The following is a 72,089-nucleotide window of genomic DNA, read 5'->3' on the forward strand; positions in this document are numbered from 1 at the left end:
CTTCCCAAGATTTTATCAATACTAATCACGTTAATGGCGGAAAAAATAAGGGAAAGATCAGTTGTTTATTTTAGAAGTATTCAGAAAATCACTGAGATTTACCCAATAATCTTGAAACATTCATCACTGTAAAGCAATAACTATAGCTAACGTACTGCAGAGCTCACACTGGTCAAGGTACAGGAGCAGGCTCTGCACATACATCAGTACACCCTTGTCTCTCATTCCAAGAGCCCTGTTACAAACAAAAGGAAGATTGTGTCTAACTTATCTAGTTGACCTCTCCTTCAAAAGGTCTTCACACTTTACATGAACTAGAAGAGGTCTTGTAGAAATGTTTCTGAAGCTAGATATTAGGGTGAAGATTTAATTTCCTTCAGATAGTGATGATTATGTGAACTTCATAAAATAGTATCTGCTCAGAAAAGATTGCTATATAGCATACAGATCTGTTAGGTCTCCAATGCAAAAAATTCAGGTAGACCATGGGTCCTCAAACTTTTTATCCAGGGGGCCGGCACACGGATGCAGTGGCAGGCAGCCATCTGCAGCTGCTTGGTTTCCCCCCCCAACCCCTGGCGGGGGCGGGGGGGTCTGTAAATAGCGGGGGCTGGATTGAGGACCCTGGGGGGCCGTATCCGGCCAGCGGGGTGTAGTTTGAAGACCCCCGAGGTAGAATATCTGCAGCCAGAATTTTAATCTCAATTAAATCAGATGAAGAAGCCCTGCAGTGCAAAGTATGATCTTACCCTGGCATCACTGTCAGCAAGTTCATCATTCACATAAGAATCTTCACTTCGGTCAGCCTATATAAATAAATAAAAAATTCACTGGTATTCAGCTCACCAAAATGCAGCATTTTCTGCCCTACCATTCTCATACATAACTTACACACATAATTGCAGACACATAACAGTTATGTCAATCATTCTGTGAATAAATTTGTTGTATTTGTAATCAGTCAGAGCTCAGACCTGCAAGGCCATCAACACTTTATTTTGGAAGTCCTACATTAAAATCCAGGGGAAATATTGTTTCTTAATGTGAAGTTCAGGCTTAGAAACTCTGATTTGCTCCCTGATGACCATTCAATAGACTCAAGCTGATTTGAAACAAAACCCAAAACCAAAACCATGCACATGGTTGTATCAAAAGCATGTACAAGGTTTAAATACATGTACTCAATCACAGAATTAAATATTTATACATTTTAAAAGGGTCTTTTTATTGGGCATCTCCCGTGTTTAAAGTCATCTGCTTTTGAACACAAATTCACAAAACAGTTTGTCCACTTGTTCGCTTCCTGCCTCTGTCCCATTTTGTAACTACTAGAAACATATCTTAACAGCAAGACAAAAGGTTTACTTCTCTAATTGTAAGCATTTGTTCTGTTTCTATTTCTAGTCAGTTGACATGACACCGGTTTCCAAGTGCTTAAAGGCAGTTCCCACAAAAAAAAGCATAACTAACGCAGTTTTTTAAAATGCATATCTCATTATAACTTAAGAACAATTTCATATGGTCTGAGATATGTAAGTAAAAAATAATGCAAAGAAATAAATATTACCTAAATCTTTATTGTGTGTCTTTCTCAAAAACTCTTAACACTGATTTTTCATAAGAGATAATACCACTCAAAATGCTTAAGCATAGCATACCTTGGCCAGAGCAACCAAAGCTTTCTGAAAGTCTCCAGATGTGTCAGAGATAATATCTTGTGTTAGATCTCTCTTCAACACTGAAATCGAAAGAAAAAGGATTCATAGTCTGTTTTAAAGTTATCAACTAGATGACCTTCAAAGGTCCCTTCCAAGCCAAACCATTCTATAATTCTATGATTTTTACATCCTTTTCTTAATTTCCCACTTAAATATGCCCATTAGACAGGCAGTTTTCTTATTTCTCTCATTTAGCTTCAAGAGAAGGGGTAGTATATTTGTTACATGTCCTCTAATCCCTGAGATATGCTATGAAATTGGAGTTTAAACCCAAAATCTGCTGAAAAAGTTCTTTGAAGTCTTGCGGGTGGCATTGGCTTGGGCTCTTGCTTGTGAGGCACAAAAAAACTTGAAACTTCCTGAGTCATTTCTCTTTCATTCTTACTTCTTATATTTATCAACACTGAACTCAATCATAAAACTCTTCTGAAGAAATCAATTTGGGTGGAAGATATTGATTTGGGCTGTATTTGAATGGAAATCTCATGGAAAATGTAGCTCATTCTCAGAAAACATGGTTTAATTAGACCACACTGACTGACTGCAGTGACCTCTACATATGTGACATGCTACATTACATTTTAGCTATCTCTTCAAAGATTTCCACACACCCCACCACCCCTTTAGTTCACTGGTTGCACCTACTGCTATTACCTGTGTTGCTAACTCAAGCACCACAGAACTTTTTTTCCAAGACTAGTGAAATCTTAAGTTAGCCAAGGCTTAGTTAGAAGAGGGAAAAGGCAGCTGGGTTTTGCTTGTATCCTAGAAAGCATCTAAATGCATGGCCCATTCCATAAGACATCTGCAGCTCTGATGGTGGTGATGTGCCTTCCCAAACAGAAGTTTTGGGAATCTACATAGGTCCAAAAAAAGTCAGGATTACTTTCCTCCCCTACAGCTCTCAATTTTATGTGAAGCTTCACTTGCATCCTACAAGGTCTCAGCTTCCTATATTAAGAAGCGATGCTATGACTATATTGTCTCTACAACAGAGTTGTACCATTAATACTTCTTTTTGCTCTGAATTACCTTCCTTGTAGTATCTACTGGCTTCTCTGATCTCTCTATTGTTTCTTGAGGCCAGAATTTCAATTAAGGTATCTTCATCAGTTCCAAGGCCCTGATAGGAGTGATTGAATTTTTAGAAATGTTATTTGATAAAGCAAACAAGATTTAGAACAGATCTAAAATGAAAGTCAGACTTGGCTTTGAAAGCACCACATGGAACAAGAAATAAAAGTGAGAAACCTTGTGCTTGCACACAATATTGTTCTTTCAGCTCTTTTGGAATTAATTTTTTATTACATATAATGTCACTGATAACCAAAAGAAGGGCTATGTTGCAGCACTATCCAAACTAGCCAGCTGCAACAAGACTTTTACCACCCCCTACCAGGTTAACTTCATTAAGCAGTTCCTGCACCTTGCCCCAGCACAGCCACCAATCCCCCCGCAAGGTTTCAAAAGTTCATCTACTGTCCCTGCTGTTTCTTCATCCTTTTCAGGCCAGTCCACCCTGCTTCTTGCTTCTGCATTCTTCTTTCTCTGGGCTCCTCTTCCAACCAGGCTCTTCTCATCCGGGCCCCCTCCTTCTCCCGGGGCCTCTCCTTGTCTCCCCTACACCCAGGGTGCTCTGTCTCCTCCCTCTGCCTCTTCCAGGTCTCTCTTCCTCCAGTACTCCTCTTCCATACCCCTTAGAGCTATTTAACTACTTAGCAGGAACCAGCCACAGCTGCACATTATCCACGTCAGCCAACCCACGCCCCTGAAGCCAGCCCACAGCTGTATATTATCAATGTTAATTAACCTGCCTTCATCCCTCTGTAATTCCTTTACAGGGTTAAAAGGGCCAAGCATTACACAGAGAAGATAGGATTTTAAAATATATGAAGAAAAATACCCCCTTCCCCTTTCTCTTATCTAAACATATATGTAAACACTATGGCTTTCTATCACTATATCAGCAATCAGTTTTCACAAGTCAGAGAGTTCATTCTCACAAAAGAATCTCCTCCAACCCTGAAATTCAGCAGATTGATGAGTTTTGTTCTCAGAATCCAAATACCAGTACAGATTTATTTTACAAAATGGGATTAAAATGAAGACAATATATGAGCTTTGAAATCCAAGTCCAATGTCATTTACAGGTCCTGATAATTATTTATGCTCTTTAGGAAAGCTTCTGCAGAAGTTTTTACCTTACCTTCATAGAAGCTCTTAATTCTTCAGCATCAAACTGAGCTGGAGTTTTGAGCAAAGCCACAACAACATCTTCCAGGTGGCTTTTCAGAACTTTTTTCAAGGCTTCTTCCAGACTCTGAGAGGAAGAATGTAAAACAGACTAAGCTAGTGAATCATAAAATGCTGCTGTTCAGGTACAGTCCAAATGAGCCTGATTTCTCATGAATCTTAGTGTACATCATTCCTTTAGCTACTGGAAAGAACTATGAAGCCCAACCTGAAACTTTTGATTTGTCACCTTTAAGTTAATCGTTTTTCAGTAAGTATTCAGGAGTGCTTTCACACTTGCAGTTCAGCCACATTCATCCATTTACAGTATCAGAAGACTCAAAATAGGCTGTTTTTATGTTAAAAGAAGGTAATACTATATTGCTGTTATGATTATGACTGAGTTACTTATCTGGATACATATTAATTCATCCATTTATCACATAAAGGACAGAATTGGCAGTGGAAACTATGTGGATGTAGTGTAATACCACCCTACCCAAAACTGCAAGTCCTGACAGTTAAGATTTGGTCTATATACTAATTTGACCTAATTTTAAGTTAAAAAAAGGAAAAAACCCTAATTATTCTGTCTCCTATCTGGAGATGCTCAGTACTCTGTTTTGTTACGTTAAAAGTTACAACCCTATTCCCCACCAAGTATATGTTCAGGTTGCGGCTCTAAGAGTGAAAAAGTCAACCTGCTTTGTCAGGATACCTAAGGCAACAAGATTATTTAAGAAGCAAACACTATGTCCTTAGTTAGTTCTGTTCTGTTCTTGACAGTGTGTCAAGGTATTAATAATCTAACAGCATTAGTCTCCCTGTGTCTTTGAAATTGTGTTATAATTTAGGTGTTTAAAAAATATAACTGCAAGGCTGCAGCTTCCTCTGAGGACAGAGAGGGCTGTGAAAACCACAAGTGAAGTTTCCTGAATAAAAACAGGAAATCTAGGCTAAAATATTAGACTTATTTTCTAAGTTGGTCTTTAAAAGTTACACTCAAAGGAATCACTTTCCAAGGAGCAAATGTTCAGTAACTCTGGTATGGCAACAGTGCAATTATAATTTCAGATTAGAGTTACAGGTTCAACTGGAGAAAACTTGTTACAGAGAAAAGTAAGAGCAATCAAAACCTTTTCCAGAAATATGTAGTAATTTCCAAGCTTCTCATTTTCAGGGACTACCAGTTTTATCCATCAGTAGAACACTGACTCCTGTATACCCATCCCTGTGCCAGTGTTGGTATACTTGTGGAACAGCATTATGATCCTACAACTTTCCTATCCTATTTAGTGTTCTATCTGGACTTAAACATTTGGAGAGATGTCTCCAAGTTCCCTTCTCCATCCCTTCCTTTCTCTCAGTGGACTGTCTCCCAGGTGGTAGTAAAATCTCTGCATTCCCAATGATTTAGTGATTCAAAGGATCTCTAGGGCGTTCAAAAACCTAGAAAGACAGAATTTCCAATTTTTTCTTTTTATTTCAAAATAGTGGCCATCATATTCAAAGGCTCAGCACCAACAATATAGTTACAGGGTATTATTCTGTGATGATTTTCACAAAATAGAGAAGGCAGAAGACTAGCTTTTTGTTCTATGAAACTGAAGCTGTATGTACCATCTGAACTAGGAGCAACATTGATATTCTGGGTGTAAATTTAAGCTTGGCTTGAATATACTTTACCTTTCCTTTAGCCTGCTGATAGGCAGCTTTGATCTGCTGACGCTGAGCATTTGTTCTTTTAGTCAAGATGTCAATGATAGTGGCTTCATCCACACCTGTGAGTCACCAAACAACAAAATATTTAATAATATATTGGAAATAATTGTAGTGGTGCCTAGTGCATCATTTAGCCAAATACTAGTATTTTTTATTATTATTTGCTTTATGTCATTTTTTTTTCTTGGCTCACTGAAGTTTAACCAAGGAAAAGTCATAACAATCCACTGATTTACGTTTAGTGATATAGTGAAGAAATATAAAAAAAAAAAAAGATTCCCATAGAACACAGAAACCTATGTTTCTACAATTTCATACAGAAAGTCTTAAAGTGTTCTGAGTGCAGAACCTATATTAGAGAATAACTAAAAAAAAAAAAAAATTAAAATTAAACGTCAAACTCATTTTGTCTCAGTAAGCCAAACAGAAAAAGGTTTCAAAGTACAGGCAAAGTGCCAAATGTGAATTTCATTAAAAGAGAGAAGTGCAATAGAAGCATACAGTATGTTAGCATATTCACTGCCTTTTGCAGGGATTTTATGGAAATCAGATCAAAAAGTATTAGTATGGTATGTCATAACATTTTTTTATTCTCTAGAAATTAATGTTTTACAACCTTTCCTTCAATATATTAGAGAACTTTAATGTAGTATTAAGTAACACAACATCAGGATATCAAAGAGTTGAGATTCTTTACCAAGTGATACAATTTAATGTATTGCCAATCTTTTAAAAGCAAAGGCATCTCTCCTTCTTGACATTGCCTCTCATTCTGATAATCTGTTCAGGACTATTCTCAAAATTTCCTAAGGAAGAGTCCTAATATAGCAGGTTAAATATTTATTTCTCTTACCCTTTACAGTAATAGCTTTGTCCAAAGCAACAACATCAGCTGATGGATCAAAGTTAGGGTATGACTGAATTCCAGGGCCACCTTTTGAACTTTTCTGTAGAGGAAGGGGATAATAATAATAACAATAATAATAAATAAATTTTAAAAAAATTTGCTTATTCCAAAGATTATTTTTGCAAAGAAACAGTTTTAGAAGCCTAAATAAACCATGTATATGGGATTGTCTATTATAGGACTATCAAGGAATATACACAATTTTATAACTACAGAGAACTAAAGACTCAGTAATGAATATGCATTGGATCTATTCTATTCATACCTCTTGTATTAAGCAGTAAATGCTTCATATATTGTTTTAGGTACCTGAAGACCTATTTCTCAGGATAACATGGATACCATAGAAAAATACTTCTTAACTGTCATGTTAGGCCATTATGTCCAAATTTTAAAGCTTTTAAACCCACAATTAAATCCTACAGGCACTTCCAGTAAAGTGCTACTAATTTCTTTGCTCATATCATGTGAATTGACTGTGCATCACATTAAAAGACTTCTCAGTTGACTCATATCTAAGGCTACAAGCACTTCTTGCATGTAAGATCTTGAAGAGTTCAAGCCTAATCCTATGAGGAAGTGGAAAACTGTTACCCAACTTCTTTGAAACTTGAGACGTAAGCCACACTTTCTTCACAGGCATTATCTACTGGCTACCTTTGGTGAATCCACTCCTAGATGGGCACTCCCATCTAAAGGGCTCTGGGACTAACTAGCAGTGATGAATTCCACTACGTGACAGATTATGTGGCTTGCCCTAAATCAGCAACAAGACAAATCAAGTCACTGGTAGGACCTACAACCCAACATCGCTACCTTATCAATGTCTACTTCTCTTACAGAAGCTATAAAAAAGCCCAAAGGTTCTTTGATATATATATAAATTTCCCATTGGTAGGATACATGGTGAGATTTTTTTATTTAAAAAAAAAAATGAACAGTAGTTTAGCTACACTTTTTCTGAATCACCTATACTTTCTCCTATTTCAACAACTCACCATTTATTTTCTTTAAAATCCTTTGCCACTAAAGTTAAATAGCACAAGAAAAATGGCAACATCCAATGGATACATGTTTTACTTCTTCATTCTACATTGAATTTTGTACACTTCTAACACCTAATAATGAAATATTCCACTCCTTAAATATTATATCACTGGGACTTGTAAGAGAGCAGAGGGACTGCATACTTAAAAAGGTATCTTGCATACTTTTGAAAAAAATCACTGTGACTTTGTGATAAGCAAACAGAAGAACGGGACTTCTTCACTGCCTCTTTCCCAGGCATACCAGGTTAGTCTTTGTATACTGGTTTCCATGACAAACTTATCTACTAGCAATAAAAATCTGTAACCACCACAACCAGAACGACTCAGGAACCTGGTAGTGCAAGGGTGATAGTATGGTGCAGCCAAAGGTTTATGCACAAAACATTGTGAAGTCAAAATTACAAAATCCACAAAGGTATAGAGCAAACTATTTACTGAAATTTCCACCCTATGTTCAATATTTTTTTTCAAGATGAAAGTTCTTTCAGGATCTCCTGGGACTTCACAGTGTATCACTTTATCTTTGCCAACAGTCATTTTAGTATCAATCAGCTTCATTATCATGACAACTCCACATAATCCTAGTGCAGTAACTCTTGACTTCTCACCACCATAAACCTCCCTTCAGTAGTGGTCTCCTGAGTTGTTTTATTACATACCATGACTCTTTCCACTCTAAGTATGACACATATAATAGGAACACTAGAACATATACTAGTGACTTTAGTTCCTCCTTTACATTCCTGGGCTCCAGCTCATGGCTTCCTCTACCCCAGCCTAAGAGTCACTGGTTTTCACAAGTTTGTCATCTGGACGTGTTCTTACACATTCGCACACCTGTACATCAGATTACTACTTTAAGGAGGATGACTTGACTCAATTAGTGATTGTCTGCTGAGAATTACAATTTCATTACAGTAACTAGTTCTGCCTAGGAATTGATAACTAAACTGATATGTGTAAATAAGAGTAACTTTTCATCTGATAGCAGACTTCCTAGGTTATTAGATTACATAATATTACACGCCGCAACAAAATTGAGTTCCTGTTCTAATCGACTGGAATTTTGCCATTGTTTATCCTCCCTTTGAGTATATGAAAGGCATTTGGTAGCTTATGCCTTTAAATAATTTCTAAATGTACTTGAAAATAAGCATGATGCTCTCTAAAAGGTGATAATACTTACAATACATTCCTGCTCTTGATTTTCCATGAACCATGCCTGTTTCAGAAATTCTGACACCATAGCCATGTTGACAGAGTTTCTGGGAAGAGATATCAAGTTACAAGCCATTTTTGATCCAGTTACAAACCATTTTTCATCACTTTCAGCACTAGTGCAACTCAAGGTTTCCCACTCTCAAAATCCTTTTTCTTGAACTATGATATTCAGGGCCAAGCAGTCACTGGCTTGTGCTATCAGAAGCAGGTAACTTTTACATTTGGCAGGTGGTGCAATGCTCCACAGCTGCGTGCTCAGTCCTACACCCTTAGCTACTTGCGGAATTTTTAGATTAGAAGTAGAACAGTAAACTAGTTGGACTATTTGCTTATTTACTATGTCAACACCTAAACATTATCATGGAGTTACAAAAGGAAGTTACCAGAAACAAATTAAAGTCTGTCTTTCCCCATTAGTTAAGGTACCAGCTATGCCCATTTAGCTTACTGAATATTTGATTCTGTTAAAATTCAGTGGTAAACAAGTATTGTTGTCTGATAACTTACTGAGGTTGGAGCTCTTGTGTGTTATGTTAAGACAAAATATTCCCTTGTTAAATATACTCTCATGTAATTTCTTTGACTAGCTCCTCCCTAAGGAAGATGAATACAATCAGACACTTTCACCTAAACTGTTCCTTCTTTCTTACATAATACCTCCAATTTCCACAAAAGAATATATTACCCATTTAAGAAGGGAGAAAAAAAAAATTCAGCCTTTTATCACCAAAATTATTCAGTCTAGTTTTTCCATATTATACCATACAGAACAGGAAAAAAGACTAATGGTGTGATTTGATATTGAGAACCCAAAAACAGTGAATAGGCTGCTTTGTAACAACTTTGGTGTGAGGAATATTCTGTTTGCTAAAAGAAACAGTGAGGCAACAGAGAGAATAATGTTTTATCAAATAAAGTTTTTCTGGTCTGCTCAAAATATTTTTTTTTCCTCCAAACTTCCATAGCAAACTCTAGGGAAGGGTTCGTTTTAGAGCATACATATAAACAATAAAGACAATGGTGCTGGGTAAACCATAGTGTCTTTGAATCTACTGTGAAGAGACAAGATGTTATTTGTGGTCTTGGGGTACAGATCACATAATATAGATCATATACATGAGCATGAAAAAATATGTTGCTTATGCTGCAAACACACTTGCTTTACTTATGCCCTGTGTCCCAAAGAAAGGGCAATGAGAAGTCCTTTAAAACAAAACATGCCTAGGATCAAGCAGTGTAGTTGCAGCCTGGCTGCTTCTTTCCCTCATAGCAAAACTGTAAAATTTATTTCCACATTCAGCTGCCAACAAAGTGACACCTATCTCCCATGGCCTGGCTGCTTCTTTCCCTCATAGCAAAACTGTAAAATTTATTTCCACATTCAGCTGCCAACAAAATGACACCTTTCTCCCATGGCCCTCATCCAGCACTCCTGCCCACCTCCACACCTCTCCAAGGCAGAAACCACCTACACCCCCTCCTACCCAGGAAACCCTTGCTTTTGTGCCCTTCCCTCAACCCTGAGGGCACAAAGTTCAGCTCTGCCTGTGCTGCTAGAAAAACTGAAACTGGATCCTAATCTGTGTTTGTATGTTACTTAAAGTAGGTCTCATCTGGGTGAATTATGGTCAGAATATTGTGTTGGTTTTAAGAACCAACCCTTAGGCACATGTCATTTAATGAGTAGCAGAAAAGCACACTTAAATTGCAATTAGAAACCAACAGGTTTTTATTAAGCTATTACAGTGACTCCCTTAACCTTCTTGTATGGACAGTGTATGATAAGTGTATGATGCTAGACAAAGTTCTATAGTATCTAAGGGTCTGCTGCGTTTTATAACAGCACACATGAAGGCCATATGCAGTTGGATGAAAACATTTTAGTCTCCATACTAGGTGCACCAAGTCACCAACAGTGACATGCACAGATATGTCTGCCAGCTAATAGATGCATAGTCTGTAATTGTTTAAAGCTAAAAAGCAAGATTCAGTCTTACAGCACCAGATCTGAGAAGAGCTGGAACCAAAACTGCATTTTGGTTGCTAGAGGAACACTTCTGAGGAAGAGCTCTAGAGAGAACTGCTAACATCCCCATTACATTTGCCTGTCCCAGCCCCCACCCCTCACACCTAGCACTAGAGGCTTTGCTATTCTTGGGGATGACTAGACCAGAAGGCTGCAAGCCTACACTAAATTGGGTGTATTAAGCCTCTAAACCTTTATGTCTATCCTAATTTACATTACAATAAAATAATTCTATGCCTTAAAATCTAAGTCTTTTTTCCCTCCTTATAAAATAAAGACACTTCGACATGTAGATCAATCTATTTCCATCTAGTAAAGAAGCAGCACAATTTTTACAGAAGTCAAAGTAGGCAATGGCTTTTGAGAGGGGCTAAAAACCTTATGCTGCTTGAATTGAACCAGAAAGTTAAGAAAGCACTTACATACAAAATTGTTTGCCTGCTTTATAAAAAACTATGGCTAATAAGAAAAAATAAGATTGTAATCTAGGAAGACAGCCAGATCCCACCCAATAAAGTCAAGGTCTTTTCCAGGGTTGACCCATGCCACTCTAAAATACAAGCAGCTCATGTAAACAGTACCAAGATCCAGGAGTGATAAATTCAGTCAGAATATTATTTTTGTTTAGTATGAAAAGGACTGTAAGAACTGATGCTTTCTGCCATATATTTTCCTCTATTTTTGAACTCAGAACAAAACCTATGAACAGGAAAAGAAAAAAGAAAAAAATATATGTGCCTACAAAGTGGTGCAAACAGAAGGTACCGCAGAAAAGTGTGAAACTTCTTTCTGGTTACTCCATACAAAATACCTATTTGATAGCTATACTGTTTAAGAAAATATGGGCCAGGCCAGGCCAGGCCATGTGTCCCACTTCCCAAACTGATGCATGTAGATATCCCATTTAAAAGGAAAGAGGATCAAGAACTTAAAATTTCTTATTTTGAAAAATACTGTGTATCATTCCCAGTTGGAATGCTCAACATTGCAACTGGAATAAAAAATCAATCAGAGATCAAGACTAAAAGCTCTGACTGTTGCTTTGCGATAATTATTGCTTTCTGTCCGGCTCTCAGTCCCCAGAAGAAGCATCCTTGAATGGGGCATATGTAAATCTTTAAAACTTTTGAGAAAATACATACTATTTATTGAAAAAACTTGAAGACACAAACTAGACTTTTACACTGCAGTCTGTGTCAAACAACATAATTTCTTCATGCTTATTTAGTCATATCATGAACCATATCAGATGTATCATCTCTGGTTACTGTCCAATGCTAGTTACCAGGATCTTGTTGTAAATTAAGGTCATTACAGCCTGTAAGAAAAACAGGCAGTAGAACTAACACAATGATTAATTTTACAGTGGAAAGTCTACTGAATATGAATGAAAATGTCAGAGAGAAAAACAATCTCATCCTTGGAAAATTCAGTGGAAAGTTTTAGCAGAGCAAACCCCACATGACACAGCCTTTCCTTACTTGGTTTTGCCTAAATTTTTGGTCACAAAACCAGGCTTTTGCTCTTATGTTTCTAAGAGATTGCTTTGCTTAATTTTCATGAGTTTCCTGAGCAAAGACCCCTCTACAGTCCCAAAACAGCAAACTATTGTTGAAGAAACAACAGATGTTTGTTTCCTTTTTTTAAGTTTCCGTACAAAGTACAGGAACTCCAGTTTTACTGCAGATTTTTACAGCTGGCTACTACAAGGGCAAAGAGAAAACATAGGAAACAGTCAGCTCCAAGTAAGTTTTCTTTTATTCTTTTAAGCTTTTCTCTTTTTTTCCCAGTTGCTGACATGCAAAAAATAAAAGCAGTAGTTTTCCAAGCTATTCCATCTACACAAAATGTTTCAAAACTGAAAGATTGTCCCCTGCCCACACTTATCTTTTCCCTTGTAAGCAAATCCAGCCCACAGAAAATTGCACCAGGTTACCTGACAAATTCAGTATATTAAAGTTTGTCGGATCTACAGAGAACAGCAAAGAAGTAAAGAAACTTACCTTGTTCCTCACAAAGACAACTTTTCAGGGCAGCGCAGCCAGAAGTAAGAGACTAGAGGTTTGTTGATGCTTTTATAGCGCAGCGAGGGAGACCCCACCTAGCAACGAGCGTGTTTCCTCAGCCCCAGCAACCATCTGCTCTTGCAGCAGCTACATCTGGGTGCTGTCCAAAACACAGAACCACACAAAAAAACCCAGTCATTGCAAAACTATGTGCTGGAGAAAGCAGGACCAGATTTCAGAAGGCAAAAAGCAACAAACGAGCACGCTGTTGTAGCTCTCCTCCCCTGCCATGGCCACATCTCTCACTATAGTAAATTGTCATACAACTTTCTGGATTGTGAAACTAAAATGTTAAAAAACTAAACTTTAGTTACTCCATATTTTGACATGTCAGAGTGAATATATTCACTTCAAAGTGATTATATTAAGACAAAATGTGGAGAAGAGTCAATGCAGCTTTCAAGCTTCACTGAGCTCTGGTGGCTGTTAGCTCTGCTTCTTCTACACATAAGCCCATGGCAGAAACGTTCAGGATTAAGACATGTCTGAAACTTAGTATCGATTTTTTTTGTTGGTTTTTTTATTTTATTTTTTACAAGAACCCCCTGGCAACTGGCAGACTTAATAAAAGGGCAATAACTGACACCTACATAATCAGAAAGAGGTTGAAACATTCAGCTTAAACTCTGAAGTTCAAAGTGAGAGTGGTTTGCACAAGATGAGGGAGCTTGCCAGCCTGCTAGAAGCAGTTTTCTGCAAGCACTTCCTCACCAAGCCAGCCAAGCATACTTTCGAGAGCACGTCCGGCACAGCAGCACACAGCGTATCACTAACATCTCAGGTTGTCCTGGAACATGTTGCCCAGTGAAGAAATACCACTTGCTGAACTAGGAGCATTTGCAACTAGCAGATAGGCCTCCTAGCTGGCTGTCATGCTGCTTTCTGCTGAGCTGGACCTGCAGCAACACACTGGCACCTCCAGAATGAGGAAGTCTGGCTGATCTGCCTCTCATGAACACATATGAAATGCAGTCTCCCCTTGAAACCCAAGTGTAGCAATTAATGAAATGGGAGAAAGGGGAACAGACTCTTGGGTAGCATTAGAAGGGACACTCCAAATTCCTCAGACAGGCATCACTGCATACACAATCCAGCACTGCTTACACATTACTCTATCTAAAATACCTCTGTAGAAACTCTTGGGGCCCTAAAAACATCCCCCCAACTGGGTTTGGTGGCAGGTGCCAGGGGTAAGCTTGGGATCAGCACAGCCAAAGGTGTCACCATGCCACTGGGCCAAGGGAAGAGCTCCCAGCAGTGTTTTAGGAGGCCAGGCCACCCCAGCCCTGGGACCTGCCTTCAGCTGTGGCCCCAGCACTTGTTCCCCACCCCAGCCACTGCCCCACTGCCTTGCAGCCAGGCTGGGGCGGCCTGTTGGAAATGTGCGGGGCCCAAGCTGTGGACTGGTGTCAGGTCCCTTCCTATCCCTATCTTCAGCCCCAGAGAGGTGCCCCATGCCTGGGGCTGGAGCTGCTCCTGGTATCCCTCAGCTGTCCTGCTCCTGCTGGGGAGGTGGGACAGGAAACTGACCCCCTCCCCCAACCCTGGCACTCAAATTGCTCCCAGGTTCCCTGCCCCTCTGACAGCAATTTTCCCCTGCACATTGTTCTTTCCTTTTCTCCTGCACATTTCACATGTTATTTGACAAAGGTATTTCAGATATTTTCAGTAAGCTGAATAATTGAAGGGGCCTATCAGCTGCCAGTGGTACTGTGAGCAAGCTGTCAGGTTGTATTTGGCTTTGTTTATCTAATTATGCTGTGTGAAGTTCAGATTATTCCTGCCCTCCTGACATTCTCCATGTCAGTATGACACTACCAGTCTTATTTCACTGGTTTCAGGTGCTTGCCAAACCCTCTCTTTACAGGTTTTATCTGGGACTGTTTCCCTTGTCTATTAATGAGCATGGCTAATTACAATATTTTTGTACTGAAAAGCTGGACATCTGTGCATACCCCTGGTGCACCTAGCTGTCTTCTGAAGTACTGAAGTAATCTAGAAAGCTGGTTACACAGGCTCGGGGCATCTTTTTGAGTTTTCGGCTTTTTCTTAGTAAAGAAAATAGCTCAACAACATGTACTGCAGGCCTATAAGGGTAGGAATTAGTGCGTTTCAAATATTTAGTAAGACACTTTTCTATGTCAACTCTTTTCTTTGGTATGCTTTCTCAATAATTGGACTATTATTCCATTTTCATCACAGTAGGTTTTCACCTCTTTTTTTTATTGTATTGTCTTTCAGGCCTGTGTTCCTACTTTCAGAGTGATCTGTCATGAAGCCATTGTTACAGCTCATTGCAGGAGCTGTTGGTGTTTGCTTTTCTTCCTTCTAAACGGGTGGAGAGATGTTGACTCATTGGCTTTCTGTAGCTGGAGTGAGTCACCATCTGAGCTAGAGGGCTTCTTTGTACAAAATGCTTACACTTAAAAAAAGCAATGTAATTGGAGGGAACTTTAGTGTTTATTGTCAAGTTTTTAACTGTGACTCCATCATTTGTTTCATAAAGTTATAACAGTTTGTGTACTGTCTGTTGTTGACCTGTTACTGTTTATTCAGAAGTGACAAAACATGTAGCTACTGCTGTAATATAGATGAGACAAAAAGTAATATTTCTTCTTTACTTTTATACTCAATGTGGAATCTCTCAGAGTATCACTATTTTGACACAATAGTCAACATAACATGGAATACAGTTGCTGCCTAGAGAAACGGAAATGTTCAGTAAAAATAGAAAAGAAAAGACGTCACTTTTGGTAAACTGTCAGATTTGGCCTTGCCAAATATTTCTCTTGAGACTGCTGATAACAGCTCAAGTGAGCAGTTGAAGTTTCTGCAAGCAATTCATCCTACACAAGATATCAGCAAAATGAGGCAGGAGTTTTACAGGTTGAAAGATCAGCAGCCCTTACATCTATTTCAGAGGCTGATGCCTCCCCTGATGTAGCTCTGTGTTTGTTCTACCTGGGATGCTGTAAAAAAGACTTAAATTTGGGGGTATTTGAGCAAGGACCATTCTACCCACATTCAGCCAAGGAACCCCATTTTATAGGTGACCTTCAGATTACCTATGAGATAAACATTGAGTGGAAAATGATGCTAACAAATTGCACTGTTATGAAATAGCATTATCTTGCAGGAGCTTTAAAATGTACTAAGTCAGTCAATAAATCATAAACCAGAGCTCTGCCTATTTTCCACGACAGTCATACATTTTGAGTCAGCTGATAGCAAGCCAGAGCCACCTGGAATCTGCCTTTCACCTTTTGCACCTTGTGACTTCATTTATCTTTGGTAGCTTTTATCCACATCCTACAAAACTGAGGAGAAACACATTACTTCATTTCCTTAGATAGCCAGGTCCTTCAGGGTAACTAGCTGTACTCAGATTTCAAGTACAGAGACAAGAGACAGTGATATAGATGATATAGACCTAAGAGCATGTAATGTCACCGCTGTATGAGATACAACAGTCCTACCAAAGACAATAATACTTCCAGCAAGATGTTCCAGAGCAAACCAAGTACTTCTTCCACTAACACATATTTACTAATTCCTGTTTTAGGAAGCCTATCTCAGGCACATTATTCAGAAAAACATTTTTTCTCCTTACTGAAGTATAGTGCCTGCTCAGATCTTCATCTCTTCCTGTCACATTACAACAAATTAGATTTCAATTCCAGTCGAAACAGCTATGCTATCAGTTCATCTGTACCTAATCTTCATGATTCTAGATGGTCTGTCTAGAGCTGGGTTGTAATCAGCAGTATCCCCGTGAACCTGTACCATGGGCTGGGTGGCACAGAACTTCAAATCTAGACACACAACTTCTTTTTTAGTTTCATGCTTTAAGAAAAAAAAAAATGTTCATAAAACATGTAATCAAAACTGTGTAATATCTTTTATGCCTTCTCTGTTAAAGGATTTATTTTCATTAATGTGTTATTTCCCATTCAGGTTCTGCTTCAGCTGCAGACCTCTTTGAAAGCTTGCAAATAGGGAAAAGATTGGACAGCATGCATTTGTGTCTTGATACTAAGTCAAAATAGTTCATAAATATTTTTAAGGAATTTTATAACTGGGTTTAATTGTATTTGGCTTTGCACCACACTAAATATTTATCATTCACCTCTCTCATCGTGGATTGGCCAATATTTTGTTAGTGCCTCATGAAATACTAAATTGGCATTGATCCTCTGGGAACAGGAGCTACATGCTTTAATCAAACATGCACTTGCTTCTATAATTAGCTCTAAAATTTAATATTCGCTTAGTTGCAGTAAATACCTTTCTGTAGCTCTATAGATTTCTAGATGTATAAAGGGATTTTCTGAGTCTCATGGTAAACCAAAGCTTGGCTATCCAGAAGATACAAAATGTGAGTGAACTGGCCCCTACATAAAGAAATAAAAATAGAATGCTGTACTAGAAACAGGCAGAAGAGTTTTGTGTGAAGTCATGTCAAAATGCTATAATTTTAGGAACTAGAAATCCCATTCAGCTGAACTGAGCTCGTTTTGTCACTCATTTTAATGGAGCTAGGAATGCATCTCAAGGATGCAGAATGAGAAATGCTGCCAGAATCTTTTTCAACTTGCCAGACTGCCTTCTGTGCATAAGCCCTGACTCTGCTATGGTTGTGTGCCAAAGTAATTTATATGAGGAAAATCTGGACCTTCTAGGAAGCCTCTAGGAAAAAAGCTTTGAAAACCCTGGTTTACACAAATTCTGCCCCAAATCACAGTAGAGCAAAACAGACCTCTAAAATGACAAGATTGTGACAAAAACAGTAAATCACTGGGAAAGGTATAACTCAGTGCATATGCAGGGGATAAGACAAAGAAATAGGAATGCACAGGCTTTTTACAGACTTATGTAGTATAATGCTAATTAGAGGGTGTATATTATAACAGAAGTGGCATTCAACACAAATAACAGAGCTTTACTTTAAACAAGTGAACAATTTATGGCTGTTGTAGAAAGGTTAATGCCTTTAATGGAGAAAAGTCTTTTGAACATTGAGAAACAAAAACCAAACCAAACCCAAAACAGGAGAGCTGGTGCTGTGTCACAACTGAGCTTCAGAGGAGTGGAAGATGACTGCTGTTCTTGTGTCTTGTAAAACAAAAGTTTTACTCTGGACTGGGCTGTTTCGAGGCTGTTGCTGCTTGGAAAGAAGTACTACGTAGAGCACAATGGATGACGTGGTGCAAGTCATAGTTATTCATGACAAATTTTAAAGGGTTTAAGCTTGTTTCAAAGAGAAGAAACTTCAAGGCATGTTTGTATTTGTTGTAATTTGTCCCATTATAGATCTTCCTAAAGGTACATAACTCAGAGCTTGATTTGCATCTGAGTTTCCTCAAAAGGGAAAGGAACAGATGTGACATTTCAAATGTGTCCCAATTCTATACTACAGTAAATTATCTATCTCTGGAACTGCTACAAGGTTTTCAAGAGAATCACAGTGATTTGGAATATACAAAGAGGAACATGAGATTCCTGGCCCTAGAAATTTACCTTTCCATAATTATGCGTGAAATATTATTGATAACAAAATACCAGAGGCCAGAATGCAATAGTGAGTCTCAAGATGATGGTGATTTAAGAAAAAGATGTATATGTAATTGATTACTAAACGGATTTTTGAAGAATGCTTTAAGTAAAAATGTAAAGAAGATTTGTCAGGTAAAGATTCTTCCTAACATAAGAGTAGCAAGAACACCAGCCAAAACAAAAGTACGGAAAAGAAAGATCTGAAGATGTCTGTGGCACAGCCAACCTGTTTTATTGTTTGTTTAATAGCTAGCACAGTCAGGTCCTAGCTCAGTACTGGGGCTACTGCACACCCCATAAAAGACTAAGTAAAGCAAGAAACATTATGGTGAATATTAAAAAATTAAAGTAGAAACCTAAAGTAACATAATTAAATATGACTTGGAGTCAGGACTTTTTCTGTTTTGCCAGTTTCTTTTTTTTAGCAGTAATTGTAGTGCTAATTCTATGCCATACATCTTTTTATTGTTATTTTAAAAAAATCTGGAAACAGAAATTGTCAAAAATGGTTTTATTTTTATAAGGTGGGAATTTTTTACAATCAGACACCCTCAGTGGTTCAGGTGGTTGCTTTTCTCTTCATTTTTTCTCCTTTTCCATTCTTTCTTTTTTTTCCTCTGTAGCAAGAGGCAAAAGGGGGAGGAAGGGGGGATGGACAAACATGGACACAACACAAAAGTCCACTGGTTATTTTTTTTTCTGTGAAAAGAAAAATCACAAAAAAAATTTATTTTATATAAGAAGGTAGTCTTTCAGAGAAGCCTTTTATCTTGGTCCCATATCATGCTATAATTTTCACATCCTGCTGAAACTATAACATATTCAAAATAGAACACTAAAGAAACTAGTCATACAAATTAATAGGTTGTGGATTATCTGAAAGAAGATTCCCAGTGATGCTTCTGCTATAAACCCACACTGGAACTGCTTGTTGAGTTAGTAATAACAAAAGTTTTCCTTTTGTACTATAATCTATAGGCAAGTACCTGGTTTTAATCCTTTTTGACATGAGGGTGGGGTGCAGAACAATACAAGTGAAGTAGAAATCCTGAGCCACTGGCCTCACCTGACTAAGGTGGTTTGCACTAGCCTGCGAAGAGTTTATTCTGTATTTGCTCTTGCAACTGCTGAGCAGTACTTTCCTCTCCCAGTTCCTGTTCCTGTATTGTTCATATTAATATAGAAATATATCACAAGTTCTGTGCCTGGAGTTATACCAAGAGAACAGTGTATTTGATCTACGGTTCAAAAGTACCTGCTTGTCTCATTACCTGAGACCAGTCTCAGCATAATGATGTTGGCAATGTCTTTTTTCTACCTTTAATTAGTAGAGAAGAGAAATGGCAATACGCTTCCATGAAGCAGTCCTCCAAAGCAGGGCAAACTTTGCTTTAATGTAAAAGGAGTTTCACCTGGAAGCATTTAATAACTCTGTTTATGTGAAATCAGGGCTGAAGTTGCATAAAACATCCTTTATCTTTACCAGTTTTACCACTACTGGAAATGTAGCAAGAGTATCATATTTCACATTCTTTCAGCTGAAACAAGGAAGTGTGGATATCTGTAAAATATTCTAATTAAACCCTTTTAACCCTGTGAACATTTGTGTTTTCATTTGTGTACTTCAGCCTGTATTTTTTTCACTTGCACTGAAGTCTTCTGCAGCTGTGAGTTTCATCCTGTAAGTTTTGGTCTCCTGGCAAAACAGACATTGCTAGCTGCAGGAAACAGTGAGAAGAAACCTGATATTTATCCCCCATTTTACTTTCTGCAGGTATCTGGTTGCCTAGTGAAGGTCTTTTGTTTTAAAGATTAAATATTTATGTACACAGTGTGGGAGGCTGTCAGAAAATACCTAAAGTTAACTCTCAACTCTATGGGAACACTGGCCCTGAGAAACAGACTGGTTACAATGGATGAAGGTAATTTTTTGGACATAACGTTTGTTTAGAAAAAAAATATGTAATTGTTCATGTATGTTATATTACAGAACACAGTTGTTGAGCGTGGAAGAGTGGAGCCAAACCGCTATTATATTAAACAAGCTGCATAAAAAGTGTGACGAGGATAACAATCTATTTTTAAGATTCTTAATTGTAAACAAAAGTCAAGGAAAGAAACACACTAATATGAATGACATGCTAAAAGAGCTAAGTTGTTTACATGGCAGAAAGATCCACAAGTGAATGAGTATAGTTTTGAATACAGCTAATTATTTTTCAAAGCTCTCTTGCTGACCTAGGAAAACATATGTTCAAATGTTAGTGACTAGTTGGAAAGCTGCATACCAATATTTAGAAAAGCGTGATAAATGAAGGTCTTCTAAATAAAGCCACTCTAGGATTTACAAATATTTTGTGAATTTTTAGAAAAACAGGATTGAGTTTCCACAGCTCAACAAGTCATTATTATTTCAGCCACAGCAAGTGACCATGTGTGCTCATGTTTATGTACTTTGACTCCCTTTAGGGATGTCATTTCAAGAAATGCAATGTTAGAAAATAAACAAGAAAGATTGTACAAGGGAATGGTCAAAGGGCTGATCAAAATGGCTTCTGGTGAAAGACTGGAAAGTGGGTTTGGTGGTCTAATAATGTAAGAACCTTTAAATTCTTTCTCAGAAGACTGTGTTCAGAAGTCTTCAAAAGTCTTCAATTTGGTTATAGGACAAGAAGGAACGAACTTAAATTTAAGAGGAGAGAGTTTCCATTGAATTTCAAGCAAAAAACACTGTACCTAAAAGAGCATTTAACAAGATATTTGATAAGTGAAAAAAAAATGGGTTAAGTAGTTAGTGCTTTCTTTTCTATTATATATTTTATTTAGGAATATTTTTTGAAAGATTAGACCTTTTCTCAAGATCTCCTGTCCCTGGTGCTTATTTCTTCCCTGAAATCTTAACTCCTGAAAAAAAGAATTTACAAGGCAAATAATTTTACCAGAGCATTCTGCCTCAAAGAAGAGAAAATAAGGCCACAACAAAAGAATAAAATTGTATATTGCCTAACTTTGTGGGTTTCTTACTAAATTTTCTACAGAAATAAAATATATCCTAACAGTGACATCTTAAAATTGTCATTAAATTGCACCTGTACTTTTAAAATATTTTTTGTTGTACAGAATACCTCTTATGAGCTACTACTGTGAGTGTTCAAACTTCATTTTTTCTGATATACACCCTAAGGTGGCCATATCTGGGGGCTAGCAGGTAACCAAGGTTAAGCTTCAAAAATTAAAATATTCAGCGTTTACAGTCATTTTTAGTTTGAGACCTTTATTGCATATGCATTTAGGGGTTTAGATAAATGAAAGCAGAAGGCCAGATTCTGTGAGTGCTCTTCAAGGGTGTGTAATTAAAGAATAAATGAACAGTTATGCAAAGCCGATACTAAAAGAGGGGTGGTTTGCCTTGCCCCACCTTAGGGAGCAGGCAGCTGAAAAGCTGTGTGAGGGAAAGATGAGGAGGATTTGTGGCTTTTTCTATGCAACTTGCAGATCCTGCCCATAAATCATGAGGGAGCAGTCTGCTCTTACCTAATATTAATGAATATATTTGAACCCTTTCCACACATATTAGTAAAAGTGATTTTTTTCTCAGATGTCATACACTTCTCTAGCATTATGCTTAAAATTGAAATACATTAGTAAAGATTAAAATTAAAGGATCAGCCATGGCTGATTTAGAGATGAATAGCACTCAGTGTGGCACTGTGATCTACTTTTCTCAGGCAGTTGACTAATGAATAACCAAATGTTGGGAATACAATGAAATATCAAGTTGATATGAATGGATTAGCTATGTTTATAAATAAACATACAAATGCACAATATTTTCCAAGGACTGTTAAATTTGCATTCTCATCTTTGCTCCAGTATCTCTGCAGCTTATAGTAGGAAACGTGTGCCTTTACTTTGATTTTCAAGAGGAAAATAATGATAGCATCAACAAAACACAGCAAGACAAAGCCTTACTGTCTGTAGTAACAAGCTGTAATATTAACCGTTGACATCAAAGTTTTTTCCAAATTGACAACTTACTAGTTGATAACTTCTGTATATGCTCTTCTTCATGCCTGTGCACTATATTAGGATAATTAAGGATTTTTAAATTTAAAAGGAGAAGTCAACTTACTGACTGTGCAACCTCCTCTCAAACCAGAAGTTAATAACAAGTTAAATGACATCATTGATTGTCAACTCTGTTAGGCAATGCTATTGGGCAAGGCTATTTCTTAAGGCAGTGTAATCTGAGAATGTTAGAGAAAAAAATGTGGTTTGACCAGAATGAATACGCAGAAAAAGTTTGCATAATGTATTTTCATCTGGAAAAAATCTGAGCTGTAGCCTTTGACAATGTAAACTAACCTCTACTTGTAAAACACTGTCAGAGTTCATTGTTAAGCTAGATTCAGAGGATGAGATCGAGTTATAAAAGATATCCTTCTTAGAGGATGAACCTTCCTATTAACAATACAAAGGCTGAATTCATATAACAACAATCATTGCTATAAATGCAAGCTTAAATATAATAGAAAAAGCTGATATCCATGTGATGCAGTGCTCAATGAGAAGGAAGGATCAGACTACTTAAAGACCATCTGGCCTGTAGGTAAATAGGAAAGGCAGCTACTATTCCATTCGCAAATAAAAGAGGCCCCAAAATGCCCATTTCCAACCACTCAGCTACACTGAATATTACAACCACATTTTGTTACTTGACTGCTTGTATGAGTGATCAGCAGCAGCAATAAAAATTACAATTTCCACGTTTTTTGTAAGCAACAAAGACAAACAGTGTGGTCTTGACTGTCAGTGCCCATTTGTTCACAGCATTGGGAGAGCAGTTATTCTATATCCACATCAAGTTTTGTGCTATTTATTTTCCACATAATAAAGGTCAAAATACTCTGTACATCTGCCCAAGTCAAAGAAGCAGTCACCTTCTCTTTCACTATGTTTCTTCTATTGAAACATACTTCAAGGACACTCTCACCAGACTATAAAAGTCTTCTCACTGCCTTTCCTTGTCTTGCATCAGAGCACAGAGGTTAGGACAAGCTCCATTCAGCCCATTGATACTTTTATTAGAAAGTCTAGTGTATACACTTGCGTTATGAAGAGTATTGAATAGCAGAGTATGCATATCACTAGAACAGTCCTGTAACAAGGAGCAATCAAGAAGCTTACTTCCAGGCAGCCCTCTATACAAAGTTATTAAAAGAGCATTAGTTATATATATGTTATATATTAGTTATATATATGATATATATTTTTCTGTCTTTGCAGACAACAACTGCTACCTCCCTATAAATGAGGGCTTAAAATTAGAGGTATTACTCACAACACAGGAGTGGTGCCCAGACCAAGCACTACATTAAATTGCCCCAACAGCTTACAGATTACAAATTTCAATAAATTCCTGTTCTGGCAAGGTTTGAGAAATTGCTGTGAATGCTGAAAGTCACTCCACTGTTTTGCCATTTTGATGGAAATTGCAGTGTTCTATACCTTGACATACAATGAGTCGTGGAATAAGACACATAATGATTGTTAAATACTATTAATGAGAAACAGATGCAAAGATAGTCTTGCTTCTTCATCTTCTTTTTGAGCCATACCCCTGAAATGTCTATGTCTTGCATAGAGAAATTAGTCTGTGTTGGGTTTATCATGCTCATATAGTGAGATGCACGAATATTTAACTGTGTGTACTACTGATTTAAAAACTATACTTGCTGAGTCAAGGAAAGATGTCATACAAACCTGGCTGATTTCTCCATCCCTTAACAGCATCCTTTCTTTGTAGTCTGAAGCACATCTCAGTAGAATAATATGTTCCTTGTGTTCCAGCTGTTCCCAGCCCTGTAATATGCTTGCAAAACTTGCAATTTGAATGAATTGCGTATCTGATGATTTACTGAGACTCTCAGAGCCCCATTATCACAGCTGGTCTGGACTGGGTCTAAGTGTAACCAGAAGCCAAGGAAAACTAATTTGAGATCACAGGACTGTTTTGGCTGTTGCGCTGTATCTTACATGGCACTTCGCACACAACATTGGTATTGCAGTTAGCATTAAAGTACCAAGATTCATTAGAATTTGCTGTCCAGGGAAGCTCCAGAGGAAAAACCCTATAAATCTGTGAGATGACCCTTAATCCATAATATCCTAAGAATTTCTGTAGTGGTTTTTTTTTTTCATCTGAAAGGCATTAAATTAATTAATGCTGTAGGATGGCAATACTCTCTGTAAAACATCCCACACTGTGAACTGATTACCGAGACATTATATTAAAACTGGTCCAAAGGTATAAAAGCTTTATGTGCTTACAATACTCACTTTTTCTTGACCATATGCAGAACATGAACACACTCTGTCAGAATAAAATGACTGATTTTAATCTATCTCTATGGAGCTTTTCTTTACATAAGTTACTTTAAATACTAGAGGGTGTCTCTTTCTCCTTTTACTATAATGTATGATAAATAGGAGTGCCTGGTGATCTTTGTTTAATTCTTACATGCATTGCTTTCTGTATCATGCATAATAACAATGTATTTTTTTGGTTTGTTTTATTTTTTAAACAAAAATCTCCACTAAACACTGGAATAAGAACTACTTTTTCATAATATGTGATGTGGTGGGGTTTTTTTCTGTTCCTATTGGTTTTGGTGTTTGGGGTTTTTTTTGGGGGGGAGTGGGAAGTATTTTTACTTAGGCCAGTATTCCTATTCTGAAGAAAGTATTCCACTGTCATCACAATCCTGGTTCCGGAAGAAGAATAATTCTGTTTCTCCTACTGCTAAAAGACAAAACAAAACAGGTAATGTTAGCTTATTTTATTGGCAAATATTTGCACACACAAAATGGAGAGAAAACTATTGAAAAGGTGTAGAACACCACTCTAATGGAGGTGTGGGATTTTATCAATCATCCACCAAGCTTTTTAAGCAATAGGGTATAACTACTTGAAGATTTATAGATGAGAAAAAGATGTCAAACTGTGCCACTTGGCTGATGATCTGATTCACTCCTTGCAGCTGCTGAACTGTAGTGTCTGTTTGCTCTAGTTGCAGGTATAACACATGTGGAACTGGGAGCATCATCTTAAACTAGATTGGAAACTCTTGAAAGGCCACAAAAATGGGACTGTGGATTTGAGTTCTCTTGTCCCTTAAAATGGAGGTAGTGTGACTGAGCCAACAGCACATACCTGAATTTTGGAACATTATTGATACCAGTCTAGCTTTTTTTTAAAGCTAATCTATTCTATCCTAGTTTAAGTTCAGGGGGGCAAACAAATTCTCAACCATTCTCTTTTTATATTTTTATGTGGGTTGAGAGGACAAAAAGAGCATTTGAAAGAGTAGATTCTAAATGTGTAGTACCAATAGTTAGTTTCAGACATGACCTCAGAAAGACACTGACTGGAACACTGGCATTGTGATAGACCAAGTATCTTTGAAGTTGAAAGACTAATGGAGTAACTTGTCTTTCCATCCAGGGCTTTAGCATATACTACAATAGTCCCTGGCTGGCCCAATTATTTTCATATGCCAGCTAATCCTTTGTGTATTATGGTCAGACAATTGTGTGTTAGTAGTCACAGTGCTGCTTGAGTGGAAAATTATGACACTGTATGAAACAGTATCTGTTTCAGTGACTGAATGCTCAACTTGCTGCAACTAGCCAGCCTAGGTGGGTCCCTAGGTAGTTTTGGGACAGAACATGATGACTATACCTGCCACCTATGTGAACATCAATAATAACATCTCAGTAACCTTAAAACCATAAATAACACACCTGTTAAACACGTCTCCACCTTACCCCAAGGTTAGAGACCTAACAATTCAGTGACTCCAGCTGTAGAAAAGTGACTGATCTATAAGGTTCAGAATAGCTTGAAAAGGGAGGTGTCATACCTCTTTTAACTAACCATACCACCATTTCAAAAACTAGAACAGAAACATTTTCATGGAGCTTTGCAATTTTGTAACTCCATGAATCTAAACTTCATTACCTAGTAGTAAAGAAATAATCCATGCATTGCTTTTCTTTTTCTCTTCCAAAGATGAAAAGAGCAAGACAAAAGAGGGGTTTTTACATCTTGAACTGATACCACATTCAGTAGAAGTAACAAATACCACACCACACTCTTTGCTTTGTGGTTAGCAAATTTCATAACTCAAGAAATAACTACCCATAGACTTTGAAGGATTTACGAAGTCAGCTGTGTAAGAATCTTAGAGATGAGATGCCAGGAGGTGACTACATTAATTCAGTTCATGCTATGAGAACTGAAGTTACTCAGGATATTGACTGCTAAACTTTTAATTTTTTAGCAAATTCAAGTAACACCTCCCAATGATTCAGGATCAGGGACCAAAGATATTTTGCTACTGCTTTACTGTTGGGTTTTTTTCCTGTCATTTAGATACAATCACATTAGACTGTTGGAACAGTGATGTGTGTTATTCTGCTTACTTCTGATATCTGATCTAGAGTGAAATCAGGAAAAAAACTGTGCAATTAGAACTGACTCTTCTGACAAAATTTGCTAGAAATTTGTACAAGAAATATACTAGAAAATGTACAAAGAGAGTGTCAGTTTATCAAAATCAGCATCTTGCGTGGGGATACTGGCATGTTAAACACGTAAGAGAGTTCAGGGTGGACCTAGAACAGAAATTATCAGCACCAGAGAGATATCTGCTCCAAAATGTGCATTACTCAGAAATTTAAGGCAAGCATTTGTGTTCTCATTCCACTGGAGATTAGGAATTTGAATATCAGGCATTAGCACACTTGTAGGAAAGCTCAGCCCTAAGGCACCCCTTTCTGCAACGCTTATGCTAAAATTTCCCATGCTGTGCTGCTTACCCATGAGCTGATTTCCTTATTGCGATGCAGCACAGGTCTGTCTATGAAATCTTGTGAAGCTATAATGCAAGATGTGCATAGGCCTGAGGCAGGTTCTTATGACTGCTGCTCATAAGAATGTAATGTAATGTCATGTCAAGAATGTAATATGGGGCAGCCACACCACACAAAGTTTGAGTTGCCAGTGCTCTTTGTTTACTGCTTGCGATCAGCAAAAATACAAAAACTTCAACTACATGAGGAATGCCTGTGTGAATGTTGCCTCAAATTACAACAAGTTTTACCCCAAGGAAACCGCAGACCTCCCTAGCTTTATATACACTGTTCAACCCCTAGACTTCTATGCTTTTAAAACAAAGTTTGTTTCAGTGATGAAGTTAGCATGCAGCATTCCTGGGCATGAAGCTCCCATTTCACAAGGTCTGATCCTGTGAAATGTCTATTACTATTGAGATCCTGAGCATAACAGCATTTTGAGGGGATTGCTCTGATGTGCCTGTAATTACATCAGAACTGGTCATGTTGTCCTACCCCTTTTCCATTCAGTGAACTCACAGATGAACCTGGAGTTAAATGTAAAGACTGGACTACCATCCACCACTGTTTTTCTTAAACTCTGTAAATATATTACATAATTCAATAGGCAATGGAATGAGAACTTTTGTCATAGGCTAATTTTTCCTGACTAGAGAAGAAAAAATTTCCCAGAAAATAAAACTTAATACAAAGATATGCCCATAAGTTTTTAAGTTGGTGGTGATGGCAAGTTTCTCAAAAGCTAACGAGATTATTTTAATGTGGCCAAATAATATCATATTAATTATTGTAACTGGACTTCGTGACCAACTTATAATAAATACTTAGTTTTGACATTTATCGTACAGGAAAAAATAAATTTATGAAATAATTAATCTTAACAGATATCACTTTTCTGGAAAGAAGCTAGGTTCTTCACATTATTATCCTTGATCTTCAAATGAAAAATGTAGATGTTAAATATACAGGTTTTATGTGCATTTATGCATTATCCAGGTTGTACTTTTGATACAATGAAAAGACTACATTTTTTCTTTTGTGTTTCATTTGGACTGATTCTATTATCTTAGAATTCCTACAGGACACACAGTTTTGAGGTTTAAATTTGTATATTTTCTCTAATAGCTGAGTACTGCTGTATGGTTGCTCCTGGCAAAAAAAAATAATGCTGGGTGTTAGTCAATATGAAATTAAAAGTCTGTAGCAAAACTCTACTGTTTCCTGTAATTCTATATTAAAAATACCATTCCTTTTCTCTAAGAAGAGCAATTAGACACAACTTAATTGTCATAAATTGTCTTTTCCTTTTGGTAGAATATTCCTGTAACCACAATAGAAGCATTTATACCTTTCAATTAAGTTACTACTAGGGATGCAAAATGTGTAATATTTCATGACTGCAAAGAAAAACAAGTGCCAAACCAGTTGCCTTTGCTCTGAGATCCTCTGAAACTTTCTCTTTATGTAACAGAGAACACAGCACATCTGCTTTGTCTTTTGTCTCATCTTTTTTCAGGAGGTATTAGTTATGAGGAAAGAGGAAATTGAGACTGCAGTGCAATGACATTTTTTATGTTTTACTTTGTTTTGATCACTTAAAAATGCAAATTCTAATATGCAAATTCTTTTACAGAATAGCAAAAATGTGTCCTTAGAATGCACTATAATTATAATATTTTAATAATGATATAATAGAATAATTTTCTTCCATGCTAGCATACTTTGTTGTGTTAATTTTTTTAGGGGAAAAATTCTCTGGCAAAACAAAATATAAATGTTATGAGACTTTGGAGTTATATCTGCCAAAATAGATAGTCCTCTTCCATCTTGTCTGCCTGTTTTGAGCAGTATTATGAAGATAAGTCTCTTTCTGTCCATCTGTCAGAATTGCAACTGGCCGCTTCTATAAAAAGAAAATAACTCCCTGTCACAAAGCAACATCTGCTAATGCAAGGCATAAAATAGAAATCACTACAGCAAAAAGTAGCTAAATGGTGAAACATGCGGGATGTGATAAAGCTACAAGACAGACCTCAGAATTTATACTTGTTAGAGGAGTAAAATTTATTGAAGTTGGCATGAAGTAGCACAGAAGTAACATGATATGGAATCAGCAATTTCCAACTACAACCGCATCTGAAGTGCACTGTTAATTCTTAAACTTAAGTATCAGCAGGGAGTAGTCTAGATATAAATGAAGCATGCTATAAAACAGGAGACAAACTGCTCCTATTTTAAATTGTGATTTTTAATTTAAAATACATATATATATATATATATATATCTCCCTTTGTGCATCCCAGGCATCAGTTTTAAAGTATAAATTAAGATTTCATCTCAACCAAGAAGATATATTTCTCAGAACAGCCTGACCTCTAGGTCCCCTAACCACCCCAGTAGAGATGTAGCCACAGACAGTTGTTCACTTTCCTTCCTGTGATAGCGTGTTACGCATGATTATCTGCATCAAGGTTGTTTGATCACGTTTTCCATGCAGACTGCACAAGATGCATGTTTATGCTTCAGTGTGAGGATTATGAATGTAAGGACATTTCATGTTTCTCATCAAATGTTTATCAGTTGTATATACACAAGGGACAACACAGCAAACACGTGAGAGAATGAATGACAACAGTACTGTGTGCTACATTTCCATGGATGGAAGACAAATGAAGTTTCTATGTTGACAGAGGAACTAAAATTTTACATGAAAATTAAAACTTTTCTGTAAAACTCATACCCCTTTTAATTTCAAAAATAGTCTTGGACATGGAAACAGTCTACCAGGGAGTTAATCCTGAAAAGCAATAATTGATTAAGATCCATTTTTGGAAGTGAGCGTGACATGAAAATTAATCACAGAATCATAGAATGGTTTGGGTTGGAAGGGACCAGTGAATATCACCTAGTCCAACCCCCCCCTGCCATGAGGAATTCTTTTTAAAACTTTTTAATAGAAAACAGATCTATTCTGGTTGTACCCCAAGGAATCTGTTTGGAAAGTCTTTCCTTTTACACCTTAAATAATGCTAGGCAAAAGTAATTTGCTCATCCTCATCCCTGGACAGGTGATGGAACAGCTCATCCTGGAGGTCTTCTTGAAGCATGTGGAGGAAAAGAAGGTCATCAGGAATGGTCAACATGGTTTCACCAAGGGGAAATCACACCTGACCAACCTGATAGCCTTCTGTGCTGGAACGCCTGGCCGGGTGGATGAGGGGAGAGCAGTGGGTGTTGTGTGCCCTGCCCTCAGCAAGGCTCTTGCCCCTGTCTCCCACAGCCGCCCCAGGTGAGCGCAGGCCGGGTGGGCTGGGCGCGTGGGCAGGGAGGTGGGCTGAGACCTGGCTGATGGCAGAGCCCAGAGGGCTGTGACCAGCGGCGCAGCCCAGCTGGGGGCCCGCAGCCAGCGCTGTGCCCCGGGGCTCAGCACCGGGTCCCGTCCTGCTCAGCCCACCCCCCAGCGCCCTGGGTGAAGGGGCAGAGCGTGCCCGCAGCGAGTTTGCTGGTGGTACAGCGCTGGGAGGGCGGCTGATACCCCGGGGGCTGCGCTGCCGTTCGGCGGGGCCCGGGCAGGCTGGGCAGTGGGGCAGGGGGGGCGTCATGAAGCTCAGCAAAGGCAGGGGTAGGGTCCTGCGCCGGGGGGGAGCGACCCCACGCACCAGCACAGGCTGGGGCTGACCTGCTGGCAGGCAGCTCTGCGGGGAAGGGCCTGGGAGGCCTGGAGGACACCGAGTGGCCCGTGGGCCAGCAGTGTGCCCTGGTGGGCAAGAAGGCCGCTGCCAGCGTGGGCTGCATCAGGAGGAGCGTGGCCAGCGGGTGCGGGGGGTGTCCTGCCCCTCTGCTCTGCCCTGCTGAGGCCGCACCTGGAGTGCTGTGCCCAGCGCTGGGCTCCCCAGTTCAGGAGAGACAGGGAGCGACTGGAGAGGGGCCAGCGGGGGGCTGCCAAGGGGGTGAGGGGGCTGGAGCATCTCCCTCATGAGGGAAGGCCGAGAGAGCTGGGCTGGTGCAGCCTGGAGAAGGCTGAGAGGGGATCTCATCGTGCATACAGGTATCTTCAGGCCGAGTGTCAGGGGGACGGGGCCAGGCTCTTTTCCTGGTGCCCAGTAACTGGACAAGGGGAAATGGGCACAAACTGCAACACAAGAAGTTCTGTCTGAATATGAGGAAAAACTTTTTTCTTTGAGGGTGACAGAGCCCTGGGACAGGCTGCCCAGAGAGGCTGGGCAGCCTCCTTCTCTGGAGACATTCAAAACCCACCTGCAGGCAACTCTGTGCAACCTGCTGTGGGTGAAGCTGCTTTAGCAGGGGGTTGGCCTAGATGACCTCCAGAGGTTCCTTCCAGCCCTGACCATTCTGTAACTGACTCTGTGATCTCAGGGAATGAAAGGTTAGTAATATGTAGTTTTGTAGAATGATCAAATCCCCCAATCCAAACCCCAAAGCTAGTTGTGCTATGTCTAAAATACTATAAAGAAATGACTGCAGGCTAAATAAACCTCCAAACTACTTCTAATACTGTATTATTGATTACTGTCTGCATTCTTACTATACAGATGAAACAGGTATTTTCTCACTGCTCATTAGAAGCATCCACTATCAAAAGTCCTGCTTTGCAACACCAAGCATAGATATTTCCTTCCAGAAGTCTTTGGTGGAATGCCTTACTTACAAAGAAAAGTTTGGGGTTGAATCCACTGTCAGTAAAATTATGTGGTTTCATATGTATTTTTATGTGGTGAGACTCTTCCCAAGTACAAAGTAAGGCACTTACCTAATGAAGATGTTACAGCCTAAAATAATTGTACTAGATACCTTCTTGAATTGTGAAAGTACTTTCATTTCCACTGAGTTCTGATCATGAGATTAAGTTTTCTGGGCATTGTTTCCATTAGATTGCAGGCCAGTTGAACTGGCCATAAAGGAAGAAGGACTTTCAGCTTAAGTCAAAACAGATAGCAGTGTGATTGTATGAACAAAAGATCATCAAAGTCTATTAGGTTTAGCATTTTCCTTCTAAATTACTGTTATTTGAGGTACAGACCTGAAACTGATGATAAATCAAGGAACTTTATAGTGTGATCTTATTTATTAAAAAAAGAGCGTGAAAAATCCTTGTTTGGATCCCGACCACAGTAGAATTACACAAGTGACAGGTTTCTCTCTTTACAGACACAAGCCTCTTACTAGAAAATGCTGTATTCTAAAGCTGCTCTCATCTTTAATCTTAGCTGAAAATATATTTAGAAATATTTATCTGACGCTTCCTTCACTGTTCTGACAGTGCTTCTGGGTATAAGAGAATGTGCTTCTCAGTCTCGCTCTCATAGTGAAATACTGTATTTCCACATAGCTTTTGTCAAACTTCCTACTCAGAACTAGGTTTACATCAGTTTGATTTCTGGACAGAGTTTTTATGCTTCAACGTTTTGCATAGGTAAGTTTAAGTGCTTAGTACATTTAACTTGGATTGAAACTACTGTTCTCTTTCCAGTTTCAGTAAGTTTTCATTCAACTTCCATTCCAGTATCACCTACATTTCAGGCTGCTTGGAAGCTGTACTGGTTTTGGCTGGGATAGAGTTAATTTTCTTCATAGCAGTCTGTATGGTGCTATGAATTTGTGACCAAAACACTGTTGCTAACATGCAATGTTTTATTTCTGAACTGCGCTTACACAGTGTCCAGGTCTCTGTTTCTCACACTACCCACCAGCAAGTAGGCTGGAGGGTCACAAGTAGCTGGGACAGCTGATTTCAACTGACCAAGGGGATATCCCATGACATATGACATTGTGTACAATAAAAGCTCAGAGAAAGGAGGAGGAAGTTTTTTGAGTTGTACCATTTGTCTTTCTAAGTAACCACTACATGTGATGAAGCCCTGCTTTCCTGGAAATGGCTAAACAACTGCCTGCCAATGGAAAGTAGTGAATTAATTTATTTTGCTTCGTTTGCTTTGCTTTGCCCATTAAACTGTCTTTATATCAACCCAGAAGTTTTATCACTTTTAACCTTCCAGTTCTCTCACCTGTCATGCTGGAGGGTGCGTTGGGGCTGGGGAGTGAGAGAGTGGTTGTGTGGGGCTTAGCTGCTGGCTGGGATTAAACCACAACAGAAGCTGATATACATATATATGAACATATTCTTGTGCTGCTTCTTTGCCTAGTGTTACTGAGCAAATTGGCTGGGGAAACATAAAAAAAGTTCTTAACTGTGGTAATGGTAATAGAAGGAAGGATTAGTGAAACCAACGGCATCTTTGTTACAGTGCAATTACTGTTATTAAATAAATTAAACTGAAATATTATACAATCATCTTGTGGTTTTGGTGGCCAAAAATCACTGCGGTGGGGTGGGGTAGGTGGGGGGAACAAAAAAACAAAACGAACCCACAACTTTAATAGAACACAGCAAAGACTATTTCTTTTTCATTATTGATGAAAATCCTGTATGATTCTTTAGAATTGTGAAGATAATTATGGAGAGAAAGTAGCAGAGGGCCAAGAAATTCACAGCCAAACTTAGTCCATCTAGGGGGAGTGATAAAATCTCTTAATGAAGCCCTGGGAGACAAACGCTTTCTCCCTAGGAATTTCAGTCGACAGTGATAAACTATTCTCATGTCTCAAAAAGGTCTTAATTTCAACCACTTACACATAACAAAGAAAGGAAATACGAACAAGGAGAGGAATAGCTATTTATTTATCCTGATAAAGCATCAAAAATAAAATTAACAGTCTGTTGGCATTAGAGACTGATGTGCAGGCTACAGGTGAACCAAAGTTTAAGCTACACGTTCTGTATAAAATGGAGAGCTGCAGTGATTACAGGATACACTGAAGCATGAGGGTAAAATGGCAATCTGAAAAGCTCTTTGCAAGATGGAGTTGTGAGTGGAATTTTTGACAAGTGCTTTGGTGTGCAGTATTTCAATGTTCTGTAGTCACATGCAATAGATTCCATTCTGAAAAGCACCCATGCAAGAAAGAAGGTAATTAAATTCCTCATGATTTTTTTCCATGGGAAAGGAACTCAGGAAAACTTTAAACAGAGCATTAGGAACTATCAAAGTGTTGAGCTTTACCATGAATGTTATTATCCATTCTAGCTGAGAAGAAGGTCACGTGAGGAACCTTTATCCTTCGGAAGCACAGTCCATGCTCAAGCTGCATTTCTCAGTCTGCTATATGAGAATGTTCTGTCATATTCATTAGATATATACAATTTCAACCAGTACATGTTACTTTTGGTAACTACTTCGTCAACATCATAACTCTTGATGACCTCTGTTATTTCTGGAAGTGTAATTTTAAGGCCTTCTCGGTGTGCATAAGCCAGGTTTTTAAATGCTTTATGCTTTTTAGTGCAATGTTGACAGACAGTGAGCAAATATCAATGGTGAGACCCATAGCTAGGTAGTTAGAAACTCTGCAATGATTTAAGTTCAGTTGCTGAACTTCTAGCCACCTAGATTTTAATTCCTCTGTATGTGCTCTGATTGCTTCCTCAAAAGCCTGTCTTTGTATACAGGTTCAGAATAAAGTACTTACTTTCTTCCTTATATGGGAGTTTATGTCTAGCTGTTCCATACACCATGAAGAGCTGGAAAAGTAGTGTCTTTATGGAAGTTATGAGTCTGGCAAGGCAAAAAGAAAAAAAAAATCAAAAAATGCACAAAAAACCAACCAAACAAAAAAAGATTACTTTCTGCTAATAGATCATTTTGCTTTATTTGAAATGCATCAAAAAGAAACACCTCTTGTGGGGACAGAGTAGAAGCTGGGCGTAACAAGAAAGCAGACATCTTAAAGAGATCCAGAAACAGAAGCTGGCCAAAAGCTGGAGGAATATGTTTGAGATGTGATTATGGATGGAAGTTGCAGGAGACTTAGCATGTCTTATTCAGCATAGTTGGTGAATTCTGGAAACTTTATTTCATGGACTTAGATATGGCTGCCATTTCAGCTAAACCTGACAGTCAAACCAAGATTAAATCACATAATCATACTAGATTTCAAATGAGACAGAAAGAAAATTCCTACGATTCTACTCTGGACTATGTGTTTGCTCTAATCAGTTTCTAAGAAACTCATCCAGTTTTACTTTAAATCAGCTGACAGTTTGTAATATTTTTATCTAAAATTATTTTTATGTGTGATCTTACATATCTGTAACAGATCTTACATATCTGATCTTGTTTCATTATACATGTTTTCAAGAGTCTTGACTGAATACCTCTTCCTAGTATTTATTACAATTACTTTGCTTGTTTTTCCAGAACTGTGGGTGAAAAAAGCTATCCCTTCAGGCTTCCAAGAACATGAAGATTCAGTAAGAATTGATACTGAAACTAAACCACAGACCACCATTTACTCATCTGTTCCTCTACCAGGCAGTGTTATTGATTATTCAGAGGAGATACAAGAACATCCTTCATGTGTGATTAGAAGTGTTATGATTGAAGACACACCTGAGGAGGGTAAGGAGTACTTTGTGCCTCAGGTGTTCAGGATGAGAGTGTAATTGATTGTTTTCCACAAAAGGGCAGATTGGTACCACATTACTATATTGTAGTCTTACAGAAGCAGAACTGCATAAGCATATAGTCCATATTGCATTATCAGTGCTGATATAGCTTGAATATGGATGAATGTAAGTATGGACTAAGTGGGAGAGTTCCTGTCATGATTCAGCATATAGGTAATGGAAGTGATCCTCAAGCCTCTCATATACAAGAGATGCGTATTGGCTTTATATTCATTAAACCCAAAGTCAACAGAGGAGGATTAAATTTATGTGTTCTGGACCTGCAGCTTCTAAAACAAGGTGTGCAACTTACCAGACTCTAAAAACTGTCAAAAAATACTACCACAGCTATTCAGAACAGCAATGTGGCTGCCTAGCCTGTGCCATGTGCTTTGATTTTAGTTGTAAAGTGAGAAAGGAGACACCTCTTGTTTGCAGAAGATTACATTCCAAAGCAATTAAACTGCAAGGTCCTGTGGTGGTTTGAATGCCTTTTGAGAGCCAGTCTGATTGATGGCATTGAAAATAAAGGGAAAGAACTGTTACAGATGTCTTGTCCCTGCCATACCACAGAGTTTTGCATGAGTTAACTCACAAGAATTGTGAAAAAGTATTAAGTAGTTTGGGGAGTGACATGCTCTGTGAGATGCTAAGCTAAAAAGAACACGTGGACTGAGTTTTAGCATTCATGAATTGAAGGCGGTTCAACTGTCTTTCTTCCCAATGGGCTGCTATTGACTAAAGGGGAAACTTGCAGGAATTTCAGGAGGTGATATAGTAATGCATTTTTTCCAGTAGGAAACAGTATCTGTGTCTGTTTTCCGTTAAAAGTTAAGATTAATCTTTATCCTAGAAGACAGATGCTACACTCCTAACCTGCAAGCACTCGTGCTCCAGTGGTTAATTTTGCCTAAAGTAGGATTATGTGGAGGGCTTTTTCAAGAATAACTGTGGTTTCAGATAGTGTCTAGGAAAGCCAAATACGAACCAGAAGGATATAGATGTGAAAGGTCAAGTCCTTCAAGAAGTAGCTAATCTATATATAATTTAACATGTTCTTCACTAACATAATTCACAGAACAAAAGCTGATATACATATATATATTTATGTAACATATATTGATTAAAATAATTCATTCAGAAAGAAGAGTAAGTTGAGCTAAGGGTACTTTTCTCAACACATTTATTTAGTTATGTATTTTATAAATCATCAAAACTGGCTTTTGAAAAACAACCCATTTATGGCTATATGGGAACAGGATCTGCTGATTCCATCTAGTAGCTGGATATACTCTATTTTAAAACAGTACATTCTGTTACAGTATGTCAAATAAAAGCAATATGAAGAGATAGATATTTGATCGTAGAAAATCACTGCACCATGTGAGTAAACGAATATTTCTTCAGGATCTTAGGAAAGGAAGCTATACATTTCTATTTCCCCAATGGACAAAAGTTCTTAATTTCTGGTAATTGTTTTGACCAATTCAGAGACAGAAGACTTCTTTCAGACACTGTTCTCCCTTGCACACCAGAACACTTGAAGAAGTTGCTCATGTTGGGTGTTGTGGCTTGGTTTTCTCTCAGCAGGACTGTTGCACACACCCAGAGTTATCATTAATAAACCTGGATCAGATATGTCTCATATGTAATCCACCCCTGTCTCTACACACACACACACTTATTTTCAAAGATATTGGGCAAAATCCAGTTGTGTAATTTTTTGAAAATCTATTTTGAAAATATTTTTACAGAAGATGAGAAACAAATCTGGAGTACAGCCTTTGCATTCAATATATCTCTATTTTCAAGATTAAGTGGAACCATTCTAGTCTCAGACAAGTATCACATCCTTCTTATGCTTGTAGCTCTCTCAATGACTTCCCATCTTTTTGTATCCCTTTTACTCATTTAAAACTCTTTTGGTTCCAACAGAATAAGTGCATACCACATTTAAAGCCAATGAATCAGTGCATCATTGCAACAATTTTCATTTGATTTTAGCACCTTGATTTCGTTAACAGATAGAGAGGGAAACTCATGGCTGCACAGACTTGGAATGAATATAAACAAGTGGTCATTTCTGAATTCCCTGATTGGATGGAGTGAAAACAGAGCTCTAGAAAAAGGTATATTTATATAGCAATTATAATTCCAGTTTGCTTTCTGGAACACATAATGTATTACATAAATAAGGAAAGTTTATCTTATTTCTCTTCTATGTGAGCTTTAATTGGATGCTATTGTGTCACTTGGACTTCTGTGAAGTTGTATAGCTTAGGTTTATAGTTATACATATATATATATATATAGTTAACATTCTAAGATCAGTCTCTTTCAACCTTATACACCTGTTACTTAATTATGATACTTAGTTAAGGATCATGTTACTCAAAATATTTTTCTAATAGAAAGCCACCTATTGTGTTAAGCCAGAGAGATCTCATTAAAAAAAAAAAGAAAAAAAAAGTAATGATAAGTTTTTAATTAACAAAAAAAGATAAAATTAAATATTAAAATTTTATATAATACTCTCATATAAACAACTTGCAAAAGGTAGTTTTGAAGGAGGCTTTAAAGCGCCCTCTTCTTAGCTGTGAGAAATGCCAGTTTTCTTAAGAAGCAGCTTATTTCTGCATTATTTTTTTTATAACCTAAACTTTCAATTTCCATTTTAATGATGTAAGTTTACATAAGTAATTAACATCAGAGTAATCATGGACAAGTAATTGTCGTACAACATAACTATGTGTGATGGTTTCCATAGATCAAAGCTGACAGGTCAGACTTGCTGAAATTCTCCTCCCAAAGGTCCACTTTCTTTGTTATCAGAAAAAAGGTACATTTTAAAACTAGATGTCTCTTATAAAAATTTTAGAAGGTAATATGTACATATGGAGTTGCTGTGCATTTTTGTTCTATTCTTCAAGTTGACAAAGTAATTTTTGTTAACACAGTAGAACAACTGAACACATCTGGAGTTTGTTCTGATGTTGATCACAAAGCAACTGAGCTGGAGGACCATACAACCCAAGAAGTACCATATATTCCTTACAAGTTAGCTGCATTATCTATCATCAAGGTAAAAACAAACAAAAAAAAAACCCATCAAACAAAACCAAACACCCCCTACCCCCCAAAAAAGCACCCCGGCATGAATGAATAAGTTACAATACAAAAAAATGCCATTGCATTAAGTGTCTCTTTTCCTAGGATATACTAAAATTACTGTGATAATAATTATCATAATATGAATTCAAATCACACAATCTTATTGCTTAGATAGGTTCATTCTTCATATTTGAAAGCTTTCACTTACATTTTGAATATTGACATAAAAATACCAACATTAAAATGGAAATGATATCTTAAGTTAAGTTCAGATATTAAGTTGCTCAAATTTGCATGTTCCCGGTAGGTGTCTAAAGACAGAAACCTCCCTTGCAACTGTACATGGAGAAAACTCTTGCCTTTCCATATATTTCTCATCATGTTTCTCGATGTGGCTTTTGACTTGCAGTGTAAGATTTTGTTGCTATTGCAATATTTCTGGTACCAGTAACTAGCATATTTTTTTTTATTTTCTGCTTAGCCAGTTTATTTTATATTATGCAGCATCTGTGTGTGTATGTGTGCGTGTACCTATATATATATCCTGTTTTCTTGGGGATTAATATGCTTTTGCAATCTTGTTATTTTGCTATGCATCAAAAAAATTCTGTGGTGACTTGTCTATTACAGACTACAGACCCTTGAGCTAGCTGTTCAAATATCTGAAGCAATCTAATTAAGATGACTCAGAGCTCTGTGGGTGATAAGAAGGATAAATCTGTTGGGATCTTTTCAGTCTTCTCCTAGAAGAGGGGTTTCTTGTGTCTTAACCTTTTAATTGTGTCTCTTTAAAATTCCTCTACTTCTACAATAGTTGTTGATGAGGGGATAAATAGAACAGTATATTTCAAAACCACAACTGTTTAAAAATAATGCATCAGTTACTACAAAAAAAATGGGTTTTTTTCTCTTTTTCAGTTTTATTTCAGCTGAGCTGCTCACTGTTAGCAAAATCTGCATCATATTAAGCTTAAATGAAGAACTGAAACCAAGGAAACCTCTGGAAAAGCTCTAGATGTTTATAATCTTTATAGTTTACATATAATCTTGTTCATTATTCCTATAATTCATTCAGCAGTATCTGTTAGTCTTACTTAAGATGCACAAGTATCAGTGTTGTGTAATTTGACATTGCACCTACCAGACAAGTATGTCAAAAGGCAGAAGCTGGGATCGGGGATAGTGGAATTTTCCTTTTGTGGCTGTTACGAATTGGATTAGAAACAAAAGGAATAAAACAGTCACTAAGATCCTGATGCAATTTTAAGCTTAAATGACTCATTTTCAAACAGGAAAAAGGTCACTTATGTATACAACTGTTTTTATTAGTCATGAAAAATGCATGTAGTACATGTTAAAGTTATATCAGTTCTGCTAGTTCTCAAACTATTTCTATGGAATACAAAACAGAAATTGAGTTTATTCTGAACCAATTTGTGTTATCTAACTCTTAAATGCAAAAATGTAATCTTTTCTACTGACTACCATTTTTATTATTTTTTCTGAGAAATAAGCTTCACAATGCTGTTATTCAAGAACTTTAGAATAATTGTAATGACTGCCTTTTGTATTCAATTCAGGTCATTGCAGTAAAAAGGAAGAGGTGGAGATGCAATACTAGGACCAGAAAATCCATTTCAAGTCACTAATAGATTTTTATTCAATAGCATAACATAATTTCTAGTTGTTGAAGCCTGAAAGCTTTTGCCTGCAGCCTTCTTGGTTACTTATCTATTTTCAAGATCAAATTCTTCACTATAATGTATCTATCATTTTGAGAAATGTATCTCAGAATTGTTTGATAGTTAATTACAACTGGAGTTGCTTGTGCTTTATTATCTAGTTGATAATTTCCTTCATCCTATACAGATTGTAAAAGACATGCACCAAATGAAAAAAAAACACGTGAGGATAATCAGACAACTAGACAATATAAGGAAAGAAAAACAGGTAAATGTTCTGGAGCATTAGCACTGTTGTGTCATACCATTAGTTAAAATTACACAGAAGGATAAAATCTACTTCATTCACATTTACATCTGCATTCAGGTACCCATGTTAAATCTCTAGAAATAATGCCAGTGTATCTGTAAGTGTATTTGATCTTACAACTTTGTGAAATCCAATTTTACTTTTTGTCTAGCACAGTTGCATAGATTTTTCTAAACTTTTTTTGTGTACTAAATATCTACCTTAAATGCTACCTTCCTCTACTGACTGACTGCATGGTGGGAACACTTGTATTTATGTAGGTTGTGCCCCTCAAGAATTATGTCATTGTAAATGGCAGTGCCAAGCTGTACTGCTTTCCTTCATTGCCAAAGTGGAAAGTTTTATGGCCTCTTCCTCCGTGGGTACTTTCTTCTCTACTTTACACTTTGTTCTGCTTTAGCCTTGTAATATTTTCTCAACATTGTTTACAGAATTGCAGAATGTCTCCACCTATAAACTCCTGCAAAGTTACAATCAGAATCTAGAGATGCCAGTCTTGTGACCATAGTGCCTCAGTTTCCTTAGTGGAAGCATTTTTGCATTTCATTAGTCAGTAATTCTCCCAAAATATGAAATTACCCACATCATCTTCAGCTACACTGTTCTGAAACCTTTTCTTGCAGCAGCTGTTTCACTTCTCTGCTTATTATTATCCAAGCTTTTGTTTTCTGATAAAAGTTTAATTTCTTTAAAATTGCTTAGCTATGTTTACAGGGAATTAATTCTGGTCTGCTTTCAGAAAGGCTTTCTTTTTTACTTCTGCAGAAAACCAGAGAAAAGATAAATTCCTTTAGCAGCAATTTTTGCTCAAAGTCTGCAGTGGGTGAAAGCACAAACCTCCTATGATCAATAAGAAAAGTTTGCAGACAACAAAAAGCATTGAAGAAAAAGAACCAAGTATTATCTGTTGTGGAAACCATTCTCTTTATCACGCTTGGCTTTCATGTTTTTGCTCACTGTTCATTGTCTCAATCTTTTGTAATACAGGAGCAGACTATAAGTACTATAAATAAACATTATGGTGAGAAAATGAGCAGTCTGAGATCCCAGTTAGAAGCTTACCAAGAGCTGATGAGCAAGAGCAATACACACCAGCAAGATATAATTACGGTAACAAAGAAGTACAGTTTTTACGTGTGACTGAGAATAGCAGGTACTTCCAGAGGCTGAAGGAACAGGCTGTATAAGTAAAGTTTTCTTCTTAGGGTCAGACAGTCAAATGAAGACACACCGTTTGTGAAATTAATACAGAACTATATCTGTCTGCTTCTGGACATGAGTAACATCTTACACAGTATGTTACCAAAAGAGTTTTCATACCTTGGCTTACCTTCACGCCCCTGATGAAAACTGTGTGGGATTTTCCATTACTGTCTGTGCTTAAGCACTTGGAAATAGCTTTTTTTAATGAAAAGAAAGTGTCAATATTCACAGAATGTATAGGATGTGTAATATTTTTTTGGTGACAAACAGGTATTAAGGTTTAACCTATTCCTCCTTCTGTTCCACTACTGAGGAAAAGGTTCAACACATTCATGCCTCTAGGGAACGTCTTTAGAATCAGACCACCTCTGGTCGCATGTGGTCATTGTAAATTGGTCAATTTTTATTATTTTTGTGTGAGATCCCCAGGACTTAGCAGCCTGGTCCAAATGTTATCACTTCTCAACATGTGTGGAACAAAAAGCCTCAAAATATAGGCCTTTTTGAAAAATGAAGCAGTGGCATAGTGATTGTAAACCCTTTTGTCTTATTCTACTGTCTTAAGAGCCTGAGGGAAAGAAACAGACAACTGATCCAAGAGAAGGAAGACCTTCTTCACCAAATAAAGCAACAGACAGAGAAATGGGAAGAAGAAAAGGTAAACAAAGCTAGTTTGGGTTTTCTTTTTGGATCTGGACAGTGTTCTCATTACCACTTCCAGTGTGAGCTGTTTCTGGAAGTCTAAGGGGCATGGAAACTACAGTCTGCCTTTAGATAGGTACTTTCAAATCAGCGAAGACTGCTCAGCTATACACATGCCTGCCTCTTTTTCAGAGTACCAAAGGAGTTTTTCAGCCCTTAAACACCAATGAGTATTATGTACATTTTTTTGGTCATACTGTATCATGTTTTCCTCTAAAATTTATTAATTGTAATTTCTCTTTCTCATTTCATATTTCATGTCTTTTGAAGAATTTTTAAATAACGGTAAAGCACATTGGGTATTTTCTGTTTAGCAATTAGCATTAAAGATCAACAAAACCTTTACCTCATCTAAGCTACTACAACACTGCAATGCAACTGATTGACCTAGCAGCAGAACTACTTCACTTGGTAGTTCCCAGGAAAAAGGGATGTGCTTGAAATTCCTCAGGTTTTCCAGATTTCTCTGTAATAATGCAACTTTGATGTACTAAAGAGATGAAATGACTGCAGAGATCAAAAAAGAAAAAAATGTTGGTTTTTTATGGATAGCATCTGTAAGCATGGTCTGATAATTGTTATTTTCTGCAGTATTCTGTTTCATTTAGTATGTGCAAGTCTTTCTGTAATTTTGCAGATCTTCAATGTTGCTTTATAACAGTAAATTTTCATTGCACTACTCCAAGGCATGTATTCACTTAGCTAACCTTGTGGTGTGGTGAGAGGGTGCAGGGAGTCTCAGAGCCAGGTTCTCCTTTGTATTTATTAAACTGAATGAAGATTTCTGTAACATTTCTGAATGAAAGTTTCGAGAAAGAGCTGGGGTTTGTGTTTGTTCTTGTTTGTTTTGGGGGTTTGTTTTTTAAAAATGATGTAGCAGTACCTTTGATTAAACTTGGCATAGCACCAGTATTGATTTTTTTTCTCTCTTTTCAAACACTTTTAACAATGTCTATTGCAATAATACTATGTTCCTGATTGATAAACCATGTAAAATCATGGCTTTTACAAATCCTTTGACCTAATTGTTATAAATCAAAGAAATGTAGCAAAAATATTGTAATAAAGAGTAAGGAGTAAGATACAACGTTCTAAGACTCATAGGAAGAAGGAAGATCTTCTATTTGACCAAATAATACTGTTAAGATTTCACACATGCAACATTTTCTTCATGGCTGCCTTAGGATTGTGTGTCCAAAATCTTTTGTTCTTCAACTGCTTCAGGAGCCTCAATAATTTTTGCATTCCAGTAATGTGGACAAATGCTATAGAAAATATAAGCATGGTACAGGCTCTTGTGAAAACATTAGAGTCTGAGAAGTATCTGTTTTATTTCTGTATTTTCTTTGCTAAGAACAGCCAATTACTGCATAACAGCCCATTTGTGTAAGCTGTGCCTATAGGTGGCAACAGCATTAATTCACTGCTATTGATTATTCTCCCCAAGGAAATATAATGAGAATTGGTAACACTCATTTCCTTGATATTTCCTTTTCTTGTCTTACAGGGCTGGATTCTAGAAAAACTGTGTAAAAAACTAGATTATCTTTATACCCAGCACATACTGAGTGAGTTTCATATTTCAGACACTATTTCTGGATGTCTCTGTTTTCTTTCCTGTTGTTTTTCTGTTTACACTGAGGTGCATGTCAGCTGAAGTCAATATAACCTTTTCCACTGCAATAATGTGCCACACATGGAATAATAAAGGAATGCTGAAGCTACAAATAACATCTGTCATGACTCCAGACTCCTTAGCATAACTGGCTTATTACAGTCAGCATCAGTTTTGAGTAGGTCTGTCTCAGCATTTGTAGCTTTCCCTTTAGAAATTTAAAACAAAACTAAGCACACGCCTTTTAAAATTATTTGAATTTTAATAAAAAATGGAATTCTTGATTAGTAAAATTTATTAGTTCATTAAAAATTCTTGATTTTTAAAGGGAGATAACTTGGCCTGCCTAGACAATATTCTAGGAACTGTAGATTAGAAATGCTTAAGTTGTTTGTAACTGTTTTTTCAATTCAGCTTTGCAGGAACTTCACAACATCAGTCTGTATGTGGAAAGAGTGCATGACCTCATGCATTTCCAGATAAAAATTCTTCAGCAAAATTCTGAGAAGAAAGAAGGAGAAAAATCAGATGCGTCAGAGGTTGTAGAATTAAAAACAGAACAAGTAAGCAGGAAAATGGAAACATTTTTAGGATTATTGCAGGTATTTCAAAGGCATTCAGTGATTCTAGCACAGGCTGAAGCAAACCATGGAACTAACTGATAATAAAAACTATGCGCAAATATATGCAAGTATTGAGAATGATAAATTGGTGAGGAATTATTAAAACACCACAGTAATAAAGTAAATCCTTATTCTAGGGGAACCACTGATAGTGTGCTGTTTTCCTCATTATAATATTAGTATAAACTTTATTAGAAAATCTTTTAAAGATCTGCCTCTTTGAATTATAAAAACTGTATTCTGAATTTTGGAACCAAGCAGCCCTTATTTTATATTTCTTCAATTTTTCTCCAGTTTTGCTCTACCTTGCTCATTAAAATTTTGTCAATTTCATATGAAAGGAATGAAAATCTAGATCCTGACTCAGCAGTAAGTTATCTTTGTTGCCACCCAGCTAGCCAATGAAGAAAAAGCTGAATGTTCAATCGAAAAGGGAAATCTTTGGCAAGCACACAACATGCTGCAAAAGATACAGGAATCTTTACAGAAACGAGAGAGAGAAGTCACTGAGCTCTTACAAAGTGAAAGAAGTTGTAACAAGGCAATGAAACCTCAAATCACAGTGCTGATGTTCTTGAAAACTCTTGTCAAGAAGGTAAGAACTCAGTTACCGCGAAGATGAGAAATTATTTACTGGGTTCTCTTAAAAGTTCAATAAGGAAAAAAAGTGCAGTTTTATTTATTATTGTTATTGTCTTAAAGAATTGGGAAAATAGTTTTGTATGCATTGCTTTAAAGGCTGCAGTTGAGATTTTCAGAACAACACATGGAATTAAAGAACCATAAACTTGCACTGCAAGTCAGCCTACAGAAAACCTATTAGACCAACTTGCATGCTTTTTAACTGGCATTATTTTAAAAGATAAATTAGTGAAGCATGGGAATGGCATCATGGAAAACACATGTTTTTCTATCCTTCCAGTTGTGTGAACTACATGATTTACATACAAATGTGACAGCTTTACAGGAAATATGATTTAATTTTTGATCCATGGTAGGTTCACACCATATGTTGTGATGTCCCTGGGGCACAACAGTACATCAGTCAGCTTATCAGGAAGAATGAGGATGAAAGGGCTGATTGGAAAGAAGCCTTTAATAATGCTCAGGCTGACATTCTGTCCTATGAAGTATTTAATGGAAATGAACCTATGGATGACAAAAGGTATATTGGGTAGTTAATAAAGCAAAGATAGAAGTAATACAGAAAAATAATGAATACAAAAAAATACAGATAAAATTGTTTTTAGAGAAAATACATTTTAAAGAATGCCAATGTAATTTCCACATATACTGGAGGGGGGGCAGTGGGCAGGGGGGGAGTGCTCAAAGTAGACTCTACATTTCTCTAAAGAAAGAAATCAGGGAACTTAGAAAAATCAGCCACAAAAGGCAGGAAAACATTTCAGTTTAACTGGATTACTCAAGTTGTATCCAGTCTATTATAAAATATGCTGAAATAAGCTTACTTGGCAAGCGTGTGCTACAATATCAGCATCTTTTTCTTCCTACATTTTTCATTTTTACAGGATGTTTCTTCCTCATATTCTGTGTAATTGCATCTTTCTTGTGGTTTAAGTAATCAGTTCCTTTACAAGCTCTTTTTTTTTTTTTTTTTTTTTTTTTTTTTGAATGACAGGGTACAGCTCTCAATGACACTTTTCAGAAATCTTGGGAAAACAAAGTCTGATTTAGAGTATGTTGAAACAGAGAAAATTGTGTTTGATTGTATCCAGACAGGGGAAATCCCTAACTGGATTAAAAGAGATTGTCTTCATGTAGCCTTGACAGGTGAGAAATCCTTTTGTCAATTCAGAGAAGCCTAATTATCCTCAGCCAACTCACTTTTGAATATAGGAAAGCACAGTACAGCAGTAAAAGGTGTTTAGACACGTACTGCTGCCATGCCATAAGGTATCCCATAAAACATCTTCAGTTATGTGCATTCTAATGAATTACTATCTGAATTTTAATACTGGGTCATTGCTTGTAAACATATGATTTCCACATTCACACCACACTGTTCATCTTTTCTCTGATATCTTTTATCATTTTGAGTCATGTGTCTTTTGCATATAGTGTGTAAATGTTTCAGTGAGTGTCCAAGGTAGATACATCCAGAATCCCCCCAAAATGTAGCAGCCATGCACTGAATGCAACAGCAAATGTAGAATTCAGAAGAAAGTAACCTCTTTTGAAGAAAACTTAAAAATATCCATTGCATGAATTTAAGACATTGAGCTTTTCTGAGAGGACCAGTAGAAAAACTTTTTCAAATATTTGGCTTCCTGTTTCTATGATTATGCAACAGAAAACCTGATTTTGGCAGTTTAGGCAGGGAAAGGAGAGCAGTTTTGAACTGTCTGAATGACTATAATTTACAAAATTTAGGAAGCTATATGTTTATTGTATGTGACTATATAATTACTGGAACTCTCCAGAAAACCCTGCAACATACTCTGAGGAGACAGAGCCACCATCCAGAGGAACTCACACAGAAGTTTAAAATGGAAATCAAGGTACTATATTATGTATTATGTATCATACCACATGGTTTTAAATGTGTTAAAAAGCACCCTCCTTTTCCTATCTATTCTTAAGGGATTTGAGATTAGTCTGGATTATGTCCTGTAGTGTCTGTCTGCAGACCTTTTTCCAAAGAACAAATCTCAATGTGAATTACATACAAATTCCTGCAGGTATATACCTGTAACCCTTAAGCACATTTACATTAAAGAATAACATAGTTTTGCTAACTGGTGAATTATATGGTCACACTTTCTGTGTATGCAAGGATAACCATATTCTATTTTTGCATCTGTATATCCATTTTCCTGTTTACAAACAAATCTTTTTATGCATCTTAATGGCCCTTGATGTCTATCACAAGTAAAGGTACACTGGAATCATAGAGTAACTTAGGTTGGAGAAAAAATTTAAGGTAATAAAGTCCAACCATTAACCTCACACTGCCATGTTCACCGCTAAACCATGTCCCTAAGCGCCACATCTACACACCTTTTAAATACCTCCAGGGATGGTCCCTCAGCCGCTTTCTTGGCACAACTTGAAGCTGTTTCCTCTTGTCCTATTGTTTCTTTCTTGGAAGATGAGCCCGACACTCACCTGGCTACCACCTCCTTTCAGGTACTTGTAGAAAGCAATAAAGTATCCACTCAGCCTCCTTTTCTCCAGGCTAAACAACCCCAGTTCTCTCAGTCACTCCTCATAAGACTTGTTCCCTAGACCCTTGCCTAGACCAGCTTAACTGCTTTTCTTTGGACTCCAGCACTTCATTGTGTTCATATATCTTATGATTTGGGATACACAGATTTCCTGTTTAGTACTAGGATACAAATGAAGTATTGTCTCATCTGCATGACAACATCAGAGTAAACAACTGCTTTAATCAAATTTTCTCTGCTGAAAGTGACCCAGACATACACTTTAGTGATGCAACAAAAAACAGAGTGTAATAATGCATTTATCATATTGCTGTTGTTGGATCTCCAAGTGAATAGCCCCAAAATTGCCTGAAATCATTATTTCCCCTACACAGACTTTAACACAATAACCATTATGCCAAGTCAATGTACAAAAATTTTCTCAGTGGTAAGTAATGAAAACAGACCATAAAATATTTATCTTGGTAATTATTAATTATACCATTGGTTGCATTTTTTTGTTTGGGTTGTGTTGTGTTTGGTTTTTTAAGTTTACCAAAGAACAAAGGAACAGTAAGAGAGATGCTAACACTGAAATAAAGTCTCCATTTTAGAGAGGGATATTGGAAAGAAAGCTTGATGCAGAAAAGCACTTTCTGTAGTATCTCTGCGGTGGAAAATGAATTGGAAGAAATAAAAGCTCATGGTTTAGTAAATATCAGAAAACTTAGGCAGCCATTTAAGTGTTTTGAAAACTTTACTCCTTTAAAAATATTTTAAAGATATCTTAAAAAAAATAAAGAACCACACCAAAACAACAAAAAAATCCAAACAAAACAAAACACGCAAAACCAGAACCAAAACACCAAATGAACTCCCGTCATTATGATAACATGAAAGACTCTGCAACTAAACAGAGAAGTCTTTGAGTCAATCAGGTATAAATTTGCTTGCACATGGGTGGGACGCATCTCACTAAGTTTTTACTGTCTAAAATGGGGCATTTAACATGTCTTTACAAGCAGTATACACAGAGAGTTGGCTCCAAAGGGTAATTTTCTTCTGTGAAGCACAAGCCTCTAAAATTAACTTTACTCTGTCCCATTTCAGTGTACTGTTCAGTGGTTATTTTAAAGTGCTGGCTTTGTACCATAGTAAGTAAGTGTTTTAACTCTTCACCCTTTTTTCTTAAATTTCATTTTTTATTGAAAAACAATCATAGATATGAAGAAAACTTAAAAATATAAAATCTGAAGTCATAGTTCTAATCAATCAAGGAACAACTGAAAGTGAAGATGGCAGTGGTTATTGTCGAAGACAACCACTTGTCTCTAACAGATGGTTGTTGAAGGCGATGATATCAAGTTCCTGGAAGAAAATGCACACTGCAGGTTTAGATACCACATGTGCACTCTTGGTTCTCAAGATAGGTACTTGGGGTTATGAGTGGTTCATTTGCAGCAGTCAACTGAGTCAAGTCCCTAATGTTACTGCCTATATGCTAAGTTGAAAACAAGTTTTATTCCAGCACTTACGTGGCATTCAGAAGATAACATCCACAAACTTTTTCTTTTTTTCTTTTTTTTTTTTAAACTGCATGTCTTTTCATTATGTGATGCTTCTAAGTTTGAATTACCTATCTGAAAGAACACTTTCTACAGATGAAGCATACCAATGATGGTGCTTTTATGCAAACAGATTGATAAGTGTGTTCTAAATATGTACTACTGGGAACACAATGTCTGTTCCTGAGAACCATTAATGTATTTATGGCATGTTTCAATTAAGCTGTTAGTACACTTTTCTGCAGTAAGACCATTGGAAGGGAATTCAAAAGAAAAGAAACAAGGACATAGATGTCACTAAAATATAGATGCATTGTGGGGGACAAGGCTCAAGAGAAAAACCACTAGAGCAGGTAAAGAAGAGGGTGACTGTGTACGTTTAGTATGAACATACCACTCCAGGATGCAGCACCATTTACAATAAGTCCAAGAATTAGACAGGACTGGACCAGTGTCAGACCACAACAGGGAGACAAAAAACCCAAAATATCTGTTAAAACTATATACAAGCTATATGCAGGATGCACACATAGACAACCAATTGATTTTCTACTGCAGTAAGAACTTTGATGTATTTAGTGATGAGATGGTAAAGGCAGTTTTAAATCGGCTTTAAAGAATGTAATTCATGTGATGAACTGGAGCTGTTATGAGTCAAAGTAGTTTTTTGAACTGTGTTGCAGATTCAATCTGTAAAGCTGTAAAGCAATTGTATTTTTTATGTCTAGTAGTGTAAAATAAAATAAACTGTCCAAAAAGAAATAACTTTTTAAATTAACTTTATTGGTTAGCTTTGTTAACTATTTAAATAACCCTTATGTGAAGAGATTATATTTGTGATGAAGGTTTGACACAATTCTTATTATTCTTTTCCTAACCTTTTTAAATGTCTGACTCCTTCCTTTACTTAATCTCATGTCTATGCAAGTTTACTGAAGCAGTTTCATGGCTTCATACGCAATTGGTCAACTTGCTAGCTTTTATATCTGTTTTCAATTCTGCAAGAGAGAAAAAGATTAATTTATTTGCTAGGCAATTGATTTTTACTTACTGTTAATGTCAACATTAAGGCTGGGAATTTAATTTAATTAGAATTATTCACCAAACAGCATTTAAAATAGCAGCTGATACATACTTTAATTAAATTAACCAATATATTAAAAGTGACAAAAATAAGAGTAAGAACAAAATGTCATTTCATTTTCATTTTATTTTTGTAAGAATAGTTCAAGTAAAGGATGTGCTGAGATTAGGGAATTGACAATTTGTTTCTCATCTCCTTGGGCCAGATATTTAATTGTATTTCTGAAGCTAAAAATGCAAAAACATGTCTCTCACTAAGACAGTCAAGATATCTAGATCCTATTAAAAGAACTGAAAAATGAAAATTGTACTAGGTAAAGTAGGTTTTAGTTACTAATGTCTTAGAGAACAGGTGAGTAATTGGATTGTTTTCCATCAATTCTCATACTTTTCTGCTTTTTAAACTGAAAGAATACCAGCTTTCACCTTATCAGCTCCCAAACTGCTTCCTGGTTTGGAAGGGATTAATGCATTTTAGTGCATTTAAAAAAAAAAAAATTACCTTTAGTTTAAGCAAGATAAAAATTGGGACTTAAATACCAAAGCTGACAAAAGGGTACTTATGTCATTTAAGACATGTGTCCTCGGTTGGGGAAAAAAAAAAAAGGGGGGGGGGGGTGCGGGGGAGCAAGAGGGGAGGAAGTAAAGAAAAGAAAAAAAGAAAGAAAAATCCACTTTATTTTTAAGGAATTCTGACTTTTAGTATCGTACAAATTTTTCCTGGTTTGCCCCTCTAAAAGATGTTCATTGTGGTACATCACAGCAGCATTATAAATCCCTGATAATTTTATTATACTGTTCCTCAGATACATGGAAAAAAACAAACAAAAAATATGAAAAAAGGTATATATAATCAAATTAAAGGCTGGTATACCAAAATAAAGAAATAATCATTATTTAGGAAAATCACACTATCTAGAAACTTCATTTAAAAATACTTTTCCCTCACCAGGGAAGAACCATCGCTGCAGAAGACAAGTACTCTTTAGGAAAACTAGAAAACTCTTCCTTAGCACATCTCATCTGTTGATCTTAGCTATCCAGGACACCCAGCCTGAAACACACCAGTTCCTAGGATGGTTAGTTTGTCCACCTTGGCAATGGCTTTCTCATTGTCTCTGTCACTGACGAAACTCTGGTATTACCTTATATATCCTTTTTGATATCACTGTTCCAGAAGAAATTTGACATTCTCTGTATTGTTACAACACAGAGATGCTTTATAAACGAGACTCTTTTCATCGTAAGGTAGGTTATATATAAGATAAATGCAGTGCTCATATGTGAGGTTCTCAAATCTTTCATGTTTTTCAGGTATCTGCAGCTCTCACATTAACCCTTCGCAGTCTCATGTGCTTTCTCTCTCATGTGAGATCTGCCACTGAATTAACTTTTAGCTAACATAGAAATCTTAAGCTCAGTAGACAAATGTATTTCTACTATGCTCATTTGAGCAGATGTAAAAAGCATTCATGAAAATTAACATAAAATAATATTTTGCCTTAAAGGAAGCATTAACATTCTACTTCTAATCCAATACTAATTTTACAGCTCTCTGACTGTTGCTTGTTTCAGTTCTATAGTTCTGGGCTTTCATCTTTTCTTATGTGCTTATTCCCTATATAGAATGATGGAAAAGATATTCTAATAAAAAAAAAGAGAGGCTTCACAGTAAGAATGCAAGATAGTGGCAGCATGATGCTAAGTTAGCTGGACTGATAGAATATATAATTTAGACAGGGTTGGGTTTTTTTTAATCTTACACTAGACTGCCCTCACACCTTTTGCAAAAAGAGAGTGGGAAAATGGTTATCTATGACAGGAATAGTAATATCAGTGGTTTTTAATAACATCTATCTAAAAAAGTCTATGGTTTTTGCCAGCTAAAATTCAGACACATGTTTTCGAAACAGTGAAGTCATTCATTTATGATTTTTAAAACATTAAAGGCAAATTTCTGACAGTTTTCATTCCTTCTCATGTTCCACAGAAAACATGCCTTTGTGTGGTGGCAGAACTGTTCATCTTCTAGAGAACTGTATCTTACTGTACCTAAATTTAAAATCACCTCAGCTGAAACGGTCACTATCGTTAGTGGAAACATGTGCCTCCGCTTGGATGCTCTTCACTGAAACAGGTTTCCCTCAGGTCTGGCCCTACTTGGCCTGACTGTGACGCAAGAGAAGAAATGGGAACTCCTTTTCAGTCCTGGCTTCCCCTCATCTCATCCTTCAACTTTTTCCTTGCAGTTTTTTGTGAAAATCTTGCACTTTTTAAACAGGTAATCCAGGGTAATGCTATCTTGTTCACCACACAGAAACAAAACCAAATACCTTAGACATTACCTGAAACAAATAACAGTAGCTTGCTTCTTCCTAGAGGACAAGGCTTCTAAATGGAAATTTGCTGTCGAAGTCTAATTTATTTGGCAATAAAATAGGCACATTTTACTCTTTCTTTTTTTTTTTTGTTACTTACACTTTCTTTTTTTTGTTTACTTGAAGGCCACAACTATTTTAGAGAATTAGAAAGTGAACCAAGAGAAGTCAGCTAATGTAGCCCTCTAATACACTCTAACAGCAAAAGAAAAGTGGTACAATGTGTAATTAATATTGTTAACGTGAAAATGAAACTGGAAAAGGTGGGACTGTTAACCTTAGGGTATAGTCCTCAGTGTTTGCCCTACAAAACACACAAGTCGTATTCTCTATATGTCAACTGTACAGAATATGACAGAGTAATACAAGTAACAAAGAAAAGGAAGAATTGGTGCAATTTTAACTCATGACCTTGCGTCCTTATTTTGTGAGGCAGTCATTGAATGAAAGGAACAATTTTGAAGATAATTCTGTTTAAAAGAACTAGCATTTTTACTCAGGCTGGCAGCCTATCACAAGCAGGCTCCCCCAGGATCCATACTGGGCCCCACAGTGTTCAACATCTTCATAAGTTACCTGAATGACAGGACTGAAAGGCACCCTCACTAAGTGTGCTAATGCCACTAAGCTGGGTGGTGAGGTGGACATGTCAGAAGGGAAAACTGTCTTTCAGAGAGACCTGGACAGGCTGGGAGAGTGGGCTAACAAGAACTGTATGAAGTTTAACAAAGTGTAAGTCTGTCCTGCATCTGGGATGACATAACCAAAGAGCCCAGCACAGGCCACGACCTGTGTGGCTGGGGAGCAGCCTTGATGAGAGGGAGCAGGGGGTCCTGGGGGATAACAAGCTGAACAGGAGTCAGCAGAGTGCTATTGCAGCAACCAAGGCAAACAGGATCCTGAGCTGCATCCTCAGGGGGGGTTATGAGCAGAGATAGAGAGGTGATCGTACCGCTCTATTCAGTGCTTGCCAGGCTGCACCTGGAGTACTGGGTCCAGTTCTGGTCCTCACTGTTCAAGAAAGACTGGAGAGGGTAAAAGGAGGAGCAGAAAGATGATCAAAGGGCTGGAGAGCCTGTCCAATGAGGAAAGACTGAATGAATTAGGTCTCTTCTTGCTGGAGAAGCGCAAGCTCAGGGAAGCCTCATCACAGTATTTCAGTACTTACAGGGCAGCTACAAAGAGGACAAAGACTCTCTCTTCAAAAGGACCCACGTGCCCACGTGGAGAAGACAAGGGGCAAGAGGCACATGTTGCACCAGTAGAGGTTTCATCTCGGCATAAGAAAGAATTTTTCTGCAATCAATCACTGAACAACCTCCCCAGCAACAGGCTGGAGTCCCCATTGCTGGAGTTTTCAAGATATGATGGGACAGGGTGCTAGATAACCTCATCTAGGTTCCATTTCTCATGGAAGGTTGGGTCAGGTGGTCTTTTGAGGTCCCTTCCAACCTGGGCTGTTCTATGATTCCATGACTCTGTTGATGTTAACAGTCTAGTGTAAGGCCGGAGACGTGCTGCACGGGAAAAGCCCTCTGCTCCCACTGGCTGCCAGACGTGTGCCCTCAGAAGTCCTGGTAACTGTCTAAGGAAATTGCAGATGGGCTCTGGAGCACATTTTTGGTTACATTCCCAGTGGAATTCAAGACTGCTGGTAATAGTGATTTTTTCCTATGATATGCAGTCAATTAGCTATACAGTGATAACTTCTGGTACCATTAAATTTGTTGCCCCTCACTGTCTATTTGATCCCACTTAAATGAACAGAAAACAGATAAAAGCAATTGCAGAGAGTTGTTTTTCTTCTTGTTGTTGCTGGTTGGAGACTTATTTAAGAGCACAGAAAATTACCGCACAGTCTAATCTGTTTGGGTAGGAGCCTGATTTTCTTACTTACCTACTTAAATATTTTAATGACTGTAAATTTAGACAGTGCATGTTTTCAACAACTTGTCTGAGTCCAAGTTTTATTCTGTTCAATCAATCCCTTTGTTAGCCTTTCAAATGTTTTCCAGTTATGTGTAATTTTCAAATTGCATGTGCTCTGTTCTAAACTTCAGCTGAAATTCTCATTGCTGTGAGTGGGAGTTACAAGCATAAGTCATTAGCAGGACTGTAAGTAGGTTAGTGCATTTCATGCCTAGTGTACTATTCAGGGCTTTTTGCTCATGTGTGTAAATGTGTCCAGACTGAATACTGGCCCTATTGACTTTTGAGTGTTGACAATAAAATTATCAGTGTCCTTACAGCTTTTCCTAACCTGAAATCTTTTTCTGTTTTACAATCTCTATAGTCCCAAGATTGCCATTCAACTCAACCCATTTGCTGTTTTGTCTGCCTTTTCCACCTGTATGCTTAAAATTAGTTTTAACTTATTTTTTTAAGATAAGGAAGTATTTAAAAGAATTGTCATCAGTGCTAGCTGTAAAAGAGTAGTTCTGGTTAGGATATACTATAAGAACTTCTTTTTTCTGTTTGATATTGTTTTTCTGTTTAAGGATGCTGGAACATGTTAAAATGTCAGAGTGCTCCTACTATGCTGTCTTGTGCTTTCAAACAATGAAAGAAGGACGAATTGAGGAAGAAATTGAAGAGTCCAATAACTGACAAAGTAGTAAAGAAAACCATACTTTTCTGAAATATAAGCATAACTGCCCCAGATATGCTTCCACGTCATTGACAGTGGAATCAATCTGCTCATTTGTCAAAGTTGCTTCCCCACTTCGACTTTTTTGGTCTTCACATAGTGCAATCAGAGTATCAGTAATATCTCAAATGCAGTTCTGCAATCAATATGCGGATTATTTGTTTATTTGTTAACACAGGAAGGAGATATAAAAAGTGCATTTTAAATAGGAGATGCTGAATTTTTTCAGTACACTAACCCCACAACTCCTTGATAAAGCCAAAACACACAAAAAAAAAAAGTTACAAGTTTAAAATTCTTTATTTGAAATTAAGGAGTTCTTGAAGAACTAAGAACAAACCTCACTTGAACATAGGAGATATAATGTTCCTGAACACTCTTGTTCATGAAACCTTTCCTTGTTTTGAACACAAGTGATGTTTATTGTCAGGAAGATGATGAAAAGCAGGGAAAAGTTCTGCAGCATTGCTACAGCTAAAGATCTGCACAACCTTATGGATGACATAAAGAACTGTGAGCAACTTACCATAATTTTGATTGTACCATTTTTCAAGGCACAGGTTACAGAAGACACTCGCTATACATCTGGTGAGGAAACTAGCAAGACCAAAGCTACTCACTGTGTCTGATAGGTCCCTAAATACTCTCATTCTCTGAAACTTCAAAGTGTACCTGTTCTTGCAGTAGACAAGAGTGTGATGACAGCTTTCTCAAGGCATTTTTTGCAATCCCCTTGTGGACATTCCATCCTTCTTTATATTTCTTATTGAAAGTCATACATCCTTAGTTTTCAGTCAGAGAAAAACTGTAAAGATCTGATCTGCCAGCAGTGCTTTCTCCTGGTGTTTCTGAAGCCTGCTTAAATATGTCAATGCCATGCACAACTACCACTGGGATGAATTACAGCTTTGTTTGACACGTCACCATATTTGTCTCTTAATTTTCTTGCTATTATACGAGGATATCCTCCTGCAAGCTGCAGCAAATTTCCAGTAATCAGCCAAGGGGTTGGACCAGAGGTTTCTTCATCCTTTTCTTACGTGCCTTCTTCCACTTTATAGTTAGAGACACCTGCAAATACAAGCAACTCTACCATCTCATAACTGTGCAACAGTGCTGTGAAAATTTCTGCATATGATAGTTTCAGAAATAAAAAAAGTGTTCAACACAGTGTGTGTCATGGCACACACAGACCAGCTAAGAAGCACACATGCTTGTATGAGAAATAAAAGAAAAAACTAGCTATTGCCAGTATTTTTCATAATTCTGCTTGTACTTGATAAAATTCATCCTGCTTTAAGACAGTGTCTTCAAGGCATGAAGCCCTTGAAGTCGCCTTTATTTTCCATATTGCTATGAAGCTAAAAATATAATCAAACTCCTGCATTCAGCCTAAAGTAAAATCTATCTCTGTTTATGATTTTTTGTTGTTGTTATTTTACACTACCAAAAAAAAAATTATAAAGGAAGGACAGTTTTGCCTGTGAACATAAATTTTACAGTTTTTGAAGAGGAGATGTAGCAGAAGCTACCATTAAGCACAGGCGTATTGCAGATTTAAAGTAACAGCTGGACTTACAGATATTATCTACTTCTTTCATTTTTATCAGGTGAAAAACTACAGGATTATACAGGCAACACAAAGAAAGAGATCCTCAGTCAGTAATAAATTTGTGATAAACTTCAGCTGCCCTCACAACATAAAGGTGTTGCTGATGGGACACAATATTCATTAAATAATGAACAATTTGCTTGAATCTTTTTCCACTGTATAACTCTCAAATGTGCGTCAGAAGCATGTCTGTTCCTATAGGCAATTGACCTCCAAAGGATATACTACATATTCTTTGATTTTTCTCCTTTTTTTTAGTTACATGAATTATTATTCCTCTCAGTGCTGCTGAAATTGCTGTTCATTACCATATTATCTTGCTTGACAAAAACACGTGAGCATATGCTAGATTTATAGGTTTTGCTATTATTATATGACAGTTCAGCTAGAAAACCATAAAAATTTCAAAATAACAAGCCATTACAGAATTAAGTAACAAGTACATTAACAAATTAACATTAAGTAACAAATACATCAACAAATACAAGTTCCTCAAACCTTCCTTTTAATCTAAATTAATAATTTTTGTATAAATATTTCTAAATTTATATGGTCTCATGCAACAAGTAACATTTTATAACTATATAGCACAGAAGAAATATGATCAATACATTATCCAGAGTGAAGCAAATTATTAAAATCAAATAATTGTAGAAATATGAATAGATTAAGCATATATAAACAAATATTTAAATAAACAATCCAGTCTTACTCAGTCTAACCGCTGAAGAAATACAGTATTATAAATACAATCTATATGCTCTTTGCAACTATTATTATTAATTTATAAAGAGTGAACATGTGTCAGTGTCACTCCTTTTTCTGTTCTACTTCTTTTATGGAGGTATACTCTATTAGGAAATAATTCCTTTTCAGGATTTCAGTGAGAAAGCATACTGACTTATTGCATTGATGGAAATAGGTTGTATTGATTTTTTTAAATTACTTTTATTTATTTCATTTCTAGGTTTTATTCTATATTTGTTGTACTGAAACACATCTCCTTTTCTAGAATAGAAATACTAAAATCAATTATTTTAAAAACTTGGTATTCTGTAAAAAGTATGAAAAATGCGACTAGAAAAAACAAATTTTCTCTGATTTTGAACATTTTCATAAAATACAGAAAGCTATTCTTTTTTTATCTTATTGGCTTGTTACCAGTGGATTTAGGATTGTATATTCAAAATGTTAAATGGCATCCGCTTCCTTCCAAAAATTTTGTGTGATGAAATCTGAATGCAGAGGGTTTTTACATGTTTAAGTGTTGGATTCTTTAATGTATAAACATTTTCCTGGTGTGAACAGAGGACCTAGAAAAACCAGATTTTCCTCACACAGGAGGTTGCACATCCATAAAGATGGAAATAAATGCTACAGATAGTGTGTTGCTACTTCAATCATTACAAAGCACGGCAGTAATTCAGCAAAATAAAGAGGCCACTCTCAGTTACGGCATTCCCAAATGTCACAGTGCTTCTACTGAAAGCTCTGCTCCTGATTGCTAGGCTGAAAGCTAAGTTTCCAGGGCCTGCTGGAGTATCAAAAACTGCCATGACCCTTCTGGGAATGGTGTCAGGTCATCACAAGTTGAATGTCGTGCCTAGGCAGGATGTGAGGAGCTTTGCTTTTGTCACAGCTGTTGAGGAGCCTGATGACAGTTGCATGGAAGTTCTGGGCAGGTGCAGGAAGGATGAACACAGTTGCGTCAGCATATGTAAATATTTGCTGTCATGGTCTGTGGCCAGTGGTAAGGCAAATTTTGGGGATAATAACAGCTGGGGGTACCAAAGGACTGCAAGGACTTCTGTTTTCCCCTCCATAGAACAAGTCATTTTCTGCATCTCCTCCCGAATGGCAAAACCTGGCATTCTCTGGCTGTGATTTGACAACAAAGGAATAGCTATGAGCATCAATCATTATCTGAAGGTTTCTTAATACTAGGCCATTTCATTCCTACTTTGAATGCATACAACAGTTTGCAATTCAGGGAAGCTCAAGCCCTTGTCCTCCTTCTATGCCAAGCAAGAGTGCTGTCCCATGCTCCCCATAGTTACTGTTTGTGAAAATCAAACGCTCGGATTTTCTGGTTGGGGAATGAGAAATGACAGAAAAGATCACTTGCAAAGCAAGCATTCCAGATAAAGAGAATGTAGAGGCAATGCAAGTGTTTTCTGAAAGTGGAGTTTTATTATTCACGGAATATATTTTACAGTATTTTATAAAAAACATAATGGTTCAGAAAAACAGAAAGAATATTCTGAAGTACCGAATGTATATCAGCATTTTTTAGTTACTTTTCCAAGTAACAATATTTAATAATAAAGAAAGAACTATAATCTGCCTGACCACTTTCTGAATTCTCTATTTGTTTCTCAGGCCATAGAACTAATTTTCATGCAAGAAAGTTTCTATAAATGCAGAAATATTTTTCAGAAAATCTTAATGAATTATATTAGAAGTATAGACTTCACCTGGCTTATACCTGTACTGCTGGAAAAAAAATAGAATATAAGGAGATTACTCAAACCAAGAATATATTACAGATTTAAAAATCACTTTATGTTTGTGTTCACAAATGATCTCAAATGAAGATAAGCTTCCTAAAGAAAAGTCTGAAACCAAAGCCATTGGTACAGTCTTGAGTGGAATAAGCAAACAGAATAGAAACACACAGATAAAATTACTGAAGTCTTCCTAGCTGTTCCCAACCCCAGGATACATAAAATCTGAGCTCGAAAGCTCCTAAAAGTCCTTTTTTTGTTGTTTTGTTTTGTTTTGTATTGTTTTTAATCTGTCCTTAGAGCAGCTGGGTTTTCTCTTTTTTTAATGGTTTTGGGGAGGTTTGGGTTTGTTTGTGGTTTTTTAATTACATTTATAGATCTTAGACATTTAGCTTCATAAAGCCATGTCCAGCTAAAAGATTCTCCCATACAACTTCATGGAAATACATACTTGGTTTGAGAAATATTGCTCAGGTTCATCACCCCAACTGGAAAGGAACAAGTTGTCTGGGGATATCTTGCTGCATCTTTGTTTTGTCCACAGCTTCGAAAATGAAACAGTAGCAAAAGCATGACTATAGAGAATATAGTCTCTAACATAAAGCAAGGTAAAATTGGTACTCAATCCTTGAAGATCCTGTGGACGTGTATGCAGCCTAAATGTAACCTTATATGCTTTACAGTCCCCTGTGGCTGTCACCATAGTGGAAACACCCTCTAGCAGAAGGTCTATGCAAGAAGACATTTAAAAGCAGGAAAGAGAAAACGGGGGGAAAGAACATGACGTGCTCTTGAAATGGATCAATAATAGGCAGAGTAGAGGTGCAGTCAGCCTCTGGGTCATAATTTTATGTAACAGTGACAATATTTGATATTTGATTATGACACATTCATATTGCTCAGAAAACAGATCTCCGTTAGCCCAATTCCTATGCAAATAGCCAATTAATTACCTTATTTAATGCAATTTTTGCAGTAATCTGCTTCAGCAGCTGAAGAGAGGCATTTGAGTGAGGCTTTTTTTCCTCGTGTAATTTCTAAAGTATATTGAAATAGAAATACTTTCATTGTCTCGTTACGAAAAAACCGTGTCAGACTGATCACTCTTTTTATACACCACAAGGAGGTGCAATTGATCTTTTTTTTTTTTTTTGCCTTTTTGGTTTTCTTCTCTCTCTCTTTTTTTTTTTTCCCCCCTCTATTAAATTTCGCCTACCACACTTTAATGCCAATTAATGTCCCGTGAACTTTGATGGTTTTCATTGACATTTCCTTTTTGGACTTAACGTAAAACAGTAGGTAGTCAATATTCCTTTTTTTATTTTTTTTTTTCTCTTAGCTAATGTAACTGTGACCTATTCTTTGGATAGCACAGCTACATGATTTTCTTATCAGTGTTTCAGTTTCCTTGCAAACCTTTCATCCCACCTGCTGTTTGAGCTGATGCAGGAAGAAAAATAGATCATGAGAAACTTCCCAAACCCCCGTCATGATGCTGAGAGTTTTTTGCTTGTAGAAAGTGTGGAAACCCCGTTAGATTGGATTTGTAATAATAAAGGATGAAGTTCATAAGTCTGCACTGTAAGAATAGAGTACTAGTTCAGTGTGAGGAGCATTTCTGGCTGTCACTTCTATTGAAGTTACAAAAATTGCATTACGTATTTTGGATCAGTTGTCATCCATTTTGCTCTTCAATATAGAAGATGAAAAATACCTTCCATCCAACTTCTGTAGTGTTTGTCATCTGCATTATGCAAGTACAATCAACTACAGTCTGATATAGCAAGTTTAAACAGTATTTATACCTAAAAACATTAACCCACCAGACAAAATCCATATAAATACAAAATTGTATTTAGTTGTATTACTATAATGCATCCTGTGTGGTAGAAATAAAATAAACTTACTTCCTTTCCTGAATTTTGTCTAACATTCATGATTTTACAGGTATGGAAAACACAAGTTCGAAACATAATGTCCTAAAATACTTGCTGCTCATAGCAACACTGATAGAGTTGAAGATAACAAGTACACAAAACACTTTACAGACTCTGAGATGATGTCAGAGCACTCTGTGCTGTCACTGATGGCTTTTCACATTGGTGCACAGTTGCTATTTCTTCAGTTTCCTTATGATGACTACTGAGAATCTTAATTGTTAAACTCACTTCCTATTTCTTTCTCTGGAAAAGTGTTTCTGCCTTTCAATCTGAACAGTTAACCAATCTTCTTGATTCAGCAATTATATTTTTTTTTTTTTCACTCATACTTTTCAGTAGGTGGAGAACCAGAAGATAGAAGCAGGATTGCTACAAAGCCATTCCTTGAGCATACCTACAAAAACTGCATGGATGTGCTGTTTCCCTTAGAATTTGAGTAATTGTTCTGCACACAATCCCTTGCTTCGTTTGGTCAGCACTTTGTCCTGAATCTCTTAGCATTTCCTTTGAAAGACACTCTATCAAGACTAATCTGACTGAGATAGCAATATCTTTGCTCCAAAGCTCCCTCAAACAGTGCCTTAGCTATCACATTTTTGTATCAATATTTAGCCCCCACTACTCAGTTTCCTCTCACACCTGTCCACGTGTTTGGAGTGAGCTGGCTTTCATTGTTTCAGCTATCTGCTCTCACAGCTGAGCTTTATTGTTTCTTCTATTTACTCTGTGTGAAAAGTCATGATTACATTGCCCTGTGACTTTTCACTCAGCTTTTCCACACAATAAAGTTATATTCCCTTTTGTTCCTTGCTTCTGTCATAATTTCTTATTACTAGCCTTTCTGAGGTTAATAGACTCTATTAACTCATCCTCCTGTTATGAGAACAAATTTAATAATATCCTGTTGTTTTCAAATTTTATCTTGTTGGTTTAAAATAAAAACTTCAGAAAACCTGATTTTTCATTTTCTTACCCTCAAAATACAAAAATATATTTAGAAGAAATGTGAGTTACTGTTTGTATTTTTACAGAGTAGGTAATGATCATGGACTTAAAAAAATCATCTGTCTGGTAAAGATGGGATAAGAACTGAACTCCTAACCCCCAGCTGATGCAAGGTTTCGCTCCCTGTCCCTGCATGTTGATTGCCTCTCCAAAGACTTCTATTATGGATACCAGTTATTTATTCTATATCTAGGAAGTAATGCTGGATCCTTTCTTATTGCCTGCACTTGTTTTATGACAAGTTGACCTGATCAATCTGTCTTAAAAGTCAGTGTAAACCTTAACTACTGCCCAACAATGACAACTGCTAGCAATCATTGCAGTGATCACTTCGTTCTGTAAAGAAAGACCGTTTCAACAGCTCTATGCCTGTGTTCATTTACTACCCCAAAATTAAAATAACATGTTTGCAGAAAGCTGAAGTTGAATTTGTGCTTGTAGTCCACATCTCAGCTTCAAAACAACTGGATCACCACAACAAACCAGAACCTCTGCTACTTTCTGTCAGGAATCTGCTTGCAGTTTCCCCACTAAAAATGAACACCAAAAACATTGCCTTGAGTGACACATCTAGCACATTCAGCACACTAGCCTGTCTAAGGAGGTCACACTTACTAGATGCCACTTCAGGGATAACCCTTCCTGCACAGAGGTGGGAGCTGCTGTCATCAGGGGAGATACCCCTTCTGCTGCTGGCAGCTCCCATCGCTTTTTATGCAGGCATATTCAGTGAAAAGGATTGGGGAAGTAAGTGGTAGTTTTAGCTGTTTAATAGTCCTTGAAGCTGCAATGTGATCATTTTTCAGCCTGTTCAAATAGATGCTAATTTTTGCTTCTCATTGACAGTTAAACAGATAAATGGCAATCAGTTCTTTAACAGATTACGGATTATGAGAAACCAGACAGGTTAACCATTTCCTCAAAAGTCCAGTCCTCAAGCTTAAATAATTCTGAGGCAAGGGTTTAATAGCTGGAAATAAATACTTCTATGTCATATGAAAAAAAAAAAAAAACCTGATGAAAAATGTGTGTTGAAGTAGGAAACAGATGAAGTTCATATTAAAGTAAATTCAGTTTGGGATTATCAGTGGTCCAGAAGCAATCTGTTTGGATACCACTACATGGCCAAAGAGCTTTCTCATTTACTGGGAGGTCCCAAGCCACTGCACTTGTTTTCAATTTCTATTCCAAAGCAAACTACTGAGCTGCTTCTGACAGAAAATCCAGGTGGGGTCTAGAATACATCCTTCAGGGAAAACCTTGTGAAATTGTGAAGAAACTGCACTTTCAGCACAATCCTAGCAGGGCTCATTCCTTCTTGGCTACTACCTGGGCCACAGATACTCTTGGAGAAGAGGGAACCAGCTTTACAATATTTCAAACAATTTGGACTGAAACTGCATGCACAGCAAATGGCACCTTAAGGGCATGGGGTAGCCATACACTGTGTGGCTCAAGCCCCTCTGCACTTCAAAGGCTAGTCTTCAGCAGTGTGGTCAAAACCCAGCGGTGTGGTCAAAATTCAACCTGGGGGCCCAAGGTTTCTCTGGAACAGGTGTTTTAAAGTGTCATGACATAGCATGGTAGTTAGGAAAAGGAGGTTTGGGTTTTTGAGGATTGTATAATTCAGAAATACAGTGTGAATTACTCCTGTCTTCAGTCAGAGTAAAATGTGGAATACAAATAGTAAACGGTGGGAAAAACAGAGGAAGGAGTGGAAATCCAACTTCTTTCCACACCAGGTTAGTTAAATAGAGATCCTGACTGAAGTCTTGGATTGAAGTCCCAAGGATCAGGATTTTCAGATTTTAAACAACTTCATATATTGCCTCAGCTTTTACAGGTGTTTTGGAAATACAGACCATGGAAGTCTGAGCACTCCAGTAAGCCAACAGTCAGGACTCCAGGCAGGATTTTCTTCTTCCTTTTGCCTTTGTAAAACAGCATTTTGATTGACATTCTTTCTTCTGAAAAAAAAAAAAACCCAAACCCAAACAAAACCCCACCTTATTATGTCAGTGCAGTGCTTTGGGGAGAATTTTGCCTCAGGCTAAGTTCCACCCCCTAAACTAGAAATGCAGATCTAATGCTTCCAAAGGTAAGGCATACCTCTTCCTGTGTATTCATACAGCACCTTCTCAACTGTGACTCCTTAACTTTTTATTTCACATCTTTAAGCATTACTGCACTGTACTGGGAATGCTTGCTGGAAATGAAAGCAAATGATTTCTACCTTGTTCTGCAGTCATGTTGGTAAAAGGGTCACAGCATGTTTTGTCACCCAGCCTTCACTGGAGTCTGCTGTAATGCATCCTCAGTGGATGCATTCCAAGATGTTCTTATCCTCTAAACAGTTCAACTATGTCTAGTCATACTGTAACTATTCTTCATCTCAGTGCAATACAGATCACTGAAATGAAGTACTTCTTGCCCTTACATTCTGCTCACACCTAACCACTACATAAGAAAGAAACTATAAATGGTGTCTTACCACCCTACTTTGCATCATTCCTGGAGAAGTCATACCCTTAGAGAAGAAATCTTGCAGCACCCAGGTTTTTACCTTTAAAATCATCCATTCAGTGTTGCTAGTCATTCATTTTTTGCGATGCTCACATCTTAGAGCCCAAAGTTGCATGGCTACAAGTTAAGCAGCAGTAGATATTTAACTTCAACATTTAAACACAGATTATTTTAAATCTCTGGCAAAGTCTTCAAAAAGCCTTTGTGCCAGGAGTTCTAGTTTCTATTACTTCTACGTATCTCATTATCTGAGTTTCTTATTTACTTTGCTGTGCCACAGATGTCATCTATGATTTCTGATTCAGCACAATGTTACACTACTTTTATACTGAATCTACCACTATGCTTAGTGAAATGGAGTTAAGACAGTGGTGTTACCAATTTTTCATGAACTTTTAATTTTAAAATGTTTGAATAATATCATTATCAACTAATTTAACACATATAAAATAAAAACACACAGACAAGCCTTATATTGAGTTTAAGTCTGGAAATGTACCTCCCTGTGAGCTGAAATCAGTGCAAAACTTTATAGCTTTTAGTGGTATAACAAAAAGCAGATGCAGAAGACAGTCCAGAAAGGTGAGTAAATCATTAACAGTCTGTGAGCATGAAAGTGCTTTATGAGGAGATTAAGGCACTCCCAGACACTGCTCAAATAAAACACCAACACAATTTTACTTTCAGCAGATATAGAACAAAGTTCATTCTTATTTATATTAGCACCTGAGCTTAAATTGCAGTTAAAATCATCACACCACCACTACATCAGTATCACTTCACTGATGCATTATTTATGTAAAGATCTGGCTAAAAGTGTGATTTCCAGGTATCGCTGCTAAATATAGGCAGTGTTTAAGCTACATATCAACACACAGAGGTAGCTTTACAGTTGTGCTCTGTCTGTATAGTCTTGACTAGGGTTCTAAATATTTCACATACAGATATCACAAAGACAACGACAGTAAGCAACTGTGAATGAACAAAGAAAAACATTCAGATGAGATCTCATAAAACTGACACGCTTCTACAGAAAGGATAGAAAGTATTTTCAATAACTGCCACCTGGTTCATCTCTATTCGGAATGTCTAGAAAAGAGTGTTCCAATAGCCCAGAAATCCAATGATGTCCTTAAAAGTATTGACAAAATGAAGCTGATGAAAATTCCAGAGTCAGGCTTGTTTTTCTGGAGCATGCTCGGGCTGGTGCCAATGAATTCAGAATCCAGACCAAACCTTTCCTTGAGTGTAGTGTCTCTTCATTGCCTCATTCATGGTCTATTCTCCCATGACTCCCTATAAAGGTGAGGATCTTGTCATGATGAAATACTGGCAGTTTTAAACAAAATTGAAAATACAGGCACAAATACAAAAGGTGTGCTCCTCTGATAAGCAAGTTGTGTAGAAACTTTTGTTGGTGATGACACAGTCACCTTTGTTTCCTCTCTGTGTTAGTGAATTCCATAAGAATCTAACAATATCCAGAAGCAATAGAGTAAGGCATGGTTTAAGAGCACTTTAGACTGGAAAAACAGTAAATAGCACAAAGATTTGTAACTTGTAATCCCCAATATATCATTTATTTTTCTTTCATGTTTGATGGCAGTATTAGTCTTATTTAACTATAATCTTCCATGTTGAGTAGAGAATTCTTATTGAAATAGTTTAAAAATAATCTTTTAAATTAACAGCAATAAAAAGTATGGTAGCCTGATTCAAACAACCTTCAGGACTTTATGAATCATCTTCCTTGAGCAATATGTGTTTCTGTGTTTGAGGCAGGGAACAGTGCAGAGAGGTATCAACACATAGTGGAGATGAGAGGTTTTGGCACCCCAAAATGAAGGACTTGAGTAGCAACAGGTTGAGGGTGGGGAGGAACAGGATGCCCATTCAACCTTGTCTCTCCTGGACTCCAAGATCATGGAGTTAGAACAACTGACAGTATTTTATTATTTAGGTTATAGCAATGGCTGGCTGGCTGGCTGGAAACGGGAAACTGGAAATGGGTCTCTGCATGTCTGTCTCCTGGTCCTTGGTCAGGTAAGCTAATGCTACCTTTCTGTTTACATATATCCAGAAAACCTGGACTTTAAGGCTAAAATAATTCTACCTTTACTTTAAAAGTGGTTGAAAGTCTGTGGGATATAATGTATTATGTGCCTTAGTACAAAGGCAATTTACTAAATACAGTTTAATGAAAAACAAGGCTGCCTGCAAAATCACCCTTTCTTTTTTCTTTTTTAATGTCTTTTTTTTTAATAGATTTTGCCTATGATATAATGTTGGTACTTGGCCTTTATTCTTTAGATGTCTTCTTCAACCATGTGGTTTATAGGCATTTTGAAATCTTCCATCCAATATAACAAACGTTTATTACCTCTTTAACTGCAACGATGTATTAATAGAAGCTGCTTAGTTACCTGAGACGCAAATTTTTGTTTCATATGCAAGCATATAGTTGGAAATCTATGCAAGAACTTGTTTTTAACAGTTCACTTGTAGGTTTTTTAACTGAGAATGGTCAGCCCTTGGTCTCTGGTTACACTTTTCTTCAAATTAATTTGAAGTTTTACTTAACTAGTGCTCATTCAGAAATCACTCCTCTTATGACCAGAATTTACAGACAATAGATTGTTCATATTAGAAAAGTACATGTCCACTTGCTGCACTAACTTGGTTAAATTAATAAGTATCAATTTATCACTACTGAAAAACAGAGAAACTTTAGAAAATTTAGCAAAAGAATGGAAAAGAAATGCTGACTCTGAAATGTAATGAGATAAGGAATTAGAGCTTGTAAATTAAAACCTAGCTAATAGAACTCAATGCACAAGTGTCCAAATAAGTTAATCAGCACATAATAAATCAAATTCTATCGCTGTATTCCACAAGTAACCAGCAATAATTAAATGGTATTCAGGATTACCTTGATGAGAAGAAGCAGATTACTTTCATTCATTCTTGTAAAGAACTCAAAATAGAAGAAACTGAAGAGTGAGTAGCATGTAATAGATTCTGTGGTTAAGAGCTTTTTCAAGATTTGCAACTAGTAAATACATTTTTATTATAAATCTTTCACCTATTAATTTTTTTTGTGAGAAAAAGTAGAAAAGTTTTGAAGGAAGGGGAAAAGAGATATTTGAAAATGTAATTTCCTATTAAGACAACAGATCTTAAGAAAACTCAACAGAGAAAAAAATAATCAGTGTACACAAAAGTAACTAATTTTGACACCCATGGCAAAATAGAAAATGACGTATCTTAAACCCTCATTTTGATACACAAATTTCACAGAATGAAATAAAAATTAAAATAAATTGAGTTTTTTACTACGTGTATAATATAGCCCCAAATATGTATAAAAAGAAATGATGAGGAAAGGCATGAGACATTCTAATAGCAAAATATGAGTATAAAGGTAGCCTTTCTGATAAAGCAATTACATTCTGGAATTGCTTATTATATGAGAGTGTTTCAGTGGGAAGAAAGAAAAGAATTCTGGTAGGGCAAGCTCCCCATTAAAGTAACAAATAATTTTAGGATCTATTTAAACTTGGATAAAAATGTAGTTTCTAGGAACTAACCCAGCTTCTGTTGAACAGCTTGAGCAGAAAAACAAGCAAAGTCAGTTAAAGTAGATATTTTTGTTTTGATTTTTACTACCTTTTAATACAAAATTAATTTTCCTAATTAGACACTGGCCAACTCTTACCAAACCTTCCACAACATCTTCCAGTTAAAGGGGGTATGTGCAAGTCTTGCTTAAGAAATACCATACAGAAATTGGAATAGTTCAATTTTTATGTACATTATTAAGCTTCATAGAAAGTCAATCATTTTTTCTGCAATAGTTCTTCTTTCTAAATTGTATTCTACACGACTGCAAACTGACCTCTCAGACCTGCTATTGGATGTAAGACGAACTTGTCTCTGGTCAAGTTATGTACATGTTAACTGTTAAAATATAGTTAATTTCTACTTTACCATGTGTTTATTTCTATTTCATATCAACAATTCTAAAACAACTATAAGATTTTCTTCTTTTGTTACTTTGATTATTTTTTTTTTTTAATATCTAGCAACAATTTGAAAGCTCTTTGGTCAGCCACCAGTATTAGAGGTGCACACACAGGCTAAGCAGTCTTTGCTGTGTCTGCAACAGCACCAACAGCACAACTGTAACTGCAGTTTGGCCTTTTATTTGGTAAGTATATGTTAGCTCAGTACTTAACACCTTTAAGTCTTCCACACTTTGGTACTGGCCCTTTTTTCACTTACACAGGTTATTTACATCTGATCAAGACACAGTTTACCACACTAAAATGTAACCATAAGCAGTAAAAACAATGAAAACACTACACATTCAATTACTGCCATCTATGTTTTTTTTCTGTCAGAGACCGCAAAAGATAACCAGGAATAATTGCTAAGCTTTCTTTGCTTGACCTACTGTTAGAATATTAACACTGGAGTGTTAAAGGAAGCAACAATACCTGAAGTAGGAAAATAGAAGGATTTTAGGAAAGACACATGTAACCACAGAAGAAAAACTGTTGCAACTCTTGAGCATAAGCCTTTGTAAAATAAATAGTCATTATATCCATTGGACTGAGTTGTCACTTCAGATACCATCTGAAAAGTGCTACCAAAAACTATTAACAGAAAAATAAACTGTAAGAAGTTTCTCAGATAACAGTGAAAAAATTTAACTGGTCATTAATGCTTGGGAATCTGACCAAAGCACTTTTGGTAATGTAGCATAAAATTCCAACTCCATCTGCTTTCATTACCACAAAGCCTAAGGCTTAATCCCGTTTACACACGCTATAAATTGAAATGATTACATTGTTAGTCTGGATTTGCTAAGCATGGGGATGTAAATTAATGAGAACTGAGCCCTAAACTACCTTATTTTCCTTTATTCCAAGAGAGACTGTTAAAAAATACTGCCCTGACAACTCCTCACATGCATAGCATTTCAAACGGTCAAAGTATGCTATGAACAGTAATGAACTGGCAATACAAAAGTATTTACTACTGCAATCTTTGAAGTAACTTGCATAGATTTGAGGGAATTCAGCCATGAAACTTAGGTGTTGAATTCAACAATTTTTTTTTTTTTTTCAGTGGAATTAAATGAATGGGTAAGAAGCAAAAGACTTGAACTGTGACCAGATACTTGTAATAATCTGTTAGGTAAAGTTTATTGTAGACATTGTATACATTTATCAGGTTTTCAGGAATAGATGCTTTTATATTAAAGAAAGCGTGCAAGATAATTTAAAAATTCATTTATCTAGTTTTGAGGGAGCTTATTAATGCTCTTTGAAAAAGAAACAGAAGTATTGAGGATTAATCACGTCTATACAAAAAATCTGCTGTTGATACGTAATCATTAATGAAACAATATCATGGAACCTTAATAGTACTTTTCAGAAGGATATTTAATTATGAAGAACAGCATGTTGAAATGCTAATCAGATAGTAATGTTTGTCAGCTGAGTACAGAGTCTTAAAAATGTTTGGGACTCACTCATATTAATTCAGACTACATGTCTCCTAGTAGAAGCAAAACTTCTTTTAAGCAGAAATTCTTTTAATACAGCAAATAGCTGATTTGAGCAGTTATGCTCAAGCAACACTTTTCTGATAAAGCAGCTGGGTTTGGGAAAGTCTAAAACATGAGAGATCACAAAGGTAATAAAAACCCACCCAAAAGAAATACTAAACAGTCACCTACATTAAATTTATTTTCCCAAGTAAAAGCTCTTCTTCAGGTTTATTATAGGTAGTCATCCACAGAACACAGCAGCAGAAAAGGGTTTTTTATTCAGACACATTGCTGTCTTCATAGACAGCAAGAATTAAATAGGAAGCCCTTGAAAAAAAGCAGGGTTCATTTGTGTGAAGAAACAGAAGGTGACAAGATCTTTACACAGCTTGGTTATCCCCAGTTTAACCCAGCTCACCACGACAAGATGCAAATAGATCCCCACAGTTAATTCCTTTTTTCTTAACAGTAAAAAACTCAGAAACATCAAACTCCAAAATAGTACTTTTGAGTACAAACACTTCCAGGTAGGACTGACGGATCCTACCTGCCCCACACAATTCTGATTGTCCCATTCTGGGCATCACAGTGAACCACCCGCCTCAGAGCTCACATTCCTCCACAGCCTGAACAGTGATGCACTTCAGGGGCTTCATCTTCTATTATTTCAGTATCTGACACTTCATAAAACTCAGGTGTTTTCCTGAGTGCTCTGGTGCTGTTCTTTTCAGCTGCAGGGGTACACATTCTAAAAGTAACACAATGACTAAAACATTTCCCATAAAATTGTCTGCTGTACTAATTTTCCAACAACTGGCAAAAACTCATTCATTACTTTTGTTTTGGGGGACACTTTTCTAGTTGGATTTTTTACGGGAACATGACTGCAAGTGTTAGAGCTAGACATTTGCTGCTTGGCAACAAATTTCACAGT

The 72,089-nt window shown here is 36.9% G+C and overlaps 2 protein-coding genes across 2 annotated transcripts in view; one reads left to right on the top strand and one right to left on the bottom strand.

Annotated features, from left to right (window-relative positions):
* ANXA1 (annexin A1) overlaps positions 1–13,034 on the bottom strand; it is a 19,237-nt gene extending 6,203 nt beyond the window's left edge. The window contains exons 1-8 of the mRNA XM_005435723.4: positions 12,879–13,034; positions 8,815–8,893; positions 6,526–6,619; positions 5,637–5,731; positions 3,925–4,038; positions 2,751–2,841; positions 1,659–1,738; positions 750–806 (exon numbers count right to left, since the gene is read on the bottom strand). Coding sequence (XP_005435780.1) covers positions 750–806; positions 1,659–1,738; positions 2,751–2,841; positions 3,925–4,038; positions 5,637–5,731; positions 6,526–6,619; positions 8,815–8,880 — 597 coding nt within the window. The 5' untranslated portion in view covers positions 8,881–8,893; positions 12,879–13,034. The remainder of the gene's footprint in view (positions 1–749; positions 807–1,658; positions 1,739–2,750; positions 2,842–3,924; positions 4,039–5,636; positions 5,732–6,525; positions 6,620–8,814; positions 8,894–12,878) is intronic.
* Positions 13,035–20,057: 7,023 nt separating this feature from the next.
* On the top strand, positions 20,058–51,483 carry LOC114014933 (uncharacterized). Its single transcript, XM_055699804.1, has 14 exons — positions 20,058–20,175; positions 20,269–20,416; positions 35,687–35,887; positions 37,959–38,063; positions 38,892–39,016; positions 40,915–40,995; positions 42,025–42,147; positions 42,806–42,898; positions 44,450–44,510; positions 44,972–45,120; positions 45,575–45,775; positions 46,179–46,345; positions 46,820–46,971; positions 47,622–51,483. The coding sequence occupies exons 2-14, from the start codon at positions 20,317–20,319 to the stop codon at positions 47,684–47,686; spliced, it is 1,623 nt and encodes a 540-aa protein (XP_055555779.1). The 5' UTR covers positions 20,058–20,175; positions 20,269–20,316; the 3' UTR covers positions 47,687–51,483.
* Positions 51,484–72,089: the final 20,606 nt, after the last annotated feature.

This window comes from Falco cherrug, chromosome Z (assembly GCF_023634085.1).
Source record: "Falco cherrug isolate bFalChe1 chromosome Z, bFalChe1.pri, whole genome shotgun sequence".
Lineage (NCBI taxonomy): Eukaryota > Metazoa > Chordata > Aves > Falconiformes > Falconidae > Falco > Falco cherrug.

Excerpts from the sequence above, each read along its gene's own strand:
- LOC114014933 (XM_055699804.1), top strand. The coding sequence starts at position 20,317 with ATGTACACAGTGTGGGAGGCTGTCAGAAAATACCTAAAGTTAACTCTC. Across the intron at positions 35,888-37,958 it reads TGAAGACACACCTGAGGAGG|ATAGAGAGGGAAACTCATGG; the intron begins GTAAGGAGTACT and ends TTTCGTTAACAG. Across the intron at positions 44,511-44,971 it reads TTATACCCAGCACATACTGA|CTTTGCAGGAACTTCACAAC; the intron begins GTGAGTTTCATA and ends TTTTCAATTCAG.